The sequence below is a fragment of the Tenrec ecaudatus genome, unplaced genomic scaffold (genome assembly GCF_050624435.1).
Source record: "Tenrec ecaudatus isolate mTenEca1 unplaced genomic scaffold, mTenEca1.hap1 Scaffold_1514, whole genome shotgun sequence".
Classification (NCBI taxonomy): domain Eukaryota; kingdom Metazoa; phylum Chordata; class Mammalia; order Afrosoricida; family Tenrecidae; genus Tenrec; species Tenrec ecaudatus.
Genome location: NW_027458003.1, coordinates 138,328 through 203,026, shown reverse-complemented (window position 1 = coordinate 203,026; position 64,699 = coordinate 138,328). Strand labels below are relative to the sequence as shown.

The following is a 64,699-nucleotide window of genomic DNA, read 5'->3' as shown; positions in this document are numbered from 1 at the left end:
CAGGTTCACTTTTTTTTAAGGAAGAGGCTTCCAAAAAGACATAAAAATTCCTTTAATCATAATTTAATTATCACATCCATAAAATATTCACGATATGCCATGAATAGCTAATAAATGCTAAAACATTGTAGGCTACATTTAAACACGCTGAAATAACTCTTGGTACTTAACTCCCTAACTATTAATTGTTAATCAGAAGTGGAAGGGGAAGGTGGGGGGAGAAAGAGGGAACCTATCACAATGATCTACGTATAACTCCCTCCCCAGGGGGATAGACAACAGAAAAGTGGGTGAAGGAAGACATAGGGCAGTGTAAGAGATGAACAAATAATACTTTACAAATTATCAAGGGTTCATGAGGAGGGGGGAATAAAAATGAGAAGCTGACAGCAAGGGCTCAAGTAGAAAGAAAATGCTTTGAGAATGAGTATGCCAACAAATGTACTAATGTGCTTGACACAATGGATGGAGGTGTGGATTATGATAAGAGTTCTACAAGACCCAATAAAGTGATTTAATAAAAAAAGAAATACAGCATGATCAAAATTATAGCATTTATCTTACAGAAAAGGAAGTACAAATGTATTCAGATTAAAACCCTGAAACAGGGAATTTGTTTCCACCCATTCTGTGATGAAAGCATGAATTTAGAGTCCTGTAGTTTTCTGTAGTGTTGAAGGTCCTCATATACTGATGAATTAATAAACTAAACCAAGGCATTCGTGTGCACATATAATATTAGAGTGACTATATAGACACACATATATGTATGTGATACACACACATATATGTATGTGATACACACACATATATCAAGCTGGACAACAGATAGGATTGATGCTCACCCAAAAACTGAAGTTTGGGGACTTGAACACACTGAGCCATGGATGCTCTAGGTAGCATTGGACCCATGGGCTTCAGTTGGACTGGGCTGGGATGTTCTCTTGATGAAAAGCTCTCTCTTATGCATATGTCAGTGTCTATAGTTTTATTTTTCTAGAGAACCCAGCCTAAGGCAGATCCCCATCACATTAGTGTCATATGAGGGCGAAAAGGTGTACCTGACATGCTGCTCTTGGAGAAAAACACATCACAAGGAAAGTGTGAAAAGATAATCAACAATTCCCTGACACTGAGCCAGTCCTATGCTCCTCTAGGTCTGTGGAATTTTGGTGGAAGAAAATCTATTTATAACAAAAATATCAGAGGGGCCAGCCCCAATCCCAACTAAGAGGACAGCTGCCCCTTCCCCCAGAAGAATTTACTTCAGAGGACAACACTGAAGCTACAGCTCAGGGAAAGGGACATGTCTGATCAGAGCACACGGGAGAAAATGAAGGGGGAGGAAGAGAGAGTGGAGCACACATCCTGGCCCACCAAGCTTTGAGGACAATATGCCTGCTCTGAGCAGCCCATGCAAAAAGAAGCACTATGGCTGCCCCGACTATGAGTCATGACATCCCTCACTGACCTATAGCCCTATAGGGGACAACACTGGAGACAGTTTGGGAATTGCATCCGATCTGACCCCACCACACCCAGGCAAAACACTAAGGGTGTTGTGCAACAGAACAGCAAGGGAAGTAGAGCAAGGAAGTCCCAAGAGTACCAAAATTAGACTCGGGGGCCAAAGCGTGGCACCCCATCAGACTCCACAGAAAAGCACTCCTAAAGGTCAACATAGAGACCTCTAACTTTTTACAGGCTTTTCTCTTTTTTCCCTTTTTTTCTTGTTGCTGTTGTTTTGTTTTCTTTTGTCATTTTGTTTTGCTCTTTTGTGTGTATGTGTGCTTGTGTGTGTGTATGTGTGTGTGTGTGTGTGTGTGTGTGCATATTATATCTGCACTTCTAACTAGATAATATAGGCCAGATAAACAATCTGGAGGAGAAAGCAACAGGACCCATGGTTGGGGCGGGGAGCATGACATGGGAGAAGGGGAGGTGGGGGAAAGAAAGTGGTGTTAACCAACCCAGGGAAAAGGGAACAATCAATAAGTGATCCAAAATAGTGGGAAACAGAAAGATTTCTCCAAGTCATCTCCCCCAAATATATGTTAGACTTAGGACACTGCTCACAATTAATGGTAAATAATTGTCAAGTTACCTCCCTGAAGGCAATCAGCTGTCAGAGGACTGTCTAGTCCCACCACATATAGGGCCCATCCCTGCTGTTAAGGACAATGGGATACTTCCCCCTAAAGGCTTCAATTTAGACCCTGCAAGGTGGGTTTACAGTACACCTTACTGATAATGATTTCTACAGTGAACCAGAGAACAGGTCAAACCTGCTCAGTGACATCCAAAGTTAGGCTGCCATGCTGAATCTCGGGTCCGCCCATCTTGTCACATGCACACCCTTACTCCCTCCTCTTCCAACAGCATATGAACCCCTACAGCATCCCACTCCCATTACTATATTACCTATAGCACAACACTTTCCTGTGATGGATTTCTTCACCTGTAATTAGGGGGCCTGCACATCCCCAGATGATATAAAAGCCTTGGTTAGCAATAAATATTTCTCTCCCCATGTGGACCACCAAGTGAGGCTGAGGTGAACATGCAACTATGAAATGTGTCTGACTCCATTATTTCAATCCCTCTTCTATCTCTCATGCTCCCTATGACTTTACTATAATCTTTATTTATTATCACTGTACAATTGCACCAACCGACCCGCTGTGATGTGTTAGGGTCTGGCCTTTCCCCTGACACAAAATAAGTGGCAAGGAGGGTGTAAGATGCCTGGTAGGGATTGATCAAGGCAATGTAACTGAGAAGAATTACTGAAACCCTGAAATTACTGAACTACAGACAGAGCATGATAGTGGGACAAGAGGAAAGTAAAAGGAAATAGAGGAAAGAACTAGGAGACAAAGAGCATTTACAGAAGTCTAAATACAAGCATGTGCATATGTAAATATATTTATATTAGGGTGGGGAAATAGATCTAGGTGCATATATTAATAGGTTTAGTATTACGGTATCAGATGGACATTGGGCCTCCATGCAAGTGCTCCCTCAATGCAAGAACACTTTGTTCTATTACCTGGCATTCCACGATGCTCACCTTCCTAAGATGATAGCTGAAGACAACTGTGTGCAAAGAAAATGTGAAGAAAACTGATGGAGCCCAGCTACCAAAAGATATAGCATATGGGATCTTAAAGGGTTGAAGGTAAACAAGTGGCCATCTAGCTTAGAAGCAAGAAAGCCCACATGGAAAAAGCACACAACCTATGGATTGATTACAAGGTGTCGATGGGATCAGTATCGGGCATATTGTGAATGAAGGGGAGTGAAGATTGGGGATCCAAAGCCCGTCTGTCAGCAACTGGACAGCCCCTTACAGAAGGATCATAGGGAAGAGACGAGCCAGTCAGGGTACAGTGTAGAAACAATGAAAATACAACTTTCCTCTACTTCCTAAATGCTCCTCCTCCCCTCCACTATCATGAACCTAATTCTCTTACAAATCCAGCTAGACCAGAGGATGCACACTGGTACAGATAGGAACCTGAAACATAGGGAATCTGGGACAGAAGATGCCTTCAGGACCAGTGGTGAGAGTGGTGCTATCATGAGGGTGAAAGGAAGGTGGGGCAGAAAGGGGGGACCCATTACAAGGATCTACATAAAACCCCCTCCCTGGGGGATGGACAACAGAAAAGTGGGTGAAGGGAGACATCGGACAGTGTAAGGATGAAAAAATAATAATTTATAAATTATCAAGGGTTCATGATGGAGAGGCAGTGAGCAGGGAGGGGGGAAATTGAGGAGCTGATACCAAGGGCTCAAGTAGAAAGCAAATGTTTTGAGGATGATAAGGTAACACATGTACAACTGTGCTTGACACACAATGGATAAATAGATAATAAATAGATAAAGCTATCATGTTAACCTTGAAAAAACACAGAGCTCTTACAAGGCACAATGCACACATAGCCTCTCTGCACCAAAGGTCAACACTCACATTTATAACACGTAAGGAAACTTAGTAGACTCATAGTCACACTTGATATAAGAAATCAGTATAACACTAAGAGCCTTATATTCATGGGGAAACATGACATCATGCTCCTGAGAGGAAAGTACTACACTTGTTTATATAACAAAGTATTCCCATTACTCAGCTCACATACTGCAATAGCATCACTGAGTATGAAACATACACAAATATACATATACACACGCACGCACACATCTTTCCGTTTTTAATGAAAATATTCATACCTACTGAGGCCAGGTTTCTAAAAGTTTCCATCATCCCGTGTCTCTATAGTTTCCTCTCAGAAAGGTCCAGCAATGCCCATTCTTCCTCGGAGAAATTCAGAGCCACCTCCTCAACAGCCACAGTGTCCTAAAACATCCCGTATATTCTGGCTTGGCAAGGTACCATGCATTCCACTATGTGAAAGGATGAAGAAGACAGTCCTGGGGAAACAGAGACTTCACATGGGCATTAGACACAGGGGTCTTGCTCTAAGGATTTCCATCAGGGTTTAGCTAACCCACTTCACCCACTAGATCAGCTGTTCTGAACCTGTGGGTTGCAACTCCTTTGGGGGTTGAACAACCCTCTCAAAGGGTTCTCCCGTTCATAACAGTAGCAAAATTACAGTAATGAAAATAATTTTTTGGTTGGGGGGTGAGCACACATGAGGAACTGTATTAAAGGGTTACAGCATTAGGAAGGTTGAGAACCACTGCACTAGACACACTCCCTCACTAATTACATGTTATCCCAAGGACTGCATGCTTCTAGCATAATGAGTTTATCTCTGTACAGTTTGTCTGTGACCAACTGCAGCCTTATTTCTATCTAGCTGTTTCAGAATAGAGAACAGTCAGAACACATAAATCAGATGAATGATCAAAAATAAAAGCCTCGATTCCAAATTCATATCCTCTCTTCCATTGGAGGGAGGATTGAAATTAGAATATTTATCAGAACAGGAAGCACAGGGTGAAAGGAAGATGACAACTAGGAAACACTGCAGAATTTGTGCTTCTCCCTGTCGCCCCTCCTTAGCCATTGGAGAGCTGCTGGTATGAACTAACAAAGTAGGGACCCAAAGCCCTGGAGTCATGGTATCCTCTTGGAGAATTCTACGTGATCAAGAGCTGACGTGTTACCTGGTGATAGAGATGATTATTTGGGGAATTATGAAATTTTCTATAGAGTGTCTATGTTACTCGCCTACTTTCCAGTCACTCTGCAGTTGCACGCTTGTGTATTTTGTATTTTCAATGAGATAGGACAAGCTATTGAAAAGGGAAACCGGGCAAGAGTGAAAGGTAACAACAGAATATAGATACCCTCTGTACACTGGTACAGATAGGAACATGGAAACAAGGAATCCAAGGTGGATGATCCATTCAGGTCCAGTGGTGAGAGTGGCGATACCAGGAGGATGGAGGGAGGGTGGGGTGGAAAGAGCGAACTGATTACAAGGATCTACATATAACCTCCTCCCTGGGGGATTGACAACAGAAAAGTGGGTGAAGGGACATTTTGGACAGTATAAGATATGACAAAATAATAATTTATAAGTTATCAAGGGTTCATAAGGGAGGGGGTAGTGGGGAGGGAGGGGCAAAAATGAGGAGCTGATGCCAGGGGCTTAGGTAAAGTGCAAATGCTTTGAGATTGATAATGGAAATGAATGTGCAAATGTGCTTTACACAATTGATGTATGGATTGTGATGAGTTGTAATATAATGATTAAAAAAAAGAATATATGCAGATATCTTGAAAATTTTCCCACTGAGACAAAGCTACTGTCATGTAATTATTATGGACTGCTCCCCTCAAAAAATACTGGATACGCACATCAATACACACTAAGCTCATAGGATATACTGACAAAAGAGCACAATATATTCAGTATCATAATAGCATGTCCTTTTTGCTGATTGGGAAAATGTACTTAGGTTCCAATTTTCTTATAAGTTGACTGAACTTCAGTGCATTTCAATGTTAAACTGTTAGGATACTAGGACTTACATACCAGGCTTTGAGATGTTTTTCACATTTTAGATTTTTAAAGATTTTTTCACATTTGCAGATCATGGAAGGACGACTAGCTGAACATGATGACCACTAGCATTCTCTCAGCTGTGGGACTGGCCTCCATGACTTGTCATACTTTTGTTCCCGCATCTTTTCAGGAGAGACCAGTCCCTGGAGAAGGACATGGTGCTTGGTGAGGGAGAGAGAGGCAAAGAAGAGAAAGGCCTTCGCCAACATGGATCGACACAGGGGCTGTCGCAATGGCTCCAACGTGGGAACATGTGAGGATGGTGCAGGACAGGGCAGTGTGTCGCGCTGTTACATAGAGGGCTTTAGGGGCTGGAATGGACACGAAGCCACCTAACAACAACATAGAAAAGGTTGCACTTTATGCTAAGATTTCACAGCATGGCCAACTAGCTATGGCATAAAGTCGCATGAGCTGTCACGGTCACTCCACAATTCTGCTACAACAGTGTAACCTAGTGTCGACCCAATAAGCCTTTCAAAATCTCATCCACAGCAGTGCATCGGGTGCCGGGTTTTAAAGCCTTCCCTTTCCTTCATGATGAACCAAAACCAAATGGACTGCGGTCAAGTACATTTTAACTCATTTTGACCATAAAACAGGGAGTGGAACTGCTCGCTAGTGTTTCCAAGTCTGTAAATCTTCACGGGCCCACGCAGCCTCCTTGGCCTCCCTTAATGGGCCTGGAATGCTGGAGCCACAAAGGGTCTGGCCAGCGGCATCGATTAAACCAGTGAACCACTAGGGCCTCTTTCACACAACATGTTCATGATAAAACACTGCATTTATTCAGCAACCACGATTCTGAGGCAATTTCCAAAAAGATTTGGCCACATTGGCTCATTTAGTCCTCTTGTCACTCACTTTTAAGCAGATGTTGCTCCCAATGGGATAGAGCTGAAGTCACCAACATTACTCACAATTTCAGTATTGCTCAAATGAAAACTTGTTGAACCAGGTCAGCATGCAGGTCCATGTGTGTACAACTAAATGCCTGGCAATTACATTTCTGTTCATATGCCCAGAGCTTTTTATTCTGTCAGTCATCAGTTACAGAGATGATCTGGATCTTCTGTGTAGTACAAAGAGGAGATGAAGAAAACAATCTATTCAATTCAGATAACTGGAACGCATTGTCCTGGAAAAGCCAGGACCCTCAGACAATACTGCTTACCTCAGGGCCGTACAACTGGCTCTTGCATATAAGAAATTATTAGATTGATTGAGCAAATAAAAAACCATTGAGCAAATCAGAACAAAACCAGACCAATGTGTTCTGAGAGGGCACACCATTCCAAAACCAACAGTTCAACCCTGGACACATGAGGTGGCTATGAGTTGAAAACACTCCACAGTAAAAAACAAGAACAAAAGCACAAGGCCAAATGATAATAACTCTTATGAGAAATGCAACAGAGGTGGAGTCTAAGCATTAACACATACATATTTACATTTCGTGAGCTAGTGTAGGGAGAAATAAAATGATCACTTTAGGAAACACTAGCCAGAGAACCCTGGCATGATAAGGAAATTCTAACAACATGGGAAGGTTCTGTGATGAATTTGCAAATGCTCAGTTCGATTTCCGTTTCTCAAACATACAGGCTAAGGAGTCAAAGAGCACCCAGGTCTTCAGGGGCCGGAGAGGGAAGCTCCATGGTCAGCCACTAAATGAAAAGCTCGTTAGCAATAAGCATTCATGGAACTTCCCACACTGGAAAATAAGTGGAGCATGAAGAAGCACCAGCAAGAAAGTAAAACAAAAGAGGCAATAGTTAAAAGAAATGCAAATGAGGACGTTCAGGTTTATGACCAATATGTGAAGAGCTCAAAGTCACCATTCCAGTCTCAGAGATAAAAGCTGACCATGTTGAAGTCAGAGTACGGAGGTCACAGGGCATGTTTTTCTTTCTGGTGTACATTTTTTTAAAAAATTACTGTCATTGAGTCAATTCTGACTCAAAGCATCCCCACAGAGCAGAGTAGAACAGGGCCTGCGCGTTTCTGAAACTGCAACTCTTTAAGGGAGTAGAAAGCCTCATCTTCTACTGTGGACCAGTGAGCGGTTTTGAATGGCTGAACATGTGGGTACCAACCCAACGCATAGCACACTACATCACCATGGGTGCACAGTGTTGTAATAAATTGGAGAAAACTAGATGGTAACTAACAACAAGAAAAGCATCCTTTTAAATGCCTCTAATTAATTACTCTAGTTAGGACCCAGAGCAAACATCTGTCCTCAATACAGAGGGGCGGTGAAAACAGGTACTCTCTCAGCTGATTTCATTGTGAAATCATTCTGTGTACCTGCCTATGGGGCCCTTTTGTTTACAAGTGGTTTTCCTTATCTGCCCTTAGTAGTCTAATCAATTGCATTCATTGAAAACAGTGATTTGAAGGATGTGATGGGATTAACTAATGGGTAGTCCAAAAGAGTTTGTTCCTAGAGGAGAAAATACCAGACCACAGGGTATTAGGAAGAAATGTACTTGCTATGTTTTAAGGATAGTCAAAGCCCAGGTTGAACAAATACATTTTTATAAGGATAAAGGAAGTCAGAAAGGTGTGTCGTTGGGATTTCAATGAAGAAATGCAAAAAGATTGAAATCAATAAAAAAGTAGCATGTTCCAAAATTTCATACCATTGTGTGCTCACTTTCCCTATAAGATCACTAAAGACAAATGGGGGATGAACAACAGAAAAGTGGGTGAAGGGAGACATCGGACACAGTGGATGGATGTATGGATAGTGATAAGAGTTGTCTGAGCCCAACGTAAATGATTAAAAAAAATAGCATGTTCCAAAAAACTCTCCTCCACTAATATATCAGTTCCCAAAACTGTCAACAAAAAATATTCTATTTTTTGCACTTCACAAGAGTCCACAAAAAATGTGAATCAAATTGCATTTAGCCTCAAATAGCTAATAAGGGGTCAAGAACAAGGGTTGGCATTGTCCGCACATAACTCCCTGCCACCACATCTGGTCCAACTCACAGCAGAGCTATCACAGAGCAGAACTCCCTGTAGGACTCCCACGCCTGCACATCTTTAGTGGAGCAGGCAGACTCATCTTCTCTGCACATTTCTGGTGAGTGTGCACAGCTGCCCTTGCAGTCAGCAGCCCAATATTTAACCCACTGGACAAAAGGACTCCTTTGTTCACGTGTCCCACATACAATAAAGTATCATTACAGGAACTCATGAAAGACCTACAGAAAAAGAAAAGCAGCTCCAGAAAGGCCCACCAATTTGTAAGGGAAGCTAATTCCTGACACATCAGGCTACACAGGGCTCTGCCTGCAAGCACTCACACTTCAAGATGCAGGTCCCTAAATGGAGTCCCTGAGTAGTGTGAGCAACAGAGTGCTCAGCTACCAAACAAATGATTAGAGACTGAAGGCAACCTTAGAAGAAATCAACAACTTCTGAAGTTAGCCAATGAAAATCTTACGGAGCATAGTTTTACTCTGAAACCACATACGGTCACCATATGGAACCCAATGGTAGGCAAAATGATTGATATTTAACAAGTATTACTTAATTGAGATACAAGGAGCTCATTGGTAGCCAATCCTTCATGCCATGAATGCACAAGGGGTTTTTGAAAAAGGCCATGGGAAAATGGAATAAAAATAATGGAATTTTTCCATTTGGAAGCTACTGCATATCTTTTCCTAATAGATTATGCTAAACAGTGCAAAATTATGCTAAATAGAATAATGTCATAAATCTTTTTAAATTCCTCAAATATTGTACATCTTTAAAGTATTTAGGATCCCTGTTCATCTTCCATGATAATTCAGAAAGAATACTAAGCTATTTACATATAGCATCTCTCTTAAAGATCTATTAAAGCTGATATTAATTTTATTCTCTATCTATGGTAAAGAGACCAGTTAGGTTACCGTATATATGTACGATACACATAAAAACTTGAGAGCTGAAAATTTACAGAATGACTTTATTTTTCTGGGTCCTGCAAATTTTACAAATTCAACTGTGTGGTTTTTCATGTTATAGTTAGAAACTCAATCTCCTTGTAGTTTTGAATTTTCCTTCTTTGATAGATTGCCAGGTTTCATAGGTTCTGGCATGTGTGTACATACACACATGTGTGTCTTGCTTAGTTTTTTATGTCCCTGAGCATGATAATGGTTACCATGGATAGGTGTTCATGGAAAGGCTGGAAGTTTGTGTCTACTCAGTCTCCAGGGAAGAAAGCCTGGGTGATGCACTTGAGAAACCAGTCACTGAAACCCCTCGGCAACATCCCTGCACTCTGACTCACATGGAGTCCCCAGGAGTTGGTGTGGGTTTGATGGCAGATGCTTGATTTGGTTCATTCCTTTGGGGGAAAAATGAATTCTGGTATCATTTGCTACTCTGCAGGCTGGCAGTTCAACCTCACCAGCACATCTGCAAAAGGAAAATGAGGCTGGTTGCTTCTGTATAGATTTTGTTATCAGATACCTATGGAGGAACACTATGAGTCAGAATTGACTGTGTGGCAGTGAGTTTGTTTTGGGGGGTGGGACAAAGTTTCTAGGTGGCACAAACAGCTTGCACTAGACTGTTCCCCTGAGGCTTGATGGGGGTAAACAGCCCGCATTACTGTGGAAGAACAGGAGATCTGCTTCCACAAACATGATGCTCCAGAAAAACTATGGAACAGTTCTGCTCTATAACACATGACATAGCCATGAGATGGAACTAACTCCATGACACCTAACCAAAGGGGAAATTGAACATGATCACATATTCTTGTCTATGTATACACATGGATATTACATTGAAATTATGACTAAATCAAAAACAAATATAATTCCCATTAAGAATCACCATGTCTGCAATGAATAACATGTCAGTGTGGCCCATCTAAATTAGTCCGTGAAGAAGCCCCACTGCTCCAGTGGTTAAAGGACTGGCAGCTCCATGAAGTGGCCATCTGGTAACGCATGATTATAGCCTAGAAACCCCAACGAGGAGTGGAAGGTGCTGTGACATCACTCACAGAATCCACTGTAGCGCAGTGGACAAAACAAGCCTCTTATCAAGAACGCGTGGATAAAAGGCTAGAACATTCAAGCATTACCATGCAGTGGGGCACAGAGAAAATAACATGCTATCTTACTATATATAACAGTTATATATCTGGAGGTTGCCTTCTATTAGAAATAATCATGACACAAATTTTAAAAGGAGGAGCTATTAGTAGGACTCTGTTCTTGAACAGCAAATGCAAACAAATTGAAGAGCTAACATATGAAAAAAAAGTAAATCAAAAGATTAATCAGGGCCACAGGGAAAAGGATCAAATGCAAAGCTTCACTGGAGCTGGCCGCCAGGAAACAGCTGGCGCTCAATCCATCGGGCCCCAAGCGCACTACTTGAACTCTGGTTTATACAGCAAGAAACCACGAACGGTCGGGAATACTTTTCTCCTCCGATCACAACTGTACACGCTGACTAAGGGGGGTGGAGCAGCTAGGGAACTTCCTGCTGATATCCAACATGGGCATGGGCAGCAGCCCACTAACATTTTGAATCTGGTGGGTCCGGGGACCAATGCAGAAATAGCAAGCTTAAGCAATGGAAATATAGAGGCGAGTGTCAGCAGGTTAGCAAATGAGACTTAGGGTCGTTCAGTCACAGTATGCAGCCATTAGGATGTGGATGTATGTCCACTATTAATGATTTCAAAATAAATCATGTGGGGAGAGGGGGTTGGGGAGGATGGGGACCAACTCAAGCATAAGCTGGAAAATATAGAAGCTAAATTCATCTGGTTAATTAATAAACATCAGGATATTTCAAACGCTTTCTGTATCCAGTAGGATAAATGATGGATTTCAATCTATGTCACTGTGAAAATAAAATAACTGAAATTACCAAAAAGTGCTGACCTTGACCACATGTGCCACTAACTTACATCAATTCTGACTCACAGTGACCCCAGAGGACAGAGTAGAACTGCCCTGTGGATTTTCAAAACTGAAACACTACAGGGGAAGACCTATTATTTCTCCACATTAATATATAAAATGACTTGAAAATAAGTAAGTAAAATAATTGCTGGGTCCTGCAATTCAAAAGGATGTAAAAGGAAACCAAAACTCCCTATTAAAAATATGAGTGGATATTAAATCTGGGCCAGCAAGCTCTAAGAGCCAAGAAGGATCATAAGAGGGTGGCGGCAGGGGGGAAAGTGGCAGTTTAAAGAGAGATGAGCCATCAATGCAACCAATCTCTGAGATGAGGCTTATAGGGGAAACATCCCCCCCTGGGGCTCTTCACACTCCAAGTGGAAAAGTCCAGCATCCGCAGACACAAATCTCAGGAGCTGTATTAGAGATTAAAGTCTTAGCACTCCAGTGAGTAAAGCGCTATAGGATAGATGGCTGTAGATTAAGCCTCCATTGAATTCTTTCTGATCATCAAGCAAGGAAATAGATTAAATTGGCCCAGGGACAGAGGAACTGGGAAGGTGAACACCATTCACTGATCTCCAGGTAATGCAGAGGGTCCTATAGTCAGGAGCCCAAAATGCCTTAGCAGTTGAGCCCTGACTGCCTGGGTCAGAAGGACTTGGAACAATCTTGTAAAATGCTCTATCTGGCAATGAAGGTGGCTCAGTTACAGTCCTGTCCCTGCTTCTGTAGTCCCATTTATAACATGCTGTACTGATGCTCCACCAATCAGAAACGTGTGACCGTTTCCTCTGTTGCAATCTTATTTCATTCGATTCCCGACTTGACTGTTTCCCTGAACTGCACTATGATCTCCATCCGGTGATGGGTCCGTGTCTTTGTATTCTCTTTGTCTCTTTTAATAATTAATAAATGTTCTCCGTAAATTATATTTGAGATTGGAGTTCCTTTTGTAGTCCAAATCAGAGCACAAGCTAGTTTTTGATGGGCAGAAATGGTTAAGAACATGCAGTAGAGTAAAAAGGAGACCGCGTTTTAAATATAGTTTAAAGAGAACATCTATTAAATCTTATGAGACAAAGACAGCACAAGGGCACAAACACATCATCTGAATGAAGGAAGCCACCAACAGGAGGTGGAAATGGCTTCCAAGGTTCACAACTGAGATGTGAGCCAAAGAGGGTGTGGGGGAGGGGCGGGGCAAAGGAAACTCACAAAAGCATGCATCTCAATGGCAGACATTCCATCCTTAGATAGCAGGCTTACAAAATGGGTCCAGGGCCTCCTGACCAATGCAGTCAGGGAAAGGCTAAAAGCAAGTGGCTCCTGACTAGGAGTCCCCTGGACTGTCTCCAGTTTGGTGACCTCCATCAAGGACACACACTCAGGCAAACCTCCAAGAGAAACTGCTTCTCCATGGGCTGCCTGCAGAGGTGAAGCAAAGCCACCCTGCAAAGCCTGAGGGCCAGATTACCTACTACCTTGGTTCCTGGGCAGAAACCACTCAATAGAGGCTCACTCCATGTGGGGCTCTGCAATCTATGCAAGGACCAGATCTGTGCGGGGATTTGGGGCTGTCACTGCTCTGGTACCCCTTTGCAAAGCAGGGTGCTGAGAAGTTAAGCTCTAATACAGACCTCGGTCATCAGTGGGGTGGCCTGATGACTGCAAGGCTGCCTCTCCTTTCAGTAAAGGCCACTCTGGGGTCCCCAAGCTCTCATGCCCGCGACCTGACACGAAGGGACAGGCCCCAGGCAACCCCCCCCCCCAAAAAAAAAACAAAAAAACCACGCAATCGCGCCTTTCTGGACGGAGGAACTCTGAGCAGAAAAAGCGGCCAGAGTATTTCCGCGCCCGAAGGCAAAGGCCTGCAACCAATTCAATAAGGATTTAACTGGAAATGTCCCAGGGGGTCGCGGCGACCTGGAACACTGTTGTATGGGGTGCGGGAAGTGTAACGTCCACGGGAACCCGGACACAGCTGGGACTCCAGGCCTGCAGGGGATTCCGCGCCAGGGATCAGCACAGAAACACAGAAACTCACCCACAGAAGCTCTTGGGCCGCACTCTTGGATCCTTCTCACTCAGAGGAAATGGGTTCAGCAGGAAACTATCACCTGGGGAGGGGGTGGGGTGGTCTCTGTGGGAAGGGGCGGGGCCTGGAGGTAATGAGGGTGTCGTGGAGGGAGGTTCCTGGAGGTGAGGCTCAGGGCCTGGCAAGGCAAAGGATTCATTCTTAGTAGTTTCTTCTTAGTCTGGAAGCCCTGCTGAAATCTGAGCACTTTGGGTGGCCCAGCTTGCATTTGAAAAGCGTTTGCATTTGAATCCCAACACCACACAAGTCCAGGCACAAAGACAAACTGAAAGAAAAGTGATGGGTGGAAGGCATGCTTCCCAAGTGGGAATTTCCCCAAGAGACACTCCAGCAGCTAGGGCCACAGAGACACACACTTGACAGCATCTGCTGCCATCTGCTCCACCTGACCACATCTCTCCTGCTTTTCACCTGGACGCCTCTAAAACTCAGACACTGATTTCAGGCTCTGCTCCCTGTGCTTCAGGCTCTGCTCCCTGTGTATGATCAGGTGAGCATCAAGATGGGGAATCCCTGAAAATGCCAGTTATCCTGTTGTCTTCTTCTCCTCCCTTGCTCTCTCTCTCTCCCAGCACTGCTTAAGATTTATTTCCCCCCAATCTGTGGGTTCTTATGTTCACATAGGTTTTTATGAAACCTTTCTATGTGAACAAGTGTCTATTTTGACCAAGTTACAGTCAACTAATTGTCCTACACAGAATGTTTCCTTTAATATATTTCATGTGTTGAGGTCTCTCCTTTCTATTTCTATGTTATTGAGGGTTTTTATCAGGAATAGGTAGTAGATATTGTCAAATGCCTTTTACGCATCTATTAATATGATATGGTTCTTATTATTTGTCCTATTTATGTGGTTGGTTACATTAATTTTTTCTAATATCGAAACATTCTTGTATCCCTGGTAATAATCCCACTTAATCAAGTTGAAATATGAACTCAAAGTCAGGGATAGGCGCTCTCTAACTCAATCCATCCCATTTCCACAAATGTAAAGATAAATTGGTCTGATGTATGATCTACTCACTCACCTAAACCAATAGTTATGTAATCATCAAATATGTTCCTTTATTGTTAAAATATTAGTATAATATATTCTGTTGTAGAGTGTATTTTATAAATAATTTTACCCCATATTCTCTGTAGTCATAAAATTTTCTTTTAAAGTTTCTCATGCATTAATAAAAAGGTTTCTTGTACAAATCTATATTTATTCAATTTTGTCCTTTACTATTGATTCATATTGCAGGTATACATATTAAAACCATGATTATATTTTTTTTCAACAAGATTCTGGAATGATTATTACTTTACTGCTTATTTTAAAAAGAAACACTCTAACATTTCAGTACTTATTGTACATACAGTCCCTGTACAAGAGAGGTTGTTAGGTGTCACTAAGTTAGTTCCAAATCATAGTGACCATATCACCACAGGGAGAAACACTGGCTTGCCCTAAACCGTCCTCATAATTGTTCTTATATTTGAGCCCATTGTCTCAGCCTCTTTCAATCTAAAAAGTTTTCCTCTTGTTTACCAAGCTCCATGGTTGAAGTGATATATCTCTTGTTTTTGCCTCCGGTTTGCAAATACACAAAACTCTAAAGGTTTTACATATATGGAATAAGAAAATACATTTAAAAGAAGAACAATAAAGTCAGAGCTGTTGTGTGAATTCTGACTCATAGAACCACAGAGAGCAGAGAAACAGCTCCTTAGGCTTTTGTGTTTTACATTTTATAGAACATGTTTCATCTTTACCACAGCAAGTAGTGTCCTTATAGACAATAGTCCAAAACTAGACAGGTGATGCAGTGGTTGATTTTCTCAGTCTCAGACATGTATAAGCACCACCTGGAAGTTAAAATGTACTCGACTATCCAAGAGCTGAAGAACATATTCAGTTTATTTTGTATACAACTGTGTCGATATGGTAGAAGTGTATTCTTAATTGTTTTATGAGGCCCTGAGCACAGCTGTGAGATTCTGGTTGTAAGAGAATGACATCCTGACCCACTATCACAGTGACTCAGGCGTCACCTTTTCCGATGTGGATACTGAATGTCACAGGTTGGTGCTTTTAGCTCAGTGCTGTATGGGATATGTGACTTTGATCATACATGTAATACTAATCTAACCGTTTTTCAGGATAAGAATCTGGTGGGGGGGGTTTTCCCCACTAAGACCTACACATTGCATTATTTCCAACTCATCTGAATTATTTCCTGTATGGTCAGTGTTATGAAGAACAAACTTTCAGATACGTTGGTGGGAATTTAAGCACCAGGAACTACTGTTTTTGATGTCTCTGCCACATCCATATTAACCTCTACCACATCCATATTTTCCTGAATATCTGTGCTTAATGAAGTCTGTCCTGACTGAATTTTCACTTATGTGTTTCCCAATCACACCCATGACTATGCTTCTCCTATTCCGGGTCACGCTGAGACAGGACAGAAGTGGCAGTGTCCTAGCCGGAAGTGAGGGTCATAGCTAGGTTCCTACTTGCTGTGCACGGTGTGGAGCCAGAGAAGTGTTGCAGCCTGAGCTCTGTGTAGTCGGCGCGCCCATGTTGGGGTCGTGTTGGTGACCAGTTGGGGTGACCTTGCCGCACACAGCAGCCTGGCTCGGGTGCAAGCACCCTTCTCCCCTCACCTCCTCTTATCCAGTACCTCTCCCCTTGTACGGTGAGATGTGGGAGGGTGTCCCAGAGACTGGTCCCATCCCCCTGTTTGGGGATTGGTTGGAATTCCTTGCGAGAAACCTGTTGGAGAAAGGGGGATCCCAGACTGGCTTTGGGCGTCTGTGTTCCCGATTAGTCGCTTTGCAGGTCTCTCCTAAGCCCCCTGCATTGTCTCCATACAGTGTGCCACCTCCCCGAGACTCCTGGAACATCTTCAGCTCAAAGATGAGCCCCGGGTCCCTTTCTTCTCTCGCTATGAAGAAGTGAACGCTATTCAGGAAGCGAGTGGTTGCAGCTGGTGCACAGAACGTTAGGGCTTCCTCCTGAGTTTGCCCAATGTTGTGACCTGTGCAGTAACTTTCCCCGGGGAGCGGGGCGGGGGGAGAACCCAGGTCTGGAAATGCCCTGGCTCCTTGCCAGCCAGTAGGGTGTCTGCGGGGAGTACACCCACCCTTGAGGTTGTTGAAGTGATATTCCAGCGCACGCACGGCGCACTGAGACATGATTGGCATTCCCAGGTAGCTGGGCTAAGTCCTTCCAGGACTGGAGGCCTCAAGCGAGGTGACCCAGGTTGGTGGCTATCAGTCAACAGTCTGGCAGGTGGCAAGTAAAAGGAGAAAGAGACAGGCCCAGCTGTACAAAGATGGGGTTCAGTGAGCAGGAACTCAGCCAAAGTGAAGGCCAGTCTTTCTTTGGGAAAGCGTATTGGTCTCGATAGAAGGGCAAGAGCCAAGTACGGAAGATCTCCCTTCCCACATACACTCTTCAAGAATTTTGCGTTGTTTCTTTAATTTTTACAAAGCCGGGGGAGTGTGGGAGCTGCTCCTGCTTATTTATTGCCCAAAGGTAAATTTCTGTTTCCTCTGAAGAAGTTTCTAGTAGCTTGTCCTATGTTTAGACTTATGCCGACTCCATTTTAACTGTGTATTCCCACCTGGAGTCATTTATCTCTATTTTAATTCCCTGAGTGTGTTGCTTTGTTTGGGGACATTTTTTTAAAATTTGTTTTTATCTTGCACACTCATACAAGGTTGTGTCCTCAATTTCAATCCATTCATTTGCATAGGGAAAGTATTTTGAAATCATTTCTTGAGGTAGTTCATCTGCCTGGATTTGTGAAACATATTCTGCTGTGTGACCCTTGGCTTTATATATGGATCAATCTGTTCTAGTATATTCTCTAGAAACTAGCTCATTCACATCCAGAATACCTGAGACACAAGTGAGTGATTTTTTTTCCAGGTGGACATTTCCAGAGAAGACTGTCTTAGGGACTCAGAGACAAGTCTAGCGATGATCCACTTAAACTGTGATTGTCCGTTTTCCCATAGGTCAATCTCAGGTGCAGTTATAGGGATTGTCCCCCCACCCCCAAACACCCAACTTAACTGCTGTTGAATCAATTAAGATTCATAGAAACTGTACAGGACAAACCATCATTGCCCCTTTGGATTTCTGAGACTGTAAAACCTTCCATGATCAGAAAGCTTTGTCTTTCTCCTGAGGATTAGATGATGGTCTTGAACTGCAGAACTTGCAAATAGTAGTCTATTTTGTAATCTACAACACCACTGGATCTCCTAGGTATGGAGTGTCTGTGTAGTTTTGGCCTTTTTATGATGGACTTGTTTCATTTTTTTAAGTTGAAGAGTAATTTTTAATAAACCATTTTATTGGGGCTCATACAACTCTTATCACAATCCATACATACATCAATTGAGTAAAGCATCCTTATACATTCATTGCCCTCATCATTCTCAAAATTCGCCTTCCACTTGGGTTCCTGGAATCATCTCATTTTCCTTTTTCCCCTACCCCTCCCTCTTTTCTCCCCCCTCCCCCATGAACCCTTAATAGTTTATAAATTATTATTTTATCTTATCTTACACTGTCCGGTCTCTCCCCTCACCTTCCTTCCCGTTTCCCATCACCCAGAGAGGAGGTTACATGTAGATCCCCTAGATCGGTTCTCCCTTTCTATACCCCCTTCCCTCCAGGTGTCGCCACTCTCACCGCTGGTCCTAAGGGGTTCATCCGTCCTAGATTCCCTGTTTCCAGATCCTTACTGCACCGCTGTGCATCCTCTGGTCTAACCAGGTCCCCAAGGCAGAATTGGGATCATGAGAATTGAGGGGAGGAAGCGTTCAAGCACTAGAGGAAGGTTTTGATTTTCATTGTTGCTACACTGAACCCTGAGTGACTCATCTCCTCCCATTTCTTTTAAAATATGGTCAGTAATTTCCATGTCCTTGAAGATAGACACTGGGATCTTGGTCAGAAGTTAATTATAATGGTAATTGCATTATAATTATAGATTGCTTAGAGTGTGTTATTTTCACAAAGCTGAGCCTTCTGCTTCATGAACATGGTCCATTAGTCTCATTATTTGCATTTCTTTTGGTAACTTGGAGTAGTGTTTTTCTTATAGACTTCTTTCTACAAGACTTTGGTTCTCTTAGGTTTATTCCATTTATTTTATCTTTTAGGTAGCTATTGTAAATGATATTATTTTCTGATTTCCTTTTCAGAGCTTTCAACAATTTTCTTCTAGGGCTTTTGGATTTTCTATGTTTAGAAAATCATCAGCAATTACAGAGAGTTGTCATCAGCAATTATAGAGAGTTTTACCTCTTTGTTGCCATTTAGGATGCATTTGGTTTTCATTTGTTGACTGATAGCTATTGTTCAAAGTTTGTGTTAGTCAGGGTGGACTAGAGAAACAAACTCATAGACACTCAAATCTGTTTAAGAAAGACCTTTACATAAAAGAGCAATTGTATATTGAGAAAACATCCTATCCAAGTCCATACGTCCTATATTAACCCATATGTCCAATACCAATCTAAAAATACCGCTTCAGACTCATGCAACACATGCAATGACCCTGGATACAGGAAGATCGCAGGCCAGTAGGTGGAAAGACTTGTGGATCCAGAGGCAATGGAAACTCTCAATGCTGGCAGGGGTCTCTACAGGATCCTCCAGCTGCAGGAATCTAGTGTAGCTCCATGTGTCTTAACAGCAGGAACGTGTCACAGGGAGTGTGAGGTAAAGGTCAGCCTCCCACAACTAATTGCAGGTTTGATAGGCACAATAGTACAGTTGAGATATATAAAGATTATAATAAAGTCCTAGAGAATACGGAGAGATTAGAAGAGAGATTGAAATAATGGAGTCAGACACATTTCCTGGTAGCATGCTCACCTCAGCCCCACTTGGTGGTCCACGTGGAGATGGGAGACAGGAGGGCAGGAGAGAGGAGGAGAGGAAGGAGGACAATGGGAAAGGGAACAGGGGAGCAAGGATGGAGGGAGATGAAGGGAGAGCTGAGAGCCAGGGAGAGTGAGGGGAGAGAGCTTTATATTGTTAACCCAGGCTTATATATCTTCTTTTGGGTGGGGCATGTAAGCCCCCGAATTACAGGTAAAGACATACATCAGAGAAAAGGGTTGTGGAATAGGTAATACAGTAGTGGTACGGGGGGGGGGGTGATATAGGGGTACATACACTATAGGAAGAGGAGGGATTAAGGGTTTACATGTGATAAGATGGGTGGATCCTAGATTCAGGATGGCAGCCTAACTTTGTATGTCACCAAGCAGGTTTGACCTGTTTCCTGGCTCTCCATGGAAACCATTAACAGTTGGGTGGGTACCCCACCTAGAGTGGAACAGATGCCTGCAGGAGGAATATGTCTAAGCATCTGACCTCCCACCATGAGCTTTCAAATAACCTCTGTTTGTCAGAAATTTGTGTGAGACAAAGCTGGGGGGCATTTTGTATCCCACAACTAGAGTGAGTGTGTATCCCTCCTCCAGCAAGCTATTTATTTCCATAGCATTACCAAATGAGGTCATCAAGCTGTGACCCGATTGACAGGCTAAATTCCACCCCTTCACTTTCAATATTCTCAAGCTGACACCAGATTATTTAACTACCACAGTTTCAGCACAATACGAATTAAGATTGGTATTTAATGATAGCCTTATCTGATTCCAATTTGAAAGGTGAATGCCTTCACTTACTCTGCATTGAGTTCAATGTTTGTCATTGACCTTGCATTTTGCTGTTTTAAGTCCTATCAAATAAATTTGGACCCACAGCAACACTAGAGAAAACAGAATGAAGCATAGGTCTTGCTTCATTCTCACAGTTGTGATGTATGAGGCCTTTTTTGCAGTTACTGTGCCAATCTAGCTTGTTAAAGGTTACCTTTTTTAATAACCTTATGTTTCATAAAGCATTAGGTCCTTATCCAAGTTCTGATTTTCCTAACAAATGTCCGAAGTACTTGAGATGAAGTAATCACCTCCTCCCTTCTTTCTATTAAGCATTGCACATCATTCAATATACAATTGTTTGTTCTTCTGGTGGTCCATCCTACCATCAAATTATTCTCCAGTACCATAATTCAGGTACATCGTTTGATCTTTCATCCTTTTCATTCATTGTCCGACTTTGACATGCACATGAGACAATTGGAAACCTCATAATTTGGGCCAGGTACATCTGAGTCTTCAAAGAGACTTCCTTGCTCTTCACCTTTGACGAGGTCTGTGCAGCAGGTTTCCTCAACTAAATGCAGCAGTTGATTGAGTCAAGCTTCCATGAATATTGATTGTAGATCCAAGAGAGATGAACTTCTTCCAAATTTCAATATTATCCCCATTTATCCTGATACTTTCCATTGGTCCCATATTAGGGAGTTTAATTTTCTTTACATTGAATTTTAATCTAAAGTGAAGGCAGTAATCCCTGCTCTTTATCAGTAAGTTATACAAGTCATATTGTCTTACAACATGTAGTTTTATGTCATTTGCATGTGCCGGATTATGAACCTGGCTTCCTTCAATCTTGATGTCATAGTTTTCAGTTAGTACAGCTTCTCAGGTTATTTCCTCAGAACAGCGTGTTGCACAGAGAAACTACTACAGCTTTCAATGATTCTGTATTACTGTGATGCACAATGAAAATTCATGGAAAAAACAAACAAACCACACTACAGGTTGTATTAAACATATATGTTTTAGAAAAAATATTCCGTGAAAGTGCTTAAAATGTTTTCCAGAAAATATGGCCAGGTATTCTGTAACCATTCCAAGAAAAGATCTCAAAAACAAAGTCAACCAAATAAACAATAACACCACCAATGAGTAAGGGGAATTAACATATTTGTATGTGTATCTTTGCAAATTGAATGTCCCCTTTAGTCAAGTATCTATTCATGTCCTTTGCCCATTTGCATCTCAAAACTCTGTACATGTCCACCATCACAACTCGTGCTAATTTACATGTTAGGCTAAAGAAAGAGGACTGAATTTTCAAGAGACTATTCAGAGAAATGAGAGAACACAGTAGAAGTAATATCCACTGTCAGCTGGGGGTTAATGAAATCAGAATTTCTTAACACTCTCTAAGCTTTCTGTGTCCAGACATTTTCTCCACTCTTTGGTGTAAGGAACTTGAGTTCTCAATAAATGGAAGCCAATTCCAGAGAAGATGAAGACATTAGACTCTCTTTTCGGTTTTTTGAGAAAAGATTGAAAGTATCTCTACTTTGTTCTCCTTGGGCTCTAACATGCAGATCACTCCTTCAATTTCCAGGTTAAAGTTCAAAACATGGTGAAAGGCACCACACTGGTCACAATTCTCCAGAAACTGTATAACTTGTCCGCAAGTTTTTATTTTCTTTCATATATTCTTTGGCCTGGAAGTTATGTCTCTGGTAATAGCAAGAGACTCCAAAAATGGGTTAACATAAAAGAGACTTACATTAGTTGTCAGCATGGATTTTTTTCCTCCCTGTCCTGGGTGCCCCGTGACAGGTACAGCATCAGGATTTGAGCCCAGGAGTGATGAATCCCTCACAAATCCTCTCCCTAAGATTTGCTGTCTCTTGTGGCTCCATATTTCTGGACCTGAATCTACCACAACCAGCAGAAAAGTTTGCAGCACTTGTTATCAATATGTTTGAGCATCAGGAAACAATTACCTGCCTTAATGCAGCTGACTCTCAAGCGCCAAAAGCATATCCACCAAGCAGTTCTCCCCGCAGCTGAGCGCAATGACCACTGAGGGCACAGCTGTCCATTACTGTGTGAGAGGAACAGTGAGAGGACTCAGTGCCATCCAGGCACAACCTTCCCTGTAATAATGACCTTAGTCTATAGGGATCACATGAGCTGCACAGAACACAGGAGCCAGACTTCTGGGCAAGGGCAATGGGGGAGGCATGGGAGCAAGGAGCTTCCTCTTAGTATCTAGGGTTTCCTTTCCCTCCAAAACATTTTCTCTGAGAATCTTGTCTTCCTAAATATTACAAAACACCACATCAATTTCAATATTCATTCATTTATATGTTGTATGCATAAACACATTTAAATATATGTATGCATAAATGAATCCTGGTGGTGTTTTGGTTACTCATTAAGCTGCAACCTGAAATTTCAGGAGTTCTTAAGTACTAGCTGTTCCACAGTAGAAAAACAGGGCTTTCTTCTCCCTAAAGAGTTACAGTTTCAGAAGTGCTCAAGGACAATACTACGCTGTCTATAGGGTCATGATGAGTCTGCACTGGCTCATGGCAGTGAGTGTGAGTGATGAATATATGGATATATACTATATTATTTGTGTCATGAACATGTGTTTAATGATTTTCACATCCTAGATGGCTGTACTGGATTAAATGAAATCACAAGACAACAAACCGTGGGGTTCATCTGAAGAGAACTTAATGAGGAATTCATAGCAACACACAGTTGTATAGTGTAGAAGTAAAACTCTGAGATTGATTACTTCAGTTTCCAACTAATGGAACTAGAAAAAGGTGAGTATGCATAGGTAATATCCATGGCATAGGTAGCACGGGCCTGGGAGAGACAATAAAAAAGTAACCAAGATAAATGAAATAACAGGAACACAACCAGTAAGCTGATTATATGAAAACTGACTCTTTTAGAAGATGAAGAAAAGTGATAAATAGCCAGGTTTCCTGATTATCACAAAAGCAGGAGGACTGGAATCTCTCAGATCAGAAACCGGAGAGGAGACACCATTCTGCATGTTTTGTGGACATGCTTTATGAAGAACTTCCTGTCCATACTGTACAAATATCACTGAAATATGGAAATGCTTAGAAGGAAAGAAAATCAGTAAGGTTCCCACACAAGAAACAGATAATAGAACGGTCCACTATCATCATGTGAATCCACACCATAAGGGGAATCAGAGAGGATGCATTGTGAATGCTCATACCACTCAATTAGAAAGTTTGTTATGTATGTAATATAAAGTTTACAAATTGAAAACTATTTCTTAAAAAGATTGATAATTGATAACAATTAAAGCAATGCTTGATAAACAACCTGCTTAAGAGCTGTTTTCTGTTGGGAGTGCTCGTTCAGTCTGAGGGAGAACTCTTGTCCATATTCTCTACTCATCTGCTTCTAAATATCAGGGGACATGCAAATGCAGCTCTCTGCCTGCTGATAAAACAACCACAGGCCCTGATGTGGGACTTCTCAGAGGACAGTACCCATTTCTGGGGTCTCTGCTGTTAATATTTTGAAAGCAAGAGCTAGTCCAGAGGACACATAATGAATTTGGTACCAAACGTGGCTTTCATTTTGGCCATTTTACATGGTAATCATTGTAGAGCTTGCTGTGTGTGTGTATAATTGTGAGTGCATGTGTTTGTATGTAAGTCATCTAATCAGAGTGTCTGTTTGCAGGTGTTCAGTGTGAGGTGCACCTGGTGTAGTCTGTGGGCGATCTGAGAAAGCCTGGAGAGTCTTTGAGACTCTCTTGTGCAGCTTCTGGATTCACCTTCAGTGACCATGGATGAGCTGGGCCCGCCAGTATCCAGGGAAGGGCCTGCAGTGGGTCGCAGGCATTAGTACTGGTGTTAGTACATACTATACAGATTCAGTAAAGGGCCAATTAACCATCTCCAGAGACAACGCCAAGAACACGCTGTATCTGCAGATGAACAGCCTGAAAGCCGAAGACACAGCCATGTATTACTGTGCAAGAGACACAGTGAGGGGAAGTCAGTGAGAGCCCGGACACAAACTTCCCCTGGTGGGAGGATATTGGTCTCCAGGGGGTGCGCAGGACCCACAAAGCACAGGACTCAGACCCAGGAGCAGCTGGAGCTCAAGGCTGGTTTCCTGTGGTTATATGTGGATTCTCAGAAATCTCAGTTCCTTGTGGGAAATCTCTAATTTAAAAAATAATACTTCTGTGCCTACTCCTGGCATCTGTGAATTCAAAGTTATATTGTAACCAAAACTATATTCTGTCCCACAGCAACAATCCGCTTCTTAACCTTTAAGGACAGGAAATGACTTTGCCAGCGGTCCCTGCATCAGAGTTCTCAAGACGCTCAGATAAAATATTTTCCAATCAGACTTCAGGAAAATGGTGCCTGGGTAAAGGTATCTATTAAGTGTTTGAGTATTGGCTGAAAGTCTAACAGTATGTTCTTTCAGCACACTCTGAGGAATTCTGGCAATCATCTAGCTAATAATTTAATAAAAGATAGGCAGTCTGCCTATTTTATATTGAATTGTTTCTTCAAATGACACAATTTTTGTTGTTGCTGATTTTTGCTTTTTTTGTTTTCCTTTTTTTTACCCCAGGGTAGAGTGCAAACGCAGGGCTCTACTACCACAAATTATTCAGTCAAGTTTCCAACATTTGGGGAAATCTCAGGGGTCAGGACAGCTTTGGTTGTTTTTCCTAACCTTTGTGGCTGTGTGTGTGTGTGTGTGTATCTTTTCTGGAATCCCATCTGAAAATACATAAATTCGCCAACTGCATTTTATTATCTGGGTGTTAATATCCTATATCAGTCTATCCTTCAGAACCTGTAGCCCATGATAGTCCAGGAAACACACTACCTTTTTGTGAAAATTCAGGATTCAGGGAGAGCTTAGGGCCAAACGGGATCATTCAGTTCTTCATGCTGGATGTTGTATCTTCACCTTCACAGCCCCAAAGAATGTCGGCCACTCCTTCTGGTTTCACCCAGAGGGTCCACATTTGTCCTATTAATGAGCTCATCCTCCTCCTAGTGGCTTTGCTAGTATTTTGTTGTTTGATACCGGTAACATTCCCAGTATCCATTGACACACAACCTTAAGTGAAGAATTTCAGCTATTTTGGTATAAGATCCTGTATGAAATGTAAGATTAGGTGTGAATAACTTTATTAATGATGACTTTGTGGATACTACATGTCTTCCTGTGTCAAAGGTAATTTTTTTAGTGTTGCATGTACTCTTTCCACACTAGAATAACTCTTGAGTAGATGTAGGAGTGTAGTTGTCAAAGAAAAGTTCTTCCTTCTTAGTGACTTACAAAAGCCACTCCTATTTACAGCACACATTGAATGGGAGCTATTTTTGGCTGAATTCAATGAGATTTCTAGATTTAGCTGACCTTCAAATATTTGAATATCTAATTTTACATAATCTATTGCAGAGAGAAAATGTGTATCTGACAATTTAAATGCTCTTGGTTTTGTTCTGAGTATCTTAGAAAGATATAAGTCCCTGAGAGGAGAGGACTACTGCCTTTATTCCCAAAGCTGTTCTCAAACTTAATTTGTGTCTCCCTCCTCAACCATCTTCTTCATCACTTTCTGTGGCCTGAAAGAATAGGCCTTGTTCTTGAAGAATGGAGAAGTCACGGAAGGGAATGTGTTCTATGAGGAAGCAGCCAACATTCTCATCTCAGATTGACCCCTTTTAAACTTTATTACAAAGTTACCACTCACATGCAAATCTGCACATAGTCCATTGGATATAGTCTCATGATGTATTTACTCAAATTTAGCTCTTATTCTGATTTAATACACCTGGGAAAATAGGCCTCATTGCCAATATGTCAGTTTCTTCCTCTTCTTGGGGAAACTCTCAGAGGTGAAACGCTCAGGGATTGAAGCATGGGGTTTTGTGACTGCTTTATCTGTGAATCAGGCTCATTCTCTTCAGGAGAAGCGTATGCAAATAAAGGCCCTCCTTATGCTGATAAAAAAAACACCCCAATCCCAACAAAACAGTTCTTGGAGAAGATCCTCAGTACCATAATCTACAAGAGTCGCTGTTCTGAAATTTGTATGAACACAGAATCATCATGGAGTCTGTACTAAGCTGGGTTTTTCAGGCAGCTATTTTAATAAGTAATGCTATTGAGAGCAAGTGTGTGTGAGTGGGTATGAGTTGCACACAGTTGACATGTGTGATCGCTTTCATGACCGGCATATATTTTGTTTGAAAATGGCAATTGCAATGTGCAACTGGTTGAGTCTGAAGGAAACTTGAGGGAGCATAAGACATTTTTGAGATTCTAATGTGCAAACTCTGGATTTACATTTAGTAACTTTTCCATGACCTGTATGAGCCAAGTTCCAGGCCTGCAGGGTGTCTTATTAGTACTGTTGATATCACATATTGTACAGATTCCATGAAAGCTGGTTTACCATCTCCAGAGACATTGCCAAGAACACACCGTATCAGCGAAAGGACAGTCTAAAAGTCAATCACACGTCCATGTATAATGGTGGGGAAGAAACACAGAGAGAAGTCAAAGTGAGTACAGACACAAACCTCCTATGCAGGGAGGGAGCTGTGTTGCAGGGCTCTGTAAGGGCATGAACAGAAGGAATGATTCTGGATCATGTGCATTTGGAGAGGGAGTTTCTAGTCTGGATCTCTATTGTGATCCAGGGTTCTTCATCTCACTATTTCACACGGGAATTTATGTTTTGTTTTCTTTTTATGATTCAGTTCCTACCCTTAATATCTGTGAATTCAAAGTTGTATTGTAAGAAAATAAAACATTCTCATAGAGAGAAAAACAACCAACCAAAATGAGCTTGTCCCATAGGGAGTAGAAATTTTCCAGGGGTGATCAGCGTGTATTTTGAGAAGGTCAGTGTTTTAGTCCTGGTGGACTGGAGAAACAAATTCATAGACACTCCTATGTGTATAGGAAAAAGCTTTATATAAAGAGCAACGGTATATTGAGAAAACACACCAGTCCAGTGCAGATTAAACCCATAAGGCCAATATTAGCCCATATGTCTGAAACCATTCTGTAAATTCCTCTTCAGACTCATGCAATACATGATACAATGCCAGGTGCAAGAAAATCACAGGTTAGTGGGTGGAAAGTCTTGTGGATCCAGTGGCATTAGAAGCATCTTACTGCTGGCGTGGGCCTCCACGTGACTCCTCCAGCTCCAAGGTTCTGGCTGCCATTAGCATAGCTCCATGTGGCTTGTCAACAACAATGCCTCACAGGGAGAGAGTGTATCTAGCCTTCAGTGAGCTATTCATCTCCTTTGCACCTCCAAATGAGGTCATGAAGGCGTGACCTGATTGACAGGCTAGACTGCACCCCTTCGCAGGTTCACAGGAGATCATGTAACTGCCACAGTCTGAATATCTTTCAGGAAGACTCAGTGGAGTGCTAACCGTTAAGGCCTCAATTAATGGCTGTAAAGTTGGTGGTTTGAAACGTGGTGTCATTTATTCAAGTACAATATATTGTAAAAAGTTGCTTTCACCCAAACTAAAATTCTGTTGACATTGATCAGTTCCAAGTCATAGTAATCCTAGAGGACAGACTAGAACTGCTCCTACAAGATTTCCAAGCCTGTATTTCCTTATGAGATTATTCCACCACAAATTCTCCCACACAGCAGTTCGTGGGTCTGAATGACTGAATTTTCATTTAACAGCTAGGCAAGTCATGACTGTCCCATTAGGATTGGTAGTTCTTACTTATCTATCAGTTATTTTTAAAAAATATTATATCCTGTCAAACAGTCTTCATAGTTTAGAATTATGTTTTTCATCAAGCCTTGCTGTTTTTCATCCAGATTCTTCCCCTAGATCAGGGGTCAGTAAATTTCTTTTTTCAAAAAGACCTCTGAAAACTATAATTGATTATTCCATTGGTCATATAGACTTGGAGACAATTATTCAACCTTACTGATTGTGAAAACAACAGCAGGAAAGAGAAAAGGGCATAGCTGTGTGCTAATAGAATGTTATTCACAAAGACAGGCACTGGGCCATGAGCCTGTTAACCAAAGCCCTTCAATGAGGGTCTGTGTAAGTAACAGATGATCTTCTGTTTCTTTTCTAAAACAGTTTTATTGGAATTTCATGCACATGATATAATTCAATCATATCAAGAAGAGGCATATACCTGTCTTGATTTTCTCTGCAGTAGGAGCAGCTTGCCTGCCACTACCCCTCATCCCCTAAAAATTTTTGCCAGTGCCAAATTCTTCTCCACTCATCCCTTGGTCAGGAATGCCTCCCAGCTGATGAGGTGTCCCATCTGTGGCGCAGAAACATCCTAGACACTGACAGAAGAGCGCTTCAGCAGCTTGGCATCCCTACATTCCCTGACTTGATTGATCCCTAGTCACAGCTTCCAAACCAGCATATCTCAAAGGACATTGACACAGCAGCCAAGCTCATTGGGGCTGCCACAGTTGGAGTGGCATCTCTGGAGCCCGCATTGGGACTGGGTTTGGGAGCCTCATCCTTGCTTATGCCAGGAACCCTTCTCTGAAGCAGCCGCTCTTCTCCTATGCCATCCTGGGCTTTGCCTTCTCGAAGGCCCTCGGGCTTTTCTGCCTGATGGTGGCCTTCCTCATCCTTTTTACCATGTGAAGGAGCCATATCTACCCCCCACATTTCTCTGTCCCAAGTCTCTCTGCCCCAAATTTCCCTTCCCTGCACCTCCCCGGACAGCCTGGGGAAAATAATTGGCTCAAGGTTTGACAGAGACAAATAAATACTGTATTAATAAAGATGCTTCTTTTTTTTAAAAAAAGTGGGGGGCATACAATCATCATCACTATCGATTAAATTTTTTCTTCCTTTTGTTCATATCATTACATTTTTGGCAAAATGTACACAAGAAAACATTCTCCAATTCAACCACTGTTATATGTACAATTGAGTATCTTTGATGATACTTTTCATGTTTACAACCATTATTGATATCCTTTTCAAAATTATCCCATCACCAATAATATAAACTGAATTCCCCCTAAGCAACAACCATTTCACCTTCACCCATGGTAACCATTGGTCAAGCTTTGTTTGTTTTTATATAGTTTTAAAAATAGATGTATATAATATTCACATATCAGGCATCAAAGAACAAAAAAATCTTTATAATTGGGTGCATACCTCCATGATACAATCACCGAGGACAAACAGGTGCATATGCAAATGTGGTGAACAAAGCTGATGGTGCGGGCTATCAAAAGAGATAGTGTCTGGGGTCTTAAAGGCTTGAAGGTAAACAAACGGCTATCTAACTCAGAAGCAACAAAGCCCACATGGAAGAAGCACACCAGCCTGTGTCATCAAGAGGTGTGGAAGGGATCAGGTATAGGCATCATAAGAAAAAAAAAATCTTACCAGAGTGAATGAAGGGGAAAGTGCAGAGTGGTGACCCTAAGCCCATTTGTTGGCCACTGTAGATCCCCTTGCAGAGCGGTCTAGGGGAGGACTTGAGTCAGTCAGGGTGTGATATAGCACTGATGAAGAATACAGCTTTCCTCCAGTTCATAAATGCTTCCACCCCTCCCTCCACCCCACCCCACCCCACTACCATGATCCAAATTCTACCTTGCAAGTCTGGATAGAGCAGAGGATGTACACTGGTGCAGATAGGAGCTGGAGGCACAGGGAATCCAGGGAGGATGATACCTTCAGGACCAGGGTGTGAGGGGTGATACTGGCAGGGTAGAGGGTGAGTAGGTTGGAAAGAGGGAACCGATTACAAGGCTCTACATGTGACCTCCTCCCTGGGGGACAGACAACAGAAAAGGGGGTGAAGGGAGACTCTGAACTGGGCAAGATATGACAAAATAATAATTTATAAATTGTCAAGGGAACATGAGGGAGGAGGGAGCTTTGAAAATGATGAGGGCAAAGAATGTACAGATGTGCTTTATACAATTAATGTAAGTATGGATTGTCATAAGAGTTGTCTGAGTCCCTAATAAAATGTTTTTTAAAAATAGTATTCATTTACATAGATGTTTAAAATGTTGTACTATATGTATATATGCATATATATAATAATGAATTCTTTGGTTCTCTCCCCCTCCCACATTCATTGTTTGCTCCCGAAAGTTCCTCACCCTTCCTACTCCTCTACTCCCCTAGGGCCCTATAGACCATTGCATCAGTTATTGTCTCTAGGGATCCGCGCCTTCTGTGCTTTACAAACTTTGAAACCCAATAGAAACAACAAAAAACAAAACCAAAATAAAACAGCAAGAAGAAAATAATAATAATATAAAGATAAAAATGAAAATGAAGAATAAAGAAGGAAAGACTACCATCAATATTTTAAAGTTCAGCAAAAAAAAAAAAAAATCCTGTCATGGAACAAGTGAGAAATGCTTTACCTTAGAGCAAGTACAGGTTGGATTGAGAGGTAGGTCAACTGACCAATTGTCATATTATGCCATGGTCTGATCCACCGTGATCAAGTTCGCAGTTATCTCTGTCTGAGAGTAAAGCTTTTCAAGGGGATCTGCCAGAGGTTTAATATGACTAAATATTCTTCAGATGGATTTTTTTGAGTTCTCACTGTTCACCTACCCTTCGACAAATTGGATGTTCATAATTTGAGCTCTGAAGGTTTTTCCTTCATCACATTTGAATTGTCACTATCTTTGGGTCACACATGCTGGTGTGCTTCTTCATTGTGGACTTCCTTGACACCTGACTTAGATGGCTGCTTGAAGACAAGCCATTTAGATCCCAGATAATTGATACCCTGGTACCATCTGCTTTCTTCACCCCACTTTGCTATAATGCCCCTATCTTCATTGATTTTTCAATGAAGGTAAGTATTGAGCAGAGCCATGTTAAGATCCTGTACCCAGAATATGATCACCTAGAGGATGGATCTAGCTAAATCCTGTCATATACCATGGGCACCTCTAACTAGTGCCTGGAAAGTGAACATGTGAAACTCCACAACTATGTTAGTCTGGGTGGACTAGGGAAAAAAATTCACAGACATTCATATGTGTACAAGAGAGAACTTTATATCACAGAGAAATTGTACATTAAGAAGGCATAACCGCCCAGTCCAGTTCAAGTCCATAAGTCTGATATTAGCCCAGATATCTGACACCAGACTATAAATTCTTCAGACTCATGCAACACATGCAATGATGCCGAATGCATGAAGAGCACATGCCAGTGGGTGCAAAGTCTTGTGGATCCAGTGGAGATGGGTGGAAACATCTCAAAGCTGTTAAGAGTCTCCACGTGGCTCCTTCAGCTCCAGGGCTCTAGCGTAGCTCCTTGTGCATTGTTGACAGGAATGTCTCATAGGGCATGAGACTGTGTCCTGCCTCCAGCGAGCTATTTTTCTCCTCAGTGCCTCCAAATGATGTCATCAAACTGCACCCAGATTGACAGACTAAACTCCATCCCTTCATCTTAAGTCTCAAATTGACAGCAGATTATACAACTACCACAGCAACCATGGAGGCAGATAAAGAGCAGGACAGGAAAAGCGAAGTAGGTACCTTCTCTATTTGTTTTGTACTCTACTCTTATTTGTATCTTTATGTCATTATAATTTTTCTTTATGTTTAATTATATCTTTGTTTTTAATTGTTTTTGTTATTATCTCCAAGTTTGGAAGTAAAGGAGTGGATGAATAGAGACCATAACTGAGGCAATGGTTTATATGGAAGGGGGAGGAGTAATCAGTGGATCTGTGAAGCAGGAGGGAGCATTAAGCTTATTTTGAAAATGGGCATACAACTTTTTTTTAGAAGTGTTTTAAGTATGGAAATGTGAATGTTATATCAGGAAAAGAAAGAAAGAAAGAAAGAAAGAAAGAAAGAAAGAAAGAAAGAAAGAAAGAAAGAAAGAAAGAAAACGATCTATGGTTACCATGTGTGAAGTGGGAAGAGATTTGGCTTAGGGGGGCATTAAATTAAGTTTAACTGCAGTGAAACAATATGCAGGGGAATAAAAATAATGGTTCTACAACCTGAAAAGAATACTCAATGGCACTGAATTACACATGTAGAAGGCGTTGAATCGGTGAAAGTTTTGTTGCATACAGTTTTGCAAGTATGTGAAATATATTACATGAATAATGATTACAGAGGGGGAGAAATTGTTCTATAATTGACTGTGGTAAAGATTATACAACTCTTCTTGATATGGTTGAAGTATTGAATTATATAAGGGGGAAAGTTCTAATAAAAGTGTTTTGTTTTGAAGTGGATGCTCAGAAATATTCATCATTTTACCTTCCACTTTAACTCAACAGCCTGCACATCTCATGGGCTACCCTTGTCCTAAGGGTAGAACTGGGCTGCCCAGAGAGAAAGTGGAACATTCCTAGGAAAATAGTATCCCCAGGAATTCCCTTCATTATGGCTCACACCTCAGGCCAACTGTCTGCATTTCTACAAATCTACCCATGGTTTTCAGGAAGAAATTGTTTGTCCACAGTCAGTGCAAATGATGAAGGGTAGAGATTGACCTCACAGAACACAGGTCAGGAAAATCCCCTCTAGAGGCCATTACTGCTCCTCCTCAGAGCCATCCTCTTTCTGCTTCCACAAGCACAGCACACGTGGATCGCCTACAGTAAAATATGGTAACAGAGCTCCAAGTCACACATGAAAGTCAGGTATCTTAGGCCTTCATCCTTACCATGTTAAACAGAGATGCCTGTGGAGGTGACACCCTTCTGGATTCTTCTTGGTGACATGAATGTCCTACCCTGTAAGCACCTTCATGTCAAAAGCAGTTCTTTTCATCTTAGAATGGTTTTAAATTATATTTCCCCCCGTATTCCTAGGTGTGATCGTGCAGGTAGAGCTGCTACAGACCAGTCATGAGTTGGGAAAGCTATGTGCTATGTCTCAAAGTGCTATGTCTAGCTTCCAGGTCTGAAAATATCAATGTTTCTAGATCTAAAAGGCTCTGGGAAACACGACCTGTGTTAGGTGGCACAGAAGCCTTGTGATGAGTCTTAGCAACAACTCAGTTTTCACATATTGATGCATTGCAACCACTATAGCTCAACCAGCTGCATGTGTTTTAACAATCTGAAACCTGAGGACACTGACATGTAAAATGTAGGAAACGTACTAGGAGACACAATGAAGGCTTAATGGTCAAACATCTCAAGCATCACAACCCTAATTTGGCAGCAGAGGGAGCTCAGGGTACATGGGACACAATCTTTGCCACAGGAGCAGGTGCAGGGGGTGCCAAGTGTTTCTTTGCTCTTGTGTCTGGAGTTTTCCAATTCACCCATGTGGAAGACCACTTCAAGGAACCTTCAGCAACTAGGTTCGCATGCCTCTTATTTTCCTGGAGGGCAGATCCTAAAAATTAAAAGCCCATATTCTTCCTCAGAAGACAGGGGAGAAAGAAATCACACTTGGGACAAGTTGAAATCAATCCCAGAAGGACTGGTAGTCTCTCTATGCCGTTAAATTCTGACCTCCATGTGCTTCACTCACACAATCAGTTTCTCTCCATCCTAATTATTTTTTCCAAATTACTTTAGGTTGAAATTGTATGTGTGTGAATCCCAGCCCAAGTATCTCCTGTGAAGAGAAAACCAAACCAAACCTGATTTTACCATTTCTGAAATAATTGACAGTTGTATATTATTTTTGTCAATATTTATTATTTTAATAGGTAATTATTCTCTTGAGAAAAACATATCCTTTAACCAGGATTTGTCAAATTATTTTTTTTACATTTTATTAGGGGCTCATAAAACTCTTATCACAATCCATAAATATACATGCATCAATTGTATAAAGCACGTCTGTACATTCTTTGCACACCAGCCTGTATGATCATGAGGTGTACACGTGATCATGTATCAGATATCAAAGACCCAGAACAAAATAATATCTTTGTGAATGAAGAAGAGTGTGCAGTGGAGACCCAAAGCCCATTAATAGACAATTGGACATCTCCTTACAGAAAGGTCACAAGAAAGAGAAGAGCCAGTCAGGGTGCACTACAGCACCGATGAAACAAACAACTTTCCTCTAGTTCTTTAATGCTTCTCCCCCCACTATCATGGCCTCAATCCTACCTTATAAATCTTAGTAGACCAGAATATTTACACTGCTACAGATAAGATCTCGCAACACAGGGAATCCAGGACAGATAAACCGCTCAGAACCAACAATGAGAATAGAGATATCAAGAGAGTAATGGGAAGGTGGGAGTAGAAAGAGGAAATCAATCACAAGGATTGACATAGAACTCCCTCCCAGTGGGACAAACAGCAGAAAAGTAGGTGAAGTGAGACAGCAGACAATGCAAAATATGAAAATCATAATTTATAATTTATCAAGGTTCATGAAAGAGGGAGAGTGGGAGAGGGAGGGGAAAATGAGGAACTGATATCAAGGGCTCCAGTACAAAGCAAACGCTTTGAAAATGATGATGGCAGCATATGTACAAATGTGCTTGACAATGGATGAATGCATGAATTGTGATAAGAGCCCTAAGAGCCCCCAATAAAAGTATTTAATAAAAAAGAAAGCATTAGTATTGTAAAGCATAATACCTAGATTTTGGAGAGCACAATCAACTCCTCAAGCATGGGAGACTTCCTCTAGTTTTTGGAAGATGCCCTGGAAACGTCCCGATGTGTTATGCAAATTCACAGACAGCATTGGCTTCTCTGGGTATGTAGAGACCTTCAGCATCTACAGAACTTCTAAGTTTAACTCAGTACCTTAAAATTCTTGGTGTGCAAAAGATTTGTGAAGGGAAGGCAAGCTTGATTCAAGGCAAGACAAACCTGCAGGGAAGGAGCGAGACTCAGGAGCCGCTGTCATATTCAGCTCAAGGGGACAATTAAGGGAAGGTCTAGAAGGGGCTGGGGAGGGTTTTACTTTTAGCATATGAATTTTCTTTTCCAAAAGATAATTTAAAAGAGAATTAGACAAGGGAAGCTTGTGTCAGATTAAATATATATTTCTAGGGGAATATTTATTTAACTGCATCAAGAAATGAATAAGCACCACACTTAAGGGGTGGAGAGGAGGAGGGCACATTTCAAGGCACTGTCTCTAACTGTAGGTTGACATTTCCATTAAGTCAATTCTTTCTCTTAACAACCCTATAGAATAGGGCTGCCCTTGTAGGCTTCTGAGTCTATAAATCTTCATGGGTGTGTAGAGAATTCTTCCCCCTGCAGAGCCATTGGAGATTTAGAATGACTGACCTTGCATTTAGCAGCACACTGCATAATGAACCCCACACGCAGGGCTTTCCAAGATATCTAGAACATTCTTATCTACTCTTGGAGTGACTCTCTTAGAAGTCATTCAACATTACTTATGACTATATAGGCAGAAGGTATGCAAATAGACCCCTCCCCTGCTGAGGAAAACCATCCAAGTCCCAACTCTGAAGCTCTTGGACAGTTGCTCCACCTCTGGAATTCCAAGGTACCCCCATTCAAGACTGAACAAATCAAGTCACAATGGAATCTCTATTGAGCTCAATTTTCCTTTTTGGAATTTCAAAAGATGCTTTGATGCAGAGAAAGTGTGCATGAGGGGGCATGAGTGAGAGGCAGTAAATATGATTTTCAGGATCAGGATGTCTGTGTGTTTGCAGGTGTCCAGTGTGAGGTGGAGCTATGGCATCTGAGGGAGACTTGAGGCAGTCGGAGGCTTCTCTGATATTCTCCCGTACAGTCTCTGCATTCATTGCCTGTATTTATAATATACACTGGATCTGCCTAGCCCCAGAGAAGGGGCGGCAGTGGGTTTCATACATGAATAGTGTTGGTAGGACTCTCCGAAGGGCCAATTCACCATCTCCAAAGACAATGGTAAGGACATACTATAACTTCAAATGGACAACCTGAACTTCAAGGACACAGTTTTGTATTTCTGTGCAAAAGATGCACAGTATGGTAGTTACATAATCTGGTGTGAATTTGGTACTTCATAGGATAAAGAGGGAAGGGTTGGAGTCTGTCAATTGGATCATAGCCAATGAAGCCTCTGCGTGGGCATGGCCTTCTGAGAATTCTGGGAAATCCCGTATTCCATCTTGGAGGTGGAAGAGAGATTCTCTAATCCCTGGGAGACACCCTACTGACAAGGGTGACTCTCTGTGAGACATCCCTGAATAGAAGCCACATGGACCTACCCCATGCAGCCCTGGGTTCTGGAGAAGACATGTAGAGACCCGTCTCCGCTGAAAAGCTTACAATGCCACTGGATCCAAAGACTTTCTGCCCACTGGCCTGTGACCATCTTGCATTCTGGATCATTGTATGTATTTCATAAGTATGAAGAGGAATTTATACATTGGTATCCGACACATGGGCTAATAATGGACTTATGGGCTTGGCCCTAACTGGGGTTAAGATGCTTTCTAAATGTACAATTGCCCTTTATATTAAATCTCTTATACACAATATACGTGTGTCTATGGATTGGTTTCTCTAGTCTACCCAGACCAACGCACACAGTGAGGAGAAGTCAGAGTTAACCCAGACATGAATGTACCCTAGTGGAAGAGGTTAGGCTGCAGGAACCCCTCAGGATCTGCAGAGCACAGGACTCAGACCCAGGAGTAGGTCCAAATGGAGCTTCACTACTGGCTTCCTGTTGTGTCTGGGGATTCTTCTCCTTCTCAGCATCCCTCAGGGAATCAGTGCATCTCCTCCCGTCTTTCTGAAACACTCACCCAATCTCCCTCTGATGATAGGATGATTTCAAACTTAGCTTGTTTCGTTTTTCCCTTGAATTGTCTCAAATTTCCCATGTAATTGGTAATTCCTGCATCTAGGACAAATTCTGTTCAAATCATCGGCTTCATCAAAAACTTTACCCCTTGCTTTCAATAACCCTCCTGTATTCCCTCCTTCCTCGGGATAACAGTCCCTGCTGTGCAAAGGATCTCACTTTATTATCTTTGTATGTGTGTGTGTGTGTATATATATATATATATTTCCACACAACATACTACATGAACTTACCACCAGTAGCCCAATCCTAGATCAAGTCACCTCTCTCCATTCATCCAAATGGAGACTTTCTTCTCTGAGTTCATTCATTTTATTCATTCACAGCTCCTGTCTGTCCTTGTCCACCACAGGCTAATTTGAGAGTCAGTGTTTTTTTCTCCAAAGGCTGTTTAATTTAGCAGTTGTGCATATTGATACAAGAGTAGGAAAAGGGAGATAAGACACATTTTATGCTTAGTCTCAACATGCCTCCACAGACCTCACCTCCCTTCCTGCCCTATGTCCCCTTGTGCATGGGCTATAAGCATCCTATTCTGTACAGGGCACCCACAGGTTCCCTTCAAGTTCTGTCAGAATATCCTTCTCTAGAGACATGCCCAGGGACTGATTTTCTGTCAATCAGTACTGTGACTGCTGTAGTTATGATCACATATTTCTGAGTCAGGCACACACAGAGGGAAAGGCTATGGGTACCCAGACACATACACCCATACAGGGAGAGGGCGGGGCTCAGGGGTCACTCAAGCCCACAGATAACAGGGACCCTCAGGGGAGAAATGTAGAGGAGCCTAAGAAGGATTAGTAAAATTAGGTACCTATTTCCTCTACCTGCAGAGAAAATGTCTCTGCCACACACCTCCACATTCTTGTAGCTCAGTGTGTATATTCTTGTATGCACTTTGTCTGTTTTTTTGTATGTGCTAGTACACATGAACTACTCTGTGCCTTAATATGTTATACTATGTGACAGAACTTGTAGTCTGTTCTGCATTGATTCTATTATTATAATTCTAGTATATTTTAGTGTGTCTTTGTGGGTTTTTTTCTTAAGTAAATGCATGTATATTTATTAATCTGAGGGTATTGTATGAAGATTTGTTAGTTCTAGTATATGTGCTGATTTGTTCATAGTAGGCATGTGTATGTTAATATGACTGTTAAAACACAAATGTCATTATGTGAGTTTCCTGCTTGCGTGTGTTCAGTCCAACCCATGTGAGCTCTTCAAACTTTATGAGCTCACATCTCCTTGAATAAAATACTTTATTGAGTGTTAAGAAATTACTAAGCATGGGGGAATCCATTAGAGGCCCATAGTAATATGCACAGCAGAGTACGCTAATCCGTGAAACTTCTTTTTAAAGTGGACAATAAGAAACAAAAGGACATGAACAGCAAATCCTAGAGGTGAACTAGTCAATGCAGAGACATCCTTAACTAGGAAACAGGCCCAGAGGGATGTTTATTTTCTCCTCTCTGAAGCTCTTGTGTTTATGGATGGCAATGATAAAGCCTTTGTAAAAGAATGCACGCTACACTCAAAGGATGTCTAGTTGTAGGTACATGGGTGATGCCAAGAGCCAACGTGAATGCAGAAGTTTAAAGGTAAATGAGATGGATCAAGGAAAAGGATGACTTATCTTCCATCATCTTTGCCCAGAGAATGGGGTTCAAGCTCTCTAAATAAGGTTAACTGATGAAAAATAACACAAACTATTGGAGAGGGCTTACTCCTATTCCTTTCAAACAGCTAAAAGAACTCAAGGTTGCTTGTGCCCAATATGGCCCAACTGCCTCTTTTACTCAATCTTTATTAGATACACTTTCCTTCGAGGTGCTTCCCGCCGCAGAATGGAAACAATTGGCTTTTGAAAATGCAAATACTGCCTGCCAGGCAGCGCTGAGACCTTTTGGAAAAAAGGGCAACCTGTCCGATTATATCAGACTATGCTCAGACATTGAACCTTTCTTTACTCAGGGGCTTGCGATAGCAGCTGCTTTGTAAGGAAAAACAGTAAAGGAGGGTTAATGATACTATGGAACTTATGGGAGCCCTGCAGGCTGGGCTCCCTTCCCCCTCTGCTATTCCAGCCAATACATATAAGATCATTTTAGATTTAAAAGATTGTTTTTATACCACGCCCTTGGATCCAAAATATTGTAAGAGATTTGCCTTTAGTGTCCCTTCCACCAACTTCAAAGAGCCTATGAAGAGATATCATTGGCTTGTTTTGCCTGGAGGAATGGCCCCAACCCGCTATTAATATGGGGAGGAGGGCATGTTTGGGTTTTTACACAGGATGCTGATGGAGCATGGGGGCTGCCTGAATGGTTGGTGCAGTTTGCAAACCATGCAGATGGTAATTTGCCTCAGAGTGCTTCTGGGGACATGGCTCAGTGAGAAGTACTAGGCTTAAGTTTCTGATCCACCACTCTTACTTCCTGCTGTCTGGGAAGGTCTGGAAATCAAGATGTGGGTTAATGACTCACGCCCTCCCTGTACAAAGTGAAGGAAATGTTATTCCACCCACTCCACAGTCTTTTTCCTCATGTAGACTAGAGATTCAAAAGAATAATAAAACCATATTGTGGAGATCGTGTCTCACAGACAAGCCCATCAGGTATAACGTCACAAAAGAGAGATATATCATCGATTGGTCTGTTAACCAGGACAATACTAAAAAAAAAAACACTGCCAAATGGGAAAAGGGGCTGTCTGCAGGGCTTTGGTGGTCAGATTTGGGTTTTCCACAAACTCAGTGGTGGAAAATAGGGGCTGCTTAGGGGGACATGAAGCTTATGGGCCCTACCTCCAGACCACAGGGAAATGTTACTGCCTGCGTACCATCGCCTTATGTACTTTTGGCAGGGAATATTACTATAGATCATGATGACTCTAAGTTTAACAGGTCTTGTAATAACTGCAATTTGTCTAATTGTATTACCTGGTCCCCTGAAGGTATTGTCATCGCCATTTTATATCAACCTTCTTTTGTTATGCTGCCAGTGAATATTACTGGGCCTTGGTATTCAGAAAGAGGGTTACAGGTATTAGAAGAGACTGAAAAAGCATCAACCAGATTTAAGTGTTTTGTAGGTTTGCTTATAGCAAGTATTTTAGCTATATTAAGTTTAGTTGCTACTGCTACTACTGCAGCAATTGTACTTTCACAAATCTTACAAACTGCCCACTGTGGAAATGAATTATCCAAAGATGTGACTAATGTTTTGGGTACTCAAGAAGATATAGACAGGAAGTTAGAACAAAAAGTAAATGCTCTTTATGACATGGTCATGTATTTAGGAGACGAGGTGCAGGGGCTTAAGGCCAGGTCTAGTCTACAGTGCCATGCTGTACATACATGGATCTGTGTTACACCTAAATAGTACACTAACAGTCAGTATAGCTGGATTAAAGTGTAGAATCATCTTCAAGGTACTTGGCACAATGCTAATGAGTCTTTAGATTGATTACAACTCCATCAAGAAATATTAGCCATAAAAGATGCTAAGTCTCTTTATTTTGATGTCGACAAGGTTGCTGAGGATTGGCTCCAGCATTTTCAAGATTCTTTCCCTTCGTTAGGAAATCTCAGAGGCCTACCTCACATGCTTTTTCTCTAGTCACAGCGGGAGTGTGTGTATTGTTTATCTTATGCATACTCCCTATGATACTGCACAAGGTTATGGTTGAATTATTGGCTTTAGGAACAAAATTACAGGAAGTACACCTGCATACTTCACTCCCTCCCCAAACAGGAGTATAAGGCAGAGGCTGGTTAGTCAGACGGGTAAAATCGAGTCTGAGTATTCCAACCTAAGACAGGTCATAGTCTCCTGCAGACAGTGACTGATGACGGGTAAGGGCGATTTCAGGACTTCACAACCTAAGACAGACACAGTGATCTGCTGACGTTTTGAGTAAAGACGTCTTCAGTAAATAAAAAAGCGGGGGCTGTTGAAGGCCATTAAGACTCAGCTTTGAAACAGCTGATAACTCTCATGAACTATGTGTCAGTGTTTGCTGATTTCTTCTGTGACTTTACGTTTTGAACATACTGTTAAGAACAAGAACAACAAAAAAAAAAGAACAAGAAAGTATGCAAAGTCTGGGAAGATACGTTGTTTAATTTTCTCAGGGATGTCTGCCTTGGCAGAAGACAAAATTGCTATGTGTAGCAAATGTGCTTGCTTAACAATGAGATAATAAACCCCGGGTTGTTTCTGCATGGATAAAAGGAGTATGTAAAACAAACCCGAAGCTTCAGTATTCACTGTTGCCCTCCCAATACTTTTAATCTCTTCTTTTTACCCTAATAATCATTCCCCCTCTTTCAGGACGGTTTGACTCCTGAGCTGGCTCCGACAGCCCCTCCTTGATCAAAATTCTTAATCTAAAGCTTGAGTAAATTTTAACTCCTTCCAGAAAAAAAATTGGTTGGTGTATAGAAAAAAGACCAAACAAACAAATATCCTGAATACTGAAAGTATAACAGTCAAGAGATCAATCATTGCATTAGATAAATCTGCTGAACAATGCCTCTTTAGAGTATTGAAAGGAAAAGATATTACCTGGAGGACTGGTTTCACCTGACCAAAGCAGGCTATTGTCAATTGACTCTTGTGCATTTGAAAGATGAACAAAGGAAGGCTGAAGAAGAATGAATATATTAGAATTGTAGTTCTGGACAAGAATGTCCCACATACCATGGACATGCAAAGGACAAACAAGTCTGTTTTGGAAGATGTAATGTCAGAGTGCTACTTAGAGGCAAGGATGGTGAGAGTTCATATTATATACTTTGGACATATATCAGAAAAGATCATTCCTCGAAAAGGATATTTTGTTTGGTAAAGATGACGGGCAGTGAAAAACATGAATCCCACTACCAAATGGATTAACAAAGTGACTGCGACAAATGGTTCACCAAACCCGAAGAATGATATTCCTGCTCAAATTGCCTAATGCACAGAGAGGACCATAGGGCCATCCCAATCACAAGACACGGCATCCCTTAATGACCCACAGCGCTATGAGGGACAACACTGTGGCACACTGTGGGAAATGTGCTCGATCTGACTTCACCACACTGGGGCAAAACTCTAAGGGCATGCAACAGAGCAGCAAGAGGAGCAAAGCAATGAAGTGCCCGGGAAATACAAAAAAACAGACTGAGTGGCCAAGGCATGGTACCACATCAGACTCAACCAACAGTAAAATACTCCTAATGATCAACGAACAAACCTGGAATGATTCTTAAGTCTTTTCTCTTTTTTTCCGGTGGTTGCTTCCTTTTTTGTTGTTGTTATTTTGCTCTGTCTTGTTTCTGTGCTTATTATTGTCTCCGCATGTCTGTCTAGATAAGATTGGCAGGATAAACACACCAGAGGAGACAACAATGGGGCTGATGGTTCTGGGGGGGGGGGATAAAGGAAACAGGGAAGTGGGGGAAAGGAAGTGGCTGTAAGCCTGGGGTCAAGGGCACAACAAGTGATCTAAAATCGACGTTGAGGAGAGTGTAGGATGCCTGGTAGGGCGTGATCAAGGGCAATGTAATGAGAGGAATTACTGAAAACTGATGAAGGCCAAACATGATAGTGGGACAAGAGGAAAGTAAAAGGAAATAGAGGAAAGAAGTAGGAGACAAAGGGCATTTATAGAGTTCTAAATACAGTCATTTACATATGTACACATATATATGACAAAAGGGTAACATATCTATGTAAATATATTTAAATTTTAAGTATAAAAGTAGCAGATAGACATTGGACCTCTACCCCAGTACTCTCTCAATGAAAGAAGACTTTGTTCTAATAACCTGGCATTCCATGATGCTCAGCTTCCTGACACAATCGATTAAGACAAAATGGTGCAGAAGCAAATATGGTGAAGAAAGTTGATGCTGCCTGGCTATCAAAAGATATAGCTTCTGGGGTCCTAAAGGCCATCAAACTGAGAAGCTACAAAGTCCACATGGAAGAAGCACACAAGCCTGTGTGATCATGAGGTGTCAATAGGATCAGGTATCTGGCATCAGAGACACAGAACAAAAAATCCTATCAATTTGAAAGAGGGGTAGTGTGGAGTGAGACCCAAAGTCTATCTGTAGGCAATTGGACACCCCCTTACAGAAGGGTGTGTTACACAGAAACAAAACCAGGACACTTGTGAATATATATAGATATGTGCATACATACATCTATTACATATACAATATATAATCATTATATATAAAACCATTATATATAATCATTATATATTATTATATATTCTATATAATGGATAGACATATAAAGCACAAAAGAATATAGCAGCTAATTTGTTCACACAGCTGTCCAGAGTGCTCAGTTCAACTCACTTCCGTGAAACATTTAATATACTGGAAGTCCTTCAACTCATGAGGGCCACTGGGTCCAAGGTCAAGGAAGCAGACAGGTGAGTCTTATGTACGGCAATGCAGGCAGTCTGGACACAGGCAGCAAACAAAGGGCAGATCATCAACAAAGAGCAAGAAGATAGGATCCAACAGTCCCAAGCTCAAGTGATGCATACATCAGCAACATGATGAAGCACTTCTCAAAGGAACCTCAAGCTCTAGTGACATGATCCACAGGTTGTTAGGCCAACACTTAGTGTAGCTCACAAGTTGTGGCAGAGAACTAGCAGGCGCACCCTGATCTGATGAGAAGAGTGCAAGAGAGAGAGAGGCACGGTTTGCCTAGCCATTTATCTCTTTGCCCTCCAATCAAACTGCAACATTATTTATACCATGTTCCTATGAGCCAGGTTGGCACAATAAACTAACCTATCAGAATGGGTCACAAGGATGAGCCAGTTAGGGTTCAGTATAACACCTATGAAACATACAACTTTTCTCTAGTTGTTTAGTGCTCCCCCCACCCCACAATCATGACCCCAAATCTACTGTACGAAACTGGCTAGACCAGAGAATGCACATGGGTACCGAAAAGAGCTAGAAACACAGGGAATCAAGGGCAGATAAACCCATCAGGACCAATAATCAGAGTGGCAATACCAGGAGAGTAAGGGGTAGGTGAGGGGTGAAAGGGGAAATGAACACAATGATCTACATATAACCCCTTCTCAGGGGGATGGACAACAGAAAAGTGGGTGAAGGGAGACATCAGACAGTATAAGACACGAAAAAGCAATAAAAAATTATAATTTATCAGGGCTTCATGAGGGAAGAATAAAATGAGCTGATACAGCGCTCAAGTAGAAAGAAAATGTTTTGAAAGTGATGATAGCAACATGTACAAATGTGTGTAACACAATTGATATATGCATGGATTGTAATACAAGCTGTACAAGCCCCTGATAAAATGAGTTAAAATAAATAAATTTTTTAAAAACATGCGTTCATCCTCAATTATGAGGATGGCACAGGAGAGTGCAATGTTTTGTTCTGTTGTGCAATGGGTCCCAGTGAGATGGCACTGACTCAATGACAGCTGATATGACAACAGTCTCAGAAACCACAAATATACACCCAGCGCAAACACAAAGACATTAGTGTGTTATGTTTACAAAAGATATTATTTCTCTCATGAAAAAAAGGGAAGAGGTTTCTTCAGTTAAAAAAAGTTGGAACAAACAAGGTGACAACAAAATCACTGAGGCATTTCCACCCCTCATTAGTCCATTCTTTTGGTGAGCTGAAGGCAGTTCTCTAAGGGCCTCACAGCATGCCAGGTGGCAGAGTACTTTCAGGAACATGGGCTCTAGTCTAAAACAACACACTCACTAAGTGGTGAGCAGCTATTTGTCTGTCTAGGAAACTGTAAATCATGCAGTCCTGTACACTGAGGGTTCAGCTGGAAGTTCAGAGGATCCAGCAGAGCAAGAGACTGACAATAATTACTCACTGGATTGCAGGATGCTTAGAAGGTCTATAATCAATTGAATCAAAATAAAATTTCTTGAGAAACTTCCAGCCTAACTGTAAGATAGATGAAAACTAAAAATTCTGGCAGCTAGAGTATTCACATAAGATTAATAAGCACTTTTTTACTGTTTTGTTGCTTAAGTTCAACTTATTGGGTTCCAACATAACAATAGTTTTTAGAGCACTTAGTAACATTTTCTATGAGACAAGAAATAACCTGATACCCATGTCAGATGACGATATTTTAAGAAAACTATAGACGAGTGTTGATAATGGATCTGAATGAAAAAGTTATTTTTAAAATAGGAAACTGAGTCAGACAATATATTAAAATAAGCATGCATCAAGATTAATTCTAATTCATCCCAGAATTGATTTAACACAAGAAAATGAACACTCAAATATGCCTAGTGATGGGGGAAAAGTCAATTATCTAAATTGACACAGAATGAATAATAAACAAAGTAAAAAGCTTTTCATGTTAAAAAAAAACAACTACAAATCTAACATGAAATAGGTAAAACTCAATATGCTAATATACATTCTTGTAAAAAAAACTTTGAAAATGTCACATGTAAGAGAAAGAGAAAAAAGTTCACCCCATCGCAGAATCAGGATAAACATACATATCCATTTTCACCACTCATATTAAAAATGATACTAGCTAGATTGATCAGAAAAAAAGAATTAATAAAAAGAAGAAAATGACTTCCAAAAAGAAGAAAAGAAAATTCCTTATTCATCATAAATTGAAGATGTCATGTAAAAAAGTTGCCAATTGAAGGCAAACAAGCGGCCATCTAGCTCGGAAACAACAAAGCCCACAGAGAAGTGCGCAACCTAAGCGAATACAAGGTGTTGAACGGACCAGGTGGCAGACACCAAGAACAAAAACCATCATTGTGTGATCACCTTCCTCTAATCTCTGGGGGATGGGCAATGGGAAGGTGGGTGAGGGGAGAGGCCTGGAAGTATAAGATAACATAATAATTTATAAACTATTAAGGGTTCATGGGGGAGGGGAGAGCGGGGAGGGAAGGGAAGGGATAAAAAGGAAAACGAGCTTATTCCAGGAACCCAAGTGGAAGGAGAATTTTGAGAATAACGAGGGCAACTAATGTATAAGGGTGCTTTACTCAATTGATATATTTATGCATTGTGATAAGGGTTGTATGAGCCCCAATAAAAAGATTTATTAAATTTTTTAAAAGTTGCCAAATAGGTCATAAATACTATATATAGGTAGTAAATGTTAAAATGTTCTAGGCAACATTTCAACACACAAAAATACTTGGTACTTAAACCCCTAATGATAAACTGCTAATCTCCAACTCCCAAACCATTAACCCTTACATATTAAGATGCTGACCATCTTTCAAACACACCTATACCCTTCTAAAACACAAGAGGAGGAGGAGGTGATGCTGTTTGCCAGAGAGCAGGGAGAGCCGGCCAGCCTGCCTGCAGGGCTAAAATGGGCAAAAGCAGTACTAGGAGATTTATATATGCAGTTAGCAGGTAGCACACATTTTGCCCTAACAAAACTACTGGTAAACATCCTTAGTTGTTATCAAAAAGGATACTACAAAAACGTGTATGGTACACACACATGCACTTATGTACACACCAAAATCACATAAATAATGAAATTGAAAATAGATTTTTGTGTGTGTGAAACATTTTGAAACAATGATAAGATCTACAAAAATAAAATGGGATCCAACTCAACTATTCAAGTTTGTGAGACAGGTGGGAAAGCCTGGGGACCCCAGGGTGGGAGAGTGCCGACAGCGGGCCAGGGATCCAAACGGCATGCTGACACACAAGTGCACAATGTGAGCATCTCCAACCCATTTTCCTAACAGGACCTCCTCATTGACCACCTAGGTAGTGTCGAGAAAAACAAGTCCCCACTCAGTGGCTGGCCTACACACCTTTTCCAGCATGTGGCTGCCCGGGGTTCAAGGCTAGGGGCGATCAGGGAGTGTGGAGGCAGCTCCAATCATTCCCTCTCACCTCCTTCCTCTCTCCTGTCCTCCCTCCTCTACTCCTGCCCCTCACCCCTCCACCCCCATCTTACAAGGAAGATTAGATCAAATCATCCGACATTGAAGGATTAAAAAGTGACATCACTATGAACACTTGGCCACCACAAGCCAGTTATCCCTGTGGTAACTTTTCCAACACTTCCTGCTGAAACCCCAACAGGTCAGAGGGATCTAGAGGTCCTTCTTTCATGGTCTAAATTCCTACTAAAAATCAAGATCCAGTGAGCTTCAACAATTTCTGCTCCAGGGGAGGTTTCTGTCCTCCCTCAGCTCGCCTTAGGACACCTACATTACCTTTACCAGGTGTACCGTCCCAGTCAAACAACCCACCTGACCCTGCTAAGTCCCTGCCTGCTCCAGGGAGGAGTCCCAAGGAGGCTGCAGCTAAGGCTCAAAGGGAGCACAGCAAGAAATGCCAATGCAGCGGCAAGGAGACCTACTGTGTGTTATGTGCACAAGATGCTCCAGTAGGTCCACTCAGACTCCAGTATCTCGTTCAGGGCCATGAACGTTGTGCACTCGTTGATCAAAGACACCTTTGGGCACATCGCCGACCAGGCATCTCAACTGGCACATTCCAAACTACTCCACCATCACAGCCTGCGACATCCTGGTGACCATGAGCCTGCTGCTGCCTGGACAGCTGGCAGAGGCGCCTTGGCCAAGGGCCCCAGGGCCAACGCCCACTACACCAGCCCCAAATAAATTGTCCTTCAGCCTCACAACGTTCAAACGCCAAGGGCCCATTTCAGGGTCACTTCCAGTTTCATCCCCCAAATAGAGGTTGAACACCTTAACATTACCTTGTTTTTGGTTCCTTTGTTTCAGTTTGGTTTTTGATTCTTCTGTGCATAGTTTAGTTAGATTACTTTTGTGATGGAGAGCATCTTTCTTTCTTTTTAACATGTTTTGGGGCACTTAATCCACATATCCCACATAATCCCACAATTCAGCCATCTTAAGCATTCCACAATCATTACCACAATCGATTTCACATCGTCTATTTTCCCACTATGATTAAATCGCCTTTAAGCAGACTTATTAGTCACCTTCAGTTGTAGTGTTCAGTCCCCTCAATCCTTCATTCTTACTCCCCAAGTCCCCTCACCCTCCCCAACTCCGCCAGCGACCCACCCCGACCCCACCCAGGCATCCTTACAGACACTCGCATGTTATTTCATCTCTAGGCATCCACTCCTTTTGTGCTTCACAAACTGAACCCAACAGAAACAATAAAGAATAGAAAGGAAATGAAATGGGAATGATTTTAAAAACCTTAGTAATATATAGATAGAAATAAAAACAAAGAGTAAGAAGAAAGGGCGGCCACCAATATTTTAAAGCCAGGGAAGACGTTTCTGTCACGGACCAGCAAGAGATCTTGCGCCTAGAACAGACTCTGGTCGGGTCCAGAGAGAGGTCAGCAGAACAAGATCCCGGGCTCACCTTTGAGCTGAGGAGGCACAAGGAGTCTCGGGAGGAGGCATCGCTGTGCGGAAGGAAACAAGGGAGGGGGGTTAGGAGACCCGCAAAGAGAGAATCAGGGAACCCCGAAGCCCCAAACCCCAGCCGGGATCCCCTTTCTCCAACAGGGACTCCCACCATGAACCACAACCAATCTGAAAGCAGGGAAATAGGACCGGCCTTGGGGACACCCGCCCACCTCTCACCAAGAGAAGCGCTGGCAGGGTTCCTGGGGGAGAGAAAGGGCGCTTGCACCCTAGTCAGCTGGAATAAAACAGCCTCCGCCCACATACATGTCCCGGAGCCCAGAGCCTCCCACCTGGGAGCGCCAGCAACAGGGTGCTCAGGCTGTGGACGCTTCTCTGGCACCGCAAGCAGAGCACCGACAGTGGAATCCTTGCAGTGAGTTGCAGTTCAGAATAAGACACCGCCACTTCCCGCCCTGTCTGGGCGTGACCCGGGGTGGGAGGAGCTGGCGGGGTCAGAGAGGGGTAGGGGTCTGCCTTCACTTCCTCTCAAGGCAGCTCTTTCCCCGCCCATTTCTGCTGAGATGCCAGCACAGGCGCCTGGTGAGGGGGTGGGCGGGGCCTGGCCGGCTTGGGGCGGGGCTCGGGGAGGAGCCAGAGAGGAGAGAGGCGGTCCACGCCAAAGGGTCCACACCTGTGGCTGAAACTCCAGCGGCAAAGACTCAGATAACAATGGCTGAGGCACCAGTAATTTGGCCGTTTGCAGAGGGAGTGCATGGGTGACATGGTTGAGATAGAACCATGTACGTTGGGTGTGGATGTGTATCCTCCTAACAAACTGGAAACACCCAACCCCCCAACTCTGCCAAAGTGTTAATGGGGCTGAAGCAAGAACTGAGGGTCCCTGCTTAACATATGAGTTCAAACAGTTACCGTACCATGGGCTCAGAAGATAAAGGGGGGCCTGGCCTCTATCACTTTCTGTTTATAAGGACAGGACTCCCTCATATGCAAATTATCTTTCAGGCACTAGGGTACAATTTCACCCTTGGGGTGGGAAAACTATCAGTTCTCTACAGACAGGGCTGTGGGTCTCTTGGGAAACAGAGCTGTGGTCTAAAGATGCTATTGCTGTGTGTTCTGCTGTGCCTGTGACAGTTCCCCAAGGTGAGAGATTCAGATATCCGACCTGGGTCTATGGAGATAGTTGTGACTGACATGGAATTTTCTTTTTTTAATTTGCAGGCGTCCTGTCCCAGGTGCAGCTTCAGGAGTCGGGTCCAGGACTGGTGAAGCCCTCCCAGAAGCTGTCCCTCACCTGCATTGTCTCTGGTTTCTCCATAACAAGCAGTGTTTACTGTTGGAGCTGGATCCGCCAGACCTCGGGGAAGGGGCTGCAGTGGATGGGGTGCATAGATTATGGTGGTAATACAGGTTATAACCCGTCCTTCCAAAGCCGACTCTCCATCACCAGAGACACATCGAAGAATCAGTTCTCCCGGCAGCTGAGCTCCGTGACCGCTGAGGACACGGCTACGTATTACTGTGCAAGGAGCACAGTGAGGGGAAGTCAGTGTGAGCCCAGACACAAACCTCCCCTGCAGGGAAGACACTGGGCTGCAGGGGGCGCAGAGAACCCAGCCTTAGACAGGCACAGATGGATGACAGGGAGGATTTCCTGTGGAATTAGGGCTTTCTCACTTAACTCTTAGCCTCCCCTGGCACAGGTTTTCATTTTGCCATCTTTTTATCTATTTTACATTGGGATGCAAAGTTCAATGTCAGTAGTTTGAAATCACCAGCTCCTCCAAGCGAGAAAGATGAGGCTGTTTGCTCCTCCAAAAGATTAACAGTGTCTGACACCCTACGGAGCAGTTCTACTCTGTCCTAGAATCACTGTGATTCGGGATTCAACGGTGCCAATGGCTTATAGTTATCGAATTTCTGAATTTGCATCTTGTTTTGTTTATTTATGTCCATTAATTTGTTTTCTGTGTATTCTGCATTGTGTTTAATCATACTTCATATTATTATCAGGAATTGTTCTATTTTTAAAAATTGTTCTATTTTTTCCATCATCCTGGTCTCCACAAAACTTCATATATCATATTCTCATTTTAATTATATCATCCTTTTCTGTGACATCTTTTATATTATTTTAAAAATCTTTCTTAACATGTTAATGGTTTTCCTTTTAAATATATTTTTCCTGATTGTGCTTCAATTTACAAGGTTCTTTTATAAAAATAACCTTATTCTCCCTTCAAGTTGAATTACTCCCCTTCTTGTGTACTGCACACATATAACTGTTGATTTCTGTTAAACCAGTGTCGGAAGTCACTGACAAAAGCTCAGCTCACACACAGGCTCTGTGTGCAACAGTAGTTTGCTCACAGAGAAGAGACAGAGCCGGCTCACCATCAGAGTAGGCAGCAGTCCTCACAGCCAGTGGTTTCACTCTGTGGCCAGTGCAGGGAGGGAGGTTTGCAAGCATCCCTCCTTTGTGCTGCAGTTGAAGAACAGCAAACATAGAGAAATAAGGCTGTGCTGTGAGCTGAAATCTCCTTGAAGGCAGGGAGTAGGTGTTTTTTGTTGTTTCTTGCTGTATTCAATATCATGCATATGACAAGCAGTTTGCGTGTTCAGCATGAGCCACAGGGCGTGTTGCAGGACACCAGCTACTAAAGAGTGCTTTTGGATCCAGAATATCCTGAGAAAGGCAGTCAACTGACAAGATCCTCACATTCCAGTAGCCAGACTGACACATCCGAAGCACACCTAGGTCTGTTATGGATTCCAAGGAAGGGCTGCTGACTGCACTTGGACTGCCTGCTTCCTCAATTTAAATTCTTATTGGAGTTTATCTCATGTATTTTGTCATTGGGGGATAGCATTCTTGAATTTCAGCGATATGTTTTTCTTTTTGATGGTAGATGAAAGCCAGAATTGATTAACATAAAGAGACAGCAAGTAGAATAGGGGTTTCTGGGACTACAGTGGAGTGGTGGTGGTGGTGGAATAAAGGGAGATGGTGCCACTAGTTGAGAAAGGAAGATGATGTTTTCAAGCTAATTGGGGTAGCAGTTGTATAATACTGCTTGATGCACTTGAACTACGGATGGATATGACAACTGCATTTGCTCCCAATAAAACAGTTTTGGAGGAAAAGTGAGACAATAAATAAAATATTAAATAAAGAATATTTATTCCATTGCTAACACTTTTTATAAATTCAAATTTCTGGCTTATATCATAATCTCTTTTCTGATTGAATATTTTAGCTAGTCTTTTGAAATGTTGTACCAGCAACACTCTCCATCATTTCTAATTGTGAGTAAAAAATGAAAACTATGTCATATTCTAAGTTATTTTTATCATATATGTGCTACAAAATAATATTTTCAACATTCTTCTCATACATAATTCAATGGAGAGGTACATAGTTTATTGTGCCAACCTGGCCGATAAACACTTATGGGGTCAATTGAAGGGCTGAGGGATAAATGGCTTGGTGAGCCTCGCCTTTCTAGTTCTAGGGTCACTTGTTTTCTGATGGTCAGACAAGGGTGCAGCTGCCTTAGACAGTTCCCTGCTTCATCTGGCAAGGCTCACTTCCTGCAAGAACATCCCTTAAGAGAAGCTGCATGGACCTACCCCCATGAAGCCCTGAGTGCTAGAACAGCTGAGGGGTGACCCTGCCTGTGCTGAGATGCTTACACATTCTCTTACTTGGCTTTCTTCCTGCCATCGGCCTCATTGTGCATGTTTTGTGAGATGGAAGAAGACTTTGTGGATTGGTGTTGGACATATGGGCTAATGTTGGAGTTGTGGGCTTGGGTACCACTGAGTTAGGATGTTTTCTTGATGTGCACTTAACCTTTATATAAAACTCTCTTATACATATGAGTTTCTGTGGATCATTTATCTAATGTACCCAGACTAACACAAATGGCATTAGATTATTATTGTGTTCAACAATTACCAACAGCTGCAAAATTCCCTCCCAAACGCATCACAGAAACCCATAAAAAGAATTCTCACTTGACAATTTCTTCCTTAACATGGAATAAATAACTCTATAACTCTCTTGCTTGAATTACTTTGAATAGAAATCTGCTTTAAGTATGGTTCCTATTTCTGTGGACAGAATGAACCCTAACCTCTGTTTAATACTTTGATTGTCTTTCAGGCAAATGTCTTTCTTGATTGATATTTTATTGTGGCATATATCTCATAACAATATCTATATAAATATCTACATGAATCGATCTCACTTCATTTCACTGCAACCAATTCAGAGTGTTCGCAACTTGTATCATTCTCTATGGCCCAAGCTTTTCACGGTGAGTGAGAGTCAGTGTGAGTCCAGACAGAAAACCAGTCTCAGGGAGAAAGCAGACTTGCATGGATGCTAAGGATCCACCAGCTCTGGACCAAGAGAAGATAGAAGTGAAGACAGGAGTCTGGGTAAGGACTGCAGTGCCTGGTCAGCTAGAACTGCTGTGCTGACCACTATGGTAGCTCTACTGCCCATGGCAGGAAACCTGCAGAGACAACTCCAGGTAATACTCCTGACCAAGAGTCTGAAAGCTCAGTACCAGAAAAGAATGTTGCTGAGGTACCCACAGTTGTGGAAGACAGTGTAAGTCCAGGAAACGCCTCTCGCTGTTAGCAGGCGCCTCTCAAAATACACTGAGCCCAATGCCCACCCTCGGTAATAACTCATGAGAGGATAAATGCACTTTTTCTTATTTCTGTGGTTTCTTTTAACCACACAATAACCATATTGTTAGGAAACCTTTTATTCCAACTCTAAATCTAGAAGATAGGGTTAAAGTATTTTTACTCCTTTCTAAATATTCTGAAATATCATAGGGCCAAGGAGCTTTATGGATGACATACTCTAGTTTCCCTATGTGTTCAGATGTATGGAAAGATTCAGGTAGGCCTGGTCTTGTTACCTAAATATCGTGAGGATAGAGATTGTCTTTAATTTCAATAGAACATCTGGGTATTTTGATGGAAATGACATAAAGCTACATTAAACATGAAATCTGCACAGATGTTTGTATGATTGCTAGAGTGAAGACCTCAGGGAGAAGACTGTATTCTCCCATGGCTGTCAGGGTAGCCAGCGCCTCACAAATCATCCCAGGTCTGGTAGGCACAATTGTACAGTGATAATAATTAAAGATTATAGTAAACTCATAGAGAATTACAGGCGATAGAAGAAAGAGTAAAATGATGGAATCAGACAAATTTCATGTTAGCATGCTCACCATAGCCCCGCTCCGTGATTCCCATAGAGATGGGAGACCTGAGGGCAGGAGAGTGAGGGGAAGGAGAACAAGGGGAGAGGGGACACGGAAGCGAGGACCGCAGAGGAGAGCACCACGGGAGAGAGATTCTTTATTTCTAACCAAGATTTATATACCTTTGAGGGTGTGCAAGCCCCCTAATTTCAGGTAAAGACACACATCACAGGGAGGGGTCATACTATAGGTAATACAGTAATGAGAGGATGAAAATCTAGGGGTATACAGGCAATAGGAAGGGGAGGGATTGGGGTATACCTGTGCCAAGATGGACGGATCTCAGATTCAGGATGGCAGCCTAACTTTGGATGTCACTGAGCAGGTTTGACCACTTCTCTGGCTCTCCATGGAAACAATTACCTCCCACAATACGCTGGCAAATAGCCTCTAATGTTTGGCATATTTTTAGGGAAGACAAAGCTGGGGAAAAGTCTTTTTAGATTACACACTTGGACACCACCATTCTGCCCTTTCCACCTTTTTACATACAACCGCACGTCCCACATGCAAATACCTAATTTGCATTCAGATGAAACCACAGCATACATGTACTTAAAGTCATATGCCTTCTCACCCTGGAGAGCATTCCTTTATCATGAATCTCAGCCACATGAACATGAATTGTGTATGGCTTTTCTTGTTTCTGGTGGCAACTCTGGGAGGTGAGTGCTTCAGAGATTCGTACATGAAGTCTGAGATTACAGCATTTGAGCACACGACTCACTGTGTTTGTCTTTATACCCAGGTATCCTGGCCAAGGTGCAATTATGAGTCAGGTCTTGGACTGGTGAAGCCCTCACAGACCCTGTCTCTCACCTGTACTGTCTCTGGATTCTCTTTAACCAGCTATGGTGTGTACTGGATCTGCCAGGCCCCAGGAAAAGGACTGGAGTGAGTTGGTGATATACGGGGTGATGGGAGCACAGACTATAATCCAGCTCTCCAGGCCCAAGTCAGCATCACCTGGGCACCTCCAAGAGCCAAGTTTATTTAAAACTGAGCTCTGTGAATCCTGAGGACACAGCCGTGTATTACTGTGCTAGAGACACAGTGATGGGAAGTCAGTGTGAGCCCAGACACAAACCTTAGTACATCAGGTCATGGTTTAAGCAGATGCAAGAGACTTAGGTCAGTGATGCTTTCCTCTCAGACGGTGTGGTTCCCTCGCCTTGTCAGCACCTCTCTAGGGACCATTGTGCAGAGTGTGATTCTAGGGAATCTCCAGGCATCTGACCATACTTCTTTTTATAGGGATGGCCTTTATTTACCATCTACCCAAAGGCAGACTTCACAACAATATGTACTCAGATCTCAGTTTACAATTCAGGACACTAACTAGTGCCATTTGTTGTCAAGTTAAAAATATTAAAAGAAAACCAAACCCAAACCCACTGCCATTATTTCAATGCCAATTTATAGTGAGTTTCTGATTTTTACTGATGTAGAATCCCCTGTCTTTCTTCCATGGAGTGGCTAGTAGTTGCAAACTGGTGAATGCAAATCTTAGCACAATGCATAACCACTATGCCACCAAAACTCCTTATAAAAATATTAATGCAGTATAAAATTCTTATGTGAGCCTCAAATCTTCTCCAATCCATCAGCTGCATGTCCAATATTTTCCTTCCAGTGAATACTCACAAATATATGTTTATGTAATAATTTTAACTTACAATAACCTGCATAATATTTTGTTAGGGATCTTTAAGTTGGCTTAAGTTCACAGTGATCACATGAACAACAGTGAGGTGGTTAGTTTATTGTGCAATGTAGCGGATAAACACGTGGTGTTAATTGAAGGGCAGAGTGCTAAATGGCTCGGTGAGCCTCATCTTTCTAGTTCTCGGGTCTCTTGTTTTCTGATGGTTGGACCAAGGTGCAGCTGCCTTAGCCAGTTCCCTGCTTCAGCTGGCAAGGGTTACTTCCTGCAAGACATCCCTGAGAAGAAGCCACATGAACCCACCCCAATGCACCCTAGATACTGGAGCAGCCATGTTGAGACCTCTGCCAGAGCTGAGATGCTTACACATTAATTGACTCAGCTTTCCTCCTGCAGTCGGTGTCAATACATGTATTTTTGAGATGGAAATGGACTTTGTGGATTGGTGTTGAACGTATGGGCTAATGTTGGACTTGTGGGCCTGGGCAGCACCGGTTGGGGATGTTTTCTTGATGTGCACTTGCCTTTATATAAAACTCTCTTATACATATGAGTTTCGTTGGATTTGTTTCTCTAAAGTACCCAGACTAATACAAACAGGATGAAATACTGCCCGAAAGTGCGCCATCCTTACAATCATCCCTCTCTTTGGACTCATCATTGCAGCCTTAGGACAATCAGTCCCATTGAAAGTCTCTCACATTTTCATTGACATTCTACTTTACCAAGTACAAGATCATTCTCTGGGTTCTGGTTCTCCTTAATGTCATGCCCATATAAGTGAGTTACAATCTTATTTGAATGATTACAAGAATTAAACAAGATGTGTTTACTCCAAGACAGACCTGCTTGTCCTTCAGGCAGCCCATGACAGATTTAATATTATTCTGTAACACCATGTGCTATTCTGGGTATACTAGAGAAACAAATCCAGGGAGAAACTCACATGTGTGTAAGAAAGAGTTTTATATCAAAGAGTATTTGTATATTAAGAAAACATCCCAGCTTAGATCAAGTCCATAAGTCCAATATTAGCCCCTATGTCTGATATCAGTCTATAAATTCTTCTTCAGATTCATGAAACACATGCAATGATGTAGATCACAGGCCGGTGGGTGGAAAGTCTTGTGGTTCTTATGGTGATGGAAGCATCTCAGCACTGTCATGGGTCTGCACATGGCCCCTCCAGTTCCAGGGCTCTAGCTGCATCAGTGTAGCTCCATGTGGCTTTGTAAACAGGAATGTCTCAACAAGAAGAGATGCTATCTGGGTCTGGCTTCCAGGGAGATATTCATCTCCTTTGCACCTACAAATGAAGTCATCAAGCTGAGATCTCATTGACAGGCTAGACTCCATCCCTTCCCAAGTTGACAAGAGATGATGAAACTGCCACAACATAACCCAAATGCATCAATTCCTTGATATGTCTTATGGGGTATTTGGCCATTACAGGAGTCACTCTTAGTTTTCACAATTCTGGGAGGTGTTTCTGGCACTGAAGACGGTGCCCAGGGTTACTACTAAAATCACACAATGCATTGGACAGAATCCCATATTAAACACTCAAGGAACAAATAATAGTAATAGTATTGACCTAGAAGAACTCTACATAATGTCTTAAGACCAGTCAACATACACATAAATATTCACCTGTAGGAAGTAAAAGTAGATACATGTAAATTATATGTAGTAGAACCTGGACCACGAAACTATGTGGGCATGATTAAATACTCAACTTCTAGCCAAAAGGTTGGCAGTTCAAAACCACATGGTGACTCAGTTGGTTAAAGACCTGATAAGGTTATCCCATCATTATTACAGAAAAGAAAATCCTTTCAGAGAGTTCTCTTTCATGTAGGGTCACTAAGAGTCTTTATGTTCCTGCACCCAAACAACCTTGGATGCTTAATGTTCTATAAATACGAAGACAAGACTTTTGCAACCAATATTTAACCAAGGCAAAATGAAATTCCACATAAGAACAATTATAAAGAGTGTAGTCTGTTACATATTTCCTTTTGCTACGGAAAATAAAACATATATCCTTTCCCCAGCACTGTCATTCAACTTTGGAAGAATATTGTGTCTTTTCATTTAATTTTGATGATGTTAAGTGCCACAGAATCAATTTCAAATCTCAGTGATTCAACGCAAAACAGAACTGAATAATGCCTAGTTCAGCACCATTATCACAATAAATATGTTTGAGCCCATTGTTACAGCCACTGTGTCAGTCCATCACCTTCTTCTTTACTGATCCCCTTTATCATTGATGATGTCTTTCTCAATGGACTGGTGTCATGATAACATGTTCAAGTACATGGAACTAAGTCTCACCATCCTTCATTCTAAGGAACTCCCAGGCTATGTTTCCCTCACAAGAGATCTGCTTGTTATATTGATAGCCCAGTCCATGGTACTTTCAACATTCTTTTCCAAAAGGTAAGTGAATGGCCATAAATTTGGTTATGGACCCCCTTATTCATAGTCCAGGGCTCATATTCATATAATAATATTGAAAGTATCACCACTTGGCTTCTCAAAGTGACATTTAAAAAGCCCTTAATATGGGCTTCTTAGTATAAAGATATACAGAGATGTGGTGATGTAATGGGATAAGTATTGGGTTGCTCACCACAAACCAGCCAACCATTCCTCCTAAGTAAGATGAGGTTGTCTTTTCCTGTTATTATTTACAGTCAGAGAATTTCTATGAGCAGCTTTAATCAATCTTATAAGGTTCCCATGAATCAGGACAGGTGCACTCGCAGTGGGTTTAGTTTTTGAGGAAGAGATCATTCATTTCCTAGCTCAGTTGCGTGGTTTACTGATTTTCCCTCAGTGCAGAAGAATGTCTGGTGTGTTCATAGCTCTCAGAACTCAAATGAATAAATTAATGCACACACTAGTGGATGCATTTTTTCAAATCAAACAATACAAGGTACACTGGAACTCGGATAATTTTATGATTGCAAATATTAGGATCTGGGAGGGTATAAATTCAGTGTATGCCTGTGGGCCACCCCACTCTCATTGCTTACATATCACTGCCATACAACGTGCTTCAAGAACCAGCTCTGAAGAAGCTTCCATGTGGAGCTGTGAGCCCTGTCAATTAGCACACTCTTAATAGTCATCCTCTGACCCCCTGATAACAGCCAGTAACACTCATAAGCAAAAGCCTGGTGTGGTTTATTATTTAAATGATATGAACACCCACCCCACCCTCAAGATTCCCCTCTGGAACCAGCAGAATTCCAGAGCCTGCTGTACCAGGGAGACTCTGATACAGAAAGGTCTGCTTGCATTCTTTTTCTCATTTTGATGGTACTGTGTCTCCCATCGTGTCAGTGGCAGGGAGATACAGTAGGTCACAGCAGTTTTAATGACAGGTGGGATATTTAATACTTGTTTTGTAAGTCTCCTTGTGTCCCGTCCAAAGTGAAGCTGCAGGAGTCAGACCATGAGGTGGTGAGGGCATCACAGACCCTCACGCACACTTGCACCATCACTGGGGACTCAGGCTCCAGAACCAGCGCTATTTGGGAGCAGATCAGGCAGCCCTGGGAGAGGCCCTGGGTGGATAGGAAGGAGCTTCTACAGGTAAGAGTGGTTTAGCGAATACACACCATCCTTCAGAGATCATCTATTCATCAACCCAGACACATCCAAGAACCAGTTCTCCCTGCACCTGAGCACTGTGGCCGTGGAGGACCCGGCTGCGTATGACTGTGCAAGAAGACACAGTGAGGGAAAGTTAATGTGAGTTCCCATATAAACCACCCTGCAGCACAGGGTTGGGGTTGAACTGAAGGGAATTCAGGGTAATGGGTGTGCTCAGGCCCAAAAAGCACAGGCCCAGGATCCAGGAGTAGGTGCAAGTGAGAGCACAAATAGGATGGTCTGCTGTGGTTTTTAGTTTATTTTGTTCAAACAAAATTTGCATTTTAGCAACAGATTTAGTAGGAATTCCAGTAGGAACCATTCTATTTTCTCTTAATGTAAAAGAAAACGAAGATGAAGCAGAAGTAGTAGAATTAGTAGAACAACAATGAGAAAGGGATTGCTGTAAAGCTTTAGAAAGGAAATAGTAGCATAAGGTAAAACGTTGTGGAAAGGGAAAACAAATATATTCCATGAAATAAGTGCTAAAAAGTGGTCAGGTGGAAAGCTGGAAAAACCAGGGGTAGAGAGTAGGGTTAGCCTCATTAGAGTTCACAATGACTGCTCTTCACTATAGTTTGCTGGGTCATTCAAGCCTGTGTCCTCAGGTTTCAATCCATTAATTTGCAAGGGGAAACTGTTTTCAAATCTCTCTTGAGTGGTTCATCTGCCTTTCCTTTATGAAGCATATTATGATTTGTGACCATTGGACTTATGTAGAAATAAATTCTTTTCAGCCTCTTCCCTAAAAACTGGTTGATTTATATTTAGAAAAATCAAATCAAGTGAGTCCATTCTGGGAGCTGTTTCCAGAGGAGAGTACCTTAGGAATTCAGACATGAGAGTGGGGAGATGCTCCTCTTGAACACATGGCTAACTGTGATTGTCCTTGTTACCTTGGGTCTATCTCAGGTGCAACGCTAGAGGCTGGACCCCAAACATACAATTCACATCTGTCCAGTCACTTAAGACTGATATAAACCCTATAGAGCACTGGTTCTCAACTTGGAGGGTCGATACCCCTTTGAAGGTCGAACTACTCAAGGTAATTAGTTTATTGTGCCTACCTGGCCGATAAACACATGTGGGATTGTTTGAAGGGCCGAGGGATAAATGACTCGGTGAGCCTTGCCTTTCTAGTTCCCAGGTCTCTTGCGTTGTGATGGTCGGACCAGGGTGCAGCGGCCTTGGCCAGTTCTCTGCTTAAGCTGACAAGGTTCACTTCCTGCAAGACATCCCCAAGGAGAAGTCGCATGGACCTACCCCAATACAGCCCTGGAGCAGCCGTGGCAGACCCCTTCCAGCACTGAGATGTTTACATGTTCTCTGATTTGGCTTTCCTCCAGTCATTGTGTGTATTTTGTGAGGTGGAGGAGGACTTAATGGATTGGTGTCAGACATGAGGGTTAATCTTGGACTTGTGGGCTTGGGTACCACTGGGTTGGTATATTTTCTCGATGTGTACTTAACCTTTATATAAAACTCTCTCTGATACACGAGTTTCTTTGGATTTGTTTCTCTAAAATACCCAGACAAACACCGTTTTGCAGGGATCGCCTAAGACCATCAGAAAACACATATTTCTGATGGTCTTAGGAACCAAGACACCAATCCTCTATCTGTCTCCAGGCAGATCCTCCCACATGCAAAAAACACCCACATATGAGTAACTGGCGTAATGATATCATAACTCCAACCCAATCACATACACCCCGTACAAATGCAAGTGTGTGTGACAGGGTTAGTGCCATAATGTGCTTTTGCTTACCAGTAACACATGTGTAGAGAGCAGCTACTTTGTAGAGAGCAGCTGCTGTGTTGAAAGTATCTAGTCTGTTAAAAGCAGCTACTGGGTTGGAAGCAGCAATACTGGAAGTAAAACAACACTTCATGAATTATAATTACAGGGTAAATGTAAAATCATGTACTGTGAAATCAACTACTGCAAAAATATGTAAACATCTGAACCATGGGAACTTAATTTGGACGCTGAATTGGAAACTCACAAGGGCAGTTCTACCCTGTCCTATAAGCATCCCTCTGAGTCCATATTGACTCGATCGCAGTGATTGATTTTTTTGTTTGCTTGTTTTATTTTTTTGACAATTCATGATTTATCCATGGGGGCAGAAAACCTCACATGAAAGCAGGTGTAGTAGTTACATAATTTCATATTCACCTGATAAATTAGTCTAGGGGTGAAGGTTAGCCTGTCATTCATGTCACAGCTCCATGATGCTTCCTGGTGGGCTTGACCTTCTCATGAGAATTCTGGGAACTTCCACTCTTTCTCCCTGGAAGTTGGCCAACTTCTTTCTCTCTGCTTCACCTTCACACTGTTCAGAGAGCCAAAAGAGCCACATAGAGACCTGAGCCAGCATTAAGAAAGTCTACCGCCATTGGATACACAAGAATTTTCAGCCACCGACCTGTGATCCTTCTGCATTCAGCATCATTGCATGTGGTGCATGAGTCTGAAGAGGAATATATGGACTAGTATTGGAGTAATGGGCTAATATCAGACTTATGGACTTGGTCTGGACTGGGCTGAGATGTTTTCTTGATATCCAATTACACTTTGATATAAAGCTCTTTCGTATACATTATGAGTGTCCCTGGATTTGTTTCTCTAGCCTACCCAGTCGAACAGGGCAGGTATTTCAAGAGAAGTCCCCTTTTCTTTGCAAAATCTAGTCTCTGTTTCCCAAGATTTAAGGATATGGCGAGTCCATCAGAACTGGCAACATAAATCAGTTTAATTCAATAAATATTTGCTGATAAGTGACTTTTTTTTTGATTCCTTATAAAGTTAGGCGACAGTTTTCCATCGTCTGTGGAATGATCTCACCAAATTGGGAAATGTAACAATATTGAAATTCTTGTATCTCCATTTTCAGCCAGCAACTTTGGAATCTGACTAGAACTTTCATAATGAAATTATCTAGTATAACAGCCATAAAAGAAGCATAGTCTTTATGGATGCAAATTAATAGGGACATGCTTCACTTTGATCTGTCCCATAAGCACTTGTTGTGAGAGACCCAACAGACAAGAGTTACTTGGAGGAATTAAATTTAAATTCCAGACCTCGCAATTTGGAAGAGTCTCTACAAATATTCTGCCCATGCACTTGAAACCATTGGATTGATAGAACCTCTGGTGAGTGATAAATTAAATTAGCAGAGTGGGGAAATCATGATATGCATAATTGAATCGAACTGTCATGTTTAACTGCCCCAATAGCATTCAAGCAAAATAAAACAAGATAAAAGCACAAACTCCAACTCTAAGGACAGTCAAGTTTAACAACTCCCCTCCCCCTTCTCCCATCACGTTTTAGTGCTCCCGCTTGTTTTATATTTAAATTTTGTTACTCTGACATAAAATTTACCTAGAGCATTTGATGCCAGCTACTTCTTTTTTCCTAAAGGCAGTCTTCATACATGACAATGCTTTGGGGAGCAGAATGGCCCTTCACCTCAAAGGTCATTAGTTTCGGTTCTTGCGTCAGCACCATTAACACCGTGGCAGGGTTGAATGGCTGGATGGTTCATGTTAGTGAGGAGGATGCCCCATCTGGGGAATCTGATCACAAGCTTACACAGTCCACGTACGTTGTACATCGTTTTATGTCTCCCATGCACACTCTCGGTGCTGGGAGAAAGTACCGTTTCTGCCCTCAGGTGACTTGGCCATCATTATCAAAGTCTGAGGGCCCATTGTTGCGGGAGGACTATCACTGGCTCCTCCCTGCGCCGCCCCAGGCCCCGCCTCTGGCCCCGCCCCCAGCCTAAACAGCACTCTGGTTCTTCCCTTCCCCAGACACCTGGGTGTGTGCATCCAAGCCAATGGTCCGGTCCAGAACCGCCTCAAAGGTGAAGTGAAGGCAGAGACCAACCCCGCCGGCTCCTCCTAACCCGGGTGCTCAGAGATGGGGTGGAAGTGGCGATGTCCCAGCCGGAAGTGTGGCTTATTGGGCGCGTCCTAGCGTCCTACTTACTGTGCGCTGCATGTGGTGCGAGAGAACCTCCTGGTACCTTAGCTCTGCGTAGTAGCCAGCGCTCCCAGGTGAGGGGCGCTCTTTCCCAAGCATGTGCGTGTGGGCAGCAGCCAGTTTGGGGTACCCTGGTGCACACAGAAGTCCTGCTGGGGTGTAAGCGACCTTTCTCTTCTCACCTTCCCCAGGGGACACTCCTCTCCTGGTGAGAGGTGAGCTGGTGTCCCATCCCCCAACTTTTGGATTGGTTGGGGTTCTTGGTGGAAATCCCTGTTGGAGAAAGGTAATCCCAGGCTGGGGGTCTTGTCTTCCAGGTTCCCAGGTTCGTTGCCTTGTGGGTTTCTGCTCACCCCCCTTTTCATTGTTTCCATACATCGATACCTTCTCCCAGAGACTCCTTGCACCTCATCAGCTCAACGGTGAGCCCTGGGGTCTGTTGTTTCTCTCGCTACGAAGAAGAGCACGCGTCTCCAGAAGCTAGTGGCTGCAGCTGGTGCGCAAAACATTAGGGCTTCCTCCGGAGGTTTGCTAAGACTTGTCACCTGTGCGGTACCTTCTTCTGAAGCAGGGCCGGGGGAGAACCCAAGGTCCAGTTCTAGAAACTCCCTGGCTCTTAGTGCCAGCTGTTGTGTGGCCGCAGGGAGCCTCAGCCTTGTGGGTGTAGAAGTGGTATTCCAGTGCAGCCACCATGCACTGAAACTGATTGGCATTCCCAGGTTGCTGGGCTAAGCCCTTCCAGGACTGGGGCCTCAAGGAGATGGCCCAGTTCGGTGGCTCTTAGTGAACACCTTGGCAGCTGGCAGGAGAAGAAGAGACACACCCTGCCCTAGAAAGATTGGGTTCAGTGACCTGGAACTCAGTCAAAGGGAGACCCAGTATTTTGGGGAAAAGCTTATAGGTCTCTAGAAGGGCCAGAACCCTTCTAGGGTTCGTTGGAAGCCTTTACTAAGGAAAGCATAGGTTTCTTATGTTTACAAAGCTTCCTCCATCTATCTTGCCACCCAGCTGTGTTGTCAGTCTGTGGAAGCTGGCAGCCAGTCCATTGGAGTTATCCAGACCACCCACAAAGATGTGGGGGAACCCTCCTATCAAAAAGAGTACA

At 42.4% G+C, this 64,699-nt stretch overlaps 1 long non-coding RNA gene across 2 annotated transcripts; it reads right to left on the bottom strand.

The window, feature by feature from the left end:
* Positions 1 to 4,239: 4,239 nt before the first annotated feature.
* LOC142436109 (uncharacterized) lies at positions 4,240 to 49,451 on the bottom strand. 2 transcript variants are annotated; one of them, XR_012781782.1, is made up of 3 exons: positions 49,316 to 49,451; positions 48,979 to 49,021; positions 4,240 to 4,434 (listed from the first exon to the last, which is right to left on the bottom strand). It is a non-coding gene; the product is annotated as an uncharacterized LOC142436109 (long non-coding RNA). The 2 variants fall into 2 exon arrangements; XR_012781783.1 differs by having other exon boundaries at positions 4,240 to 4,407.
* Positions 49,452 to 64,699: the final 15,248 nt, after the last annotated feature.